The sequence below is a fragment of the Lygodium microphyllum genome, chromosome 14 (genome assembly GCF_053477565.2).
Source record: "Lygodium microphyllum isolate KBCC chromosome 14, Lygodium_microphyllum_v1.1.10, whole genome shotgun sequence".
In the NCBI taxonomy this organism is placed as follows: domain Eukaryota; kingdom Viridiplantae; phylum Streptophyta; class Polypodiopsida; order Schizaeales; family Lygodiaceae; genus Lygodium; species Lygodium microphyllum.
The window spans coordinates 34540421-34612509 of record NC_141148.1 but is presented as its reverse complement, the minus strand read 5'-3'; positions in this window follow the sequence as shown (position 1 = coordinate 34612509).

Genomic DNA, 72089 nt, shown 5'->3' with positions numbered 1-72089 from the left:
TACATGCTGCAAATGGTCTTCTTTATTCTTGCTATAGATCAAAATTTCATCAAAGAATACCAAAACTGTTTTAAAGAGCAATGGCTGAAGTATCTTATTCATGAGAGACTGGAATGTGGCTGGAGCATTTGACAACCCAAAAGGCATAACCATAAACTGATAAAGACCCCTCTCCGTCCTGAAGGCTGTTTTGAATTCATCCCCTTCCTTCATGCGTATTTGATGATATCCCGATCTCAAGTCAATTTTTGAAAACACCTTGGTATCCTTCAATTCATCTAAGAGATCATCTATTCTAGGTATGGGATACCTATTCTTGATAGTGACCTTGTTGAGATCGCGGTAATCAATGCACATTCGAAAGGAGCCATCTTTCTTCTTCACAAGAAGGACTGGAGAAGCAAAAGGCGATTGGCTTTCCTTAATGAGACCCATTTCCAAAAGCTCTTTGACTTGGCGTTCTACCTCTTCTCTTTCCACTTTGGAGAGGCGATATGGTGGTTTGTTGATGGGCTTTGTATTGGGCAGCAAGTCAATGGGATGATCCACTTCTCTTTTGGGAGGAAGAGAGGTAGGTGGCTGGAAAATATCATCATATTCTTTCAGCAAATTACAAAGACATGGGTCCATATTGTTGGTAGGAGAAGAGGGCTGATCCTCTTCAATCTTGGAAAGAAGAATGGTGAACATACATGCCTTTGCATTTATCTCTTTCTTAACCTTCTTGGGACTGATCATCTCCATTCTTTTCTTTTCAGCTCCATGTAGTGTTACTTGTTGTCCACACCATTTAAACTCCATTTCCATGTTGTTGAGATCCATGGTAAATCTGCCCAAAGATTTCAGCCAGTTGCAGCCAAGTATTATATCAATGGGACCCATTTCTAATGCAATTAGACTCACTGATGTAGTGCACAATGGAGAAAAGGTGCTAGGTACATTTGGACAGCATTGATTGCTCATCTCAAAATTTCCATTTGCCACTTGGATTTTGAGTGACGTAGGCATTTCATGCGTATTCAATTTCAGCCCATTGAGTGACTTAGCATTAATGAAGCTATGTGTACTTCCCGTATCTATGAGTATATGAGCGGTCCTTCCCTTGATTTGACCTTTAAGGCATAGGGTATTATCCCCTCTTGAACCACTCCATGCATCACTTGATATGGCACATAGCGATGGATGTAAATCAGTACATGAATCATCCAAATAATGACCACCCGGGTCGAAAGGAAACCCATCCATCGGATCATAGAACTCTTCATGGCCATTCTCTTCATTTTCATGCGCCTCTTCTTGAGTTGTTGTGACATCAAGCTGAGCCAAGCTTCCTTCAATAGATTCACCATCGAAATCATCCTCGATGATCATGCTAATCTTCATATTTTTGGCCTTGCATTTGGACTTATGATCGGGTGACCATTTCTCTCCACATTTGTAGCATAGACCTTTAGCATACATATCTTTGAGCTTATCATTCGATACATGTTTGCCTTGAGTAGGGACTGAAGTTTTGGCATTTATATCAGTCCTCTTTCCATCAAATCTATTTTCAGCATTAGGTCTGAAATTATTGCTTTGTTTTGACCCAAACACAGTAGGAAAAGTGGGTATCTTGCTGTAGGTATTGCTGTAAGTATTTGATGGCTTCCCAATATGCTGAAAATCAGTTTTAGCATGCCCATAATGGCCTGATGTCCTTGAGAACTGCGTAGGCTGAAAAGAATGCCCTGTTTTTGGCTGAAAACCCTTGTATTTCTGCCCATAACGTTCAGCCAATTGAATGGCAGCTTGTAGGGATGTAGGATTCATGGCTCCAACTTCAGAAGAAAGAATAGGTTCCAAACCAAATATGTATTTATTCAACTTGGCACTATCGGAGACCCCATGAACATACATCGAGAGGTTCAAAAACTGATTTGAGTACTCTCTAACCGAGAGACCACGTTGCTCAAGAGCATACCACTTTTTCTCTAACCGCTCTTTTTCAATAGGGGAAACAAAGACTTCAATCATAGCATTTTTCAATGCATCCCAAGACAAGAAGTCATGTCCCATCCTCGCCATATATCTCCACCAAGTGTGAGCATAGCCTTCTAGATGAAGGGCTGCAAATTTTACTTTGGCATTCTCGGGCCTTGGGTAAAGAGAAAAATACATCTCTAACTTGTCAAACCACTCCTCCAACTCCGTGGGTGAAGGATTCTCTCCCTTGAAGTTTGAGATAATTATTTTCTCCTTGTACTCTCTCGTATTGAGGAGGTTGTCCATTAGGGTGCTGCTGCCCACTATGGTTTTGTGGCCCAAAAGAATTGCCAAAAGGTCCTTGCCTAGGATATTCATTATTTCCATGCCCTTGTGCATAAGGAGTTTGCTGTCCATAATGCATACCATGACTTTGTGGCTGGAAACAATGTCCTTGAGGATGAAAGTATGTGTTGCTCACATTGGGAGGTTGTCCATGCATCGGTGAATTGAAAGGTGGTTGCTGCCCATTATTTTGCTGATTCCAACCATGATTTGACATGGGACTTGACCTATTGGCCTGCACTTGAGGAGAGAAATTATGTTGTGGCTATCCAAAAGCATTTGGGGCTGAATTCACATGTCCATGTGGCTGCCCATAAGAGTTTGGGGTTGAATTAATATGGACTTGCTCATAACCACCAACATTTGCTTGAGGGTAAAATTGCTTGTAGAAAGAGTTGCACCCATGGATGTCTTCATCATGCTTTGAGTTTGTTTGCACTCTTTCTTGAAGATCCTGCCCATGTGGCTGAAAGTGACCCTTTTGTTGATGGAATTGTGGCTGAAGTGAAGTGGGATGAGCAAAATCCTTAGCTTTAGATGATTCTCCAACTTCAAATTGACCTACCACCTTAGGAGTAAGTGGTTTAGGTGGTTCTTCAGCCCTATGCGGGTGTGGGATATTAAGACCAGCTGTAGGCAACATTTTCTCACCAAGAAGTGCTACAAGCTTGTCAATACCCAACCTCATACCCTCGAAACCTGATTTCATATCCTTTATGTCATTTGACAATTGCTGAAAACTGTTTGAATTCATTGAGATACGAGACGTCTCTATGGGTTGATTGGTAGGGGAGTGAGTGGAGCTTGCATCGACCTCATCGTTCTCATAATGCATTCGATAAATGGCATCTTGAGAAGTGTCATGATGTTCACCCCTTTCCTGTTGATGTTCATCCCTATCCTGCTGATATTCCTTCAATTCTTCATTGATAGTATCCAAAACAGGGTCTCTCTTCTTATTTCTAGCCATGGGTTGATTTCTGTCCTGAATTTCTGTAGTAGAAAAACTTGATTATCTTTACTTCTAGAGCTCCAAATTACGAGGTCTCTGGCTCTGTTCAAAGCTTGAAGAGCCCTCTATCCAATGATCTATCAAATGCAGAAAATGGATGAGTACAGAAATTTCTATAAGGGATTTTCTGTTGCTGTCTGAAAATTCCTACAGGCAGTGAATACCCTGTTCTAGTCAATTAATGGCTTGTACCATCAATACCCAACATGTACCAACTTCATAACCTTGTAGGAGAGTCTCATACGTCTGCCCATACTGAAAATGACCTCAGTAACTAGTAAAATGGCTGTCTGACTCAAAGTAGACTGCAATCTTTAATGAGGGTATGTATACATACTCTGTTCCAATCTTTTAGACTGAACCATAGTGTCTTTACCATAGGATGTATACATTTTACTGTAGCCATATGTCTTCATACATTTGCCATACCATACATTTGCCAATATCACAAGAACTCACTATCCATAACTCATGCTGTAGGCTAATTTCAAATGCCTTTGAGATTTGTACCTGCACCTAAACTTGAAAATACGTGGGATCCGAGACCCGAGGGGTTTGCAAAGTTCCCTCTCGGGCCGGGTTGCGCTCCCCTTCAGGGTCCTCGTCGGTAGGGGAGGGTCACCTCACTATTGTCCTACCGACTCGCCCGGCATCCACTTTTTCCTCGTGGGCAAGTACATGGCAAGTGAATTCTAGCTCTAAAAATCAGTATGATATGCATGGAATAGGAAGGAAATACAATTGCCTTTCATTTGCCCTTTTTCATGATATGCAAGATTGAAATTGAAAAGGCTGAAATGTAAATGAGAAGTGGAGAGGTATTTACCTCAGCAGTGACTCACTGCTTACAAAGTTTTTCTCACTTACCAATTGGGTAATGATTTTCTTATGATCAAGAGGCAAAATAGGCAATCAATTTCATGTCAGGGTTAGGCAATAAAAGATTGAGTAATGAAGCTCAAGAAATTACTGATTTCAATGAATGGAAGTAGATGGGTAATGCTCATTCATTATGGAAGAGTTTGAGACATTTAGAGATGGCCATTTCAGTAAATTGAAGAGGTTTAGTAAAGACAATGACTGAGATAACCTATAGGCTTCATGTAATGCATTAGGCTATGAATGAAAGCTTCATTTAATCCTCTTATTTCTCTTCAGCAATTGGAAATGAGATCAGCAACAATTGGATGTAAAGAGAAATTAAGAGTGATTAGAGTACCTCATTTGATTGATTGGAGAAGAGCATTGTTGATGGAATGACCTTCAATCCATAATGCTTGACATAGGTGGGCTGAGCTTGATAATCCAACTAAAATCAGTCCAAGAGATCTTCAATATTCAAGGATAATCCCTTCCTTGATAAGCTTCAGCTCCATTAATCCCATGAAAGCTCCATGACTCCATAAATGCTCCTAATGTGGGTTGATGAAGACCAATTACCTTCTCTACTTGAAGTAGGTTGCAATAGGTATTAGAGAGGGCTTCAATGTGTCCAAGAGATCCCGAAATTTGAGAGGGAATGCCAAAATTTAATGGCATAAAAGCTTCAGGATGTCCATTGAACACCTAGACCTCCATTGGCTTCAATCACTTCAATGTCGGTCCAATGTTGATGGATTCTTGAGGGGGAATGGTTGAGGAAGCTTCAGAGATGCTTTGCCCACAAAAGCCCCATGAATTGCTTTAAAATTTTCAGGAATCTTTAATGCTGTCCCAAACTGTTACACATAGAGTTTGCAATCTCCATATCCAAGCTCCAACAAAGCTTCAAGCTTCAAGATCAGTCAATGTTGGTACTAGGATGTATGTAGAGGCTTCAGGGAGTATAATAGAACAAAAACCCTTTGATCTTGATGAAGAAATCTGAGAAATTTGAGTGCTGTCCAGAACTGTCATAAAACTCCATAACCAGGGTTTTGAAGAAGAGGGGACACTCCAAACTAATAAGGATCTTGAAGAAATTGGTGAGATATCTCTTGTCCAAGGTTGGAAGATCAATAGCAATGCATCAAGAAGATCATCACTCTGAATTTCTCACGCAGTATAGGAGTATGTTCAGATGGCGCAAACAACGTGAGTGCATACTCACGTCCTGGAAATCAGCAATGGTGCTAAGTAACTACATAAGCTACTCCTCTTGAAGCTCTTGAGGCAGGGAAAGAGGTCATCCAACCCATTCTCATGATAGAAGTGAGAAGGAGAAGATCTGATGTGGTCTTGGCCATGGATTCTTGTGGAAAGCTTGAAGAAATGAGGAAAGGGAAGAAGAAACCCTTCCTTCTCAAAAGTAACCACAGTTAAAATGTCCTGTAACCATTTGTTTGTACACTTACCCCAAATTTTGGCTCAATCTTGATCACGTCCTGCTATTTTGGCTGGAGCCTTCCATTTCTTCCCTTGGTAATGCCAAGAATCACCATCTTCATCCTTGTTTGTAGCAGACCTTCACATATAACTCCGGTTTGAAATCTTCATGTCCTGTCAAGTCCTGTCACTCAAATTCCTAACTATGGTTTGCTCTCTCTAGCCTAGGAAACTGAATCTAGTACTTGAAAATGACTTCTGCAAGGATCTAAGCTACTGCTCTGATACCAATGTAATGAAAGCAATCAACCATGGAATGAAATCTAATTGAAATTGAAAATTAACTAAGCTACAACAAAGAATTAACAAATCTATTGCACCAAGACATCCTCATCATGTATTAATGGTTGGAGATTCAAGAATACATGACGGCCATGGCTGAGTGCTTCATAGGCTAGAAAGAAGCTAACTCCAAGAGAATGGTAAAGCCAAGGTTATTGAATGATCAAAAGATGTCTTGCCTTTGGCCTCTAGTCCCTTTTATTCTAACCCTCTTCCAAACTTAAGGGCTGTTCACACATGTACATATAGGCTAAAGCTAAATTTACAAAGGCTGGAATTAATCCAAGGTGCAAATATTAATGTTGTATTTTCCTTCATGACATACCATTGCTGAAAATTTGGTGAGCTCCGAAGCACTGGGTGCTAATTTTTGGAATGGGATTGAAGTGCAAGAAAAATCTATGGAGCAGGTACTGAAAGACTATCTTGATACCCATCCTACCAATGTACCTGCATTGGGATTTTTGGGGCAAGTGCTGCTAGCAAAACACGATGTACAGAATGCTATCAAGGTTTTTGACAAGGTTTTATAGCTAGATCATGCTAATGTGGAATGGAAGTACATGAGGACTCAGGCGTATAGTGTGGCTGGCCAACTCAAGCTAGTTAAGGCTCCATCTCGTGGGCCCGAAAAACAAGCCCCAGACTCTCCTGGCGCATGAAGATGATCGGTTGAAAAATCTCCAAATGCTATGAGTAAGAAAGCTCTACTTCATCTTGTACCAAAACTAAGCTCTATTTCAAGGTTTCTGCTTTATCTCGTACCAGATTCAAACCCTACCCTCCTGCTTTGTAGAGCTTTCGTTTGGCCAAAACTTTGCAATGGGAGGGGTGAGGGCTAGGGTGATGGGAATCTGAACAGGCAGCAGGGCTTTGTTGCAGAGAATGGCAAGGACAAGAGTGGAGAATGCTCAAAGAAGAAAGATCCTTCCCAACCTGGGAGAAGAGTAGAAGTAAGATCTCAGGCTGAAAGACTCCATAGCTTTCAAGAAGCTTAAAGGGAGAAGAAGAAGACCGCCTTTACAAAAGGTAATTGAAACCCAAGTCTTCATCAACTTTGTGGCTCCTCTTTCAAGAAGGTGCCTTTAAATTTTGCTTGGGATTTGAAAACGAGCTTCCATCTTTGTATGTCTGCCTCCATTTTTTGGTCCAAGCTCCATTTAAGACTCCAAGAAAGGCTGCCATCTCTGCCTATAGTACTCCTTGTGTACCTATGTGTCTGAGTAACTAGGGTTTCTGACTAAAAGGAAACTAGTTTTGACAATGAGGAGAGAGAAAAAGACCAAAGAACTAGGCTCTGATGCCACTTGTAATGAAGGAGATAGGAGAGAGAGAAGGAGAGGAGAGAGAGAATGCAGAAGAGAGATAAAGACTGCAAGAAGAGAGAAAAAGAGAGTGAAGAGGAGAGAGAAATACTAGGATTAGAGAGAGAGAGACAAGAAGAGGAGAGAGAAATGGGTGGCAGCCATGTAAGGATAGGGAAGAAGGTGAAAGGACAAATGTATATTTGTCAAAATGGTACCATGCCAGTGTCCTTCACACCTTTTATACCAAGGTCAGTGTGACACTAGGTATTTCCCTCCATTACAATCTTCTCCTCTCATGCTTCATTTATCCCTCTCCCATTTTGGCACAACTCTCATCTTTCTTGTTCTTGTTTATTTCTCCCTTGTGCTCCTTTGCAAGATCTCATGGAGAGTGAGTAAGAGGAAGAGAGTGAGGATGGAATAATTTCTCAATTTCTTGTGTGTCATCTTTCTTGTGTGTTTTGAGGACATGGATTCTTGGTGAAGAAGAGGGTTTTCTTGCAGGTTTTCATGGCTATCAATGTATTTGCAACCTCTCTTGGTTGGATTTGTGGTTCTTGATATGCTATGGTAGGGTGCTCTTCATTTGGTGCACTGGCCAGGAATGAGGTGGTCATGGAACTTGCAAGAAGAAAGGATTTGAAAGTGTATTTTGGCCATGGAATATGATTTTTCTTTGCTACATTTCAAGAAAAAGAGAAAGGGATGAAGACAGTCTTGTTGAGCTACTAGAGGAGAATGAAAGAGAGGAGATCAACGAGGCTACTCAATGGGCTTCATGCTGCTATCGTGTGTGCTACTAGCCTTGGCTATTCTTTTCCCCCTTGTTCCAACACACCCCCCCTACCCCTCTGATTCTTCCCTTTCCCCTTATGTTACTATCCGACCCCCACCCTCATCCTTCTTTTCATCTCACTCTTGCCTCCTCCTCCTCCCTACCCCTCGTCCATACCTGCCAACCAGTTCCCAATCCCCATTGAGCGTCCCCCTCCCCAATCTCCACCTAATAGTCCTCCTCAACGTCTCCTTACCCACCCCTTATCCCAACCCGCATCTAGGACTGCCTCCACAACTCTTCTACCCAGATCCTCTCCAAGGTCATCGATTACCTTGCACAACACCTACAAAGGGTGCTGTGTGCCGCCGAATACGTGCAGGTACTCTGTGGTGAGTGGGGTATACATGAGCCCGTCTAACTTTGGGGTAGACACCGACTACACCACCTTCAACAACAGCCAAGAACTGTGTTGGCATCAAAATTGTCTTATCCTCTTTTACGATCCTTTCTTCGTTGCACGTGGTAGTTCTTCAACCTTATCTCAATCTACATGTTTTTTCCGTTTTAATCCTTTCAATCTATAATACTATAAATCAAAGTTTTTAAACATTTCATAAACAAAACCTTCTCTATGGCTTATTCACATGCATTCGTTTTTTTCTATCGTGACCTTTCACCAATATCATCCTACTCCAATTGCACAAGTATTTTTCAATTTCTTTTAGTTGTATTTTCAATAAAACTTACCTTTCATTTTTCTTTTATCTATTTTTTGGATGGGAGAACACTATTGCCATATCCTTTGTGAGGGCATGCTTCATGTTCATATCTTTTTGGGATCCTATTACTGTGATTTCATGTTTGGTTATTTTTCAATTCATGTTATGTGTGAAGTTGTTTTTGTGTGTAAATTGTGTGAAAAGCCCTATCTTTTACATGATGTATGATTTTATGTGGTATGCTCATGACCTAGGCTAAATGTCCTAGTTGTGTGTGTATTTTTGTGTGATTATTTCTTTTCCTATCCCTAGGCAATTCTAAGATTCAAGAATAAAAAGACTAAAGATGAAGATGAAGATGAAGATTTCTCAAGTGCTGATTGTGGTTCTTCTTGAAATTTGTTTGTGGGGGCGCTTCACACTTAAGTGTGGGAGGAATGATGACCAGGAAATAAGTACAAATATAGGCACCAAAATGTGCTCAACATGGGAACATCTTTTATGAAGTGGCATTTTGCTTTTGTAACTCTTGGAAAAAATTAAAATATAAAGCAATGTCAAAATGTGTAGTTCAAAAGGCTCACATGAAAAAATATTGTGCTAGGAAAAAGGATGGCCAAACATCTTTTGTTCCATTCCAAAAATAAAGGGTCTTTAGACCTTAGTCAAAATGTATGCAACCCAATTTTTACAATATCAAGAAAGGAAAAGGACGAGGCTTGTCAGGTGATTTGAGGAGGTGGGAGGTTGAGGTGGTTACAACCTCTCTCTTGCTTTATCTTCTCCTCTCACACTTCATTTCTCCCTCTCTCATTTTGGCACAACTCTCATCTTTCTTGTTCTTGTTTCTTTCTCTATTGTGCTCCTTTGCAAGATCTCATGGAAAGTGAGAAAGAGGAAGAGAGTGAGGATGGAACCATTTCTCAATTTCTTGTGTGTCATCTTTCTTGTGTGTTTTGAGGACATGGATTCTTGGTGAAGAAGAGGGTTTTCTTGCAAGTTTTCATGGCCAACAATGTATTTGAAAATCATGGAGCCCCAAGAGAGACACCAAGGAAAAGGGGTTTCTACTGCAAGAAACTCTTATCTTATAATATCAACAAGATTTCGTTTCATTCTTTAGAGAACCACAATAAGGAAAAGAACACCACAAGCAAGAAATCTTCATGCAGCATCATAGAAACAATTCTCCCACAGCTTTAACTTCAATAAAATTGATCATTCTCTTCATATTCTTCATAGAATTCATCAACCAACAAGGAGAACACAAAAGAAACATCACTTTGTATGGAAAAATATCACATAGTATTCATCTTCATTGTCTTCATAGTTTTCTCTCACAATCTCTCATAGAAAGATACATTGTTTGCATAGAATTGACTATATTTGGCTCTCTCTTTCTCTCCCAATCAATAGTACATCATATTCTTACTACAATTATAAATAATCACTCATAATAATCCTTCTTTGGTCGTGGATTCCCTTTCCAAAAGGTGTGTCTGATATGAAAGGTCACTAGAGCCACTATAGTAACTCTTCATAGCTCATCAATGTCACTTAACTCTAGTCTTCTCTTGAGTCTTCAGTAGTTACTTCTTCCAATTCCTTGAGCTCTTTTGAAATTAAATTCACATCTTTTCAAGGCTAGAAATATTTCCCAAAGTCTCACATACATTCCATAGAACACTTATTACAGAGTCATGTAGAATAGAACAAAACAGGAACAAAGGCTCAATAGAAGCTCAATATAAGGTTTACAGAAGGTCAACAGAAGGCATCAGAACCACATAACTCATACTAAAATCATTCCAAAATATCAAAAAACATTCAATTAAATTTCAAACATTATCAACTTCCATCAATTATTCATCCATGCATCATACAATAGAAGAAAATCAAAACACAATAAAAGCTAAACAGAAGCTATCATAACCAATCAAAACCTCAACAGAACCTATCAAAACATCATAGAGCCTCATATCTCTAATGAAAATCATAATGAGCTTCCAAAAAATAATCAACCTAGTCCAAAAAACTCTCAAACTCTTCCAAAATAATCAATTATCACTCAAAATCCTTCAGAAATCAACCATGCAGGCCTCAAAAACAACAAAAATCAACAAAAAAAACCTAGTCAATTCAGCATTCAACATATCCCCACACTTAATAAGGAAGCATCCTCGTGATCTAAGAAAAAGGGAATACAAGTCCATTAAAGAGCTCAACTCAATCTTCTTTAGTATCTTCAATAATCCACCCAACCACGATCCCAACTTATCACCTATATCTAAGAAAGAATATAATGAAAAGAAAATACATTTATCCATTAATAGATCTTCTAAACAATAGCCAATTATGACAAATTTGTAAAGGATATAAGAGGTTCATAAGCTTTGCATCTTAAGCTTTTCATCCACCATCACCATCACAGTAAATATTTGAAAAGAGAGCTCTTGAACAAATCCAATATTCAACCACCATGAACTCATCACATAGAAATTAACATAACACAAACACAAAACAATCATCAGAATGGCACCTCCAAAAGAGAGATATAACATTAAGGAGCATAAAAGGTACATCCAGAGGTTTCAGTGAAGATGATCCCTCTTGAAGGCTTGATGATTACGAAAATGATCCATGGATAAGGATTCATCTACAAAAGTTTTTGGAGGATTCTGAAAGAATTAAAGGCAACACATCCTTTCTAGCAAGGCAAGGTATCTGCTAGGCAGACAAAGGGCATGAAAATATAGGACATCCAATTGTTGGGAATCAATGTTCACATTAACATTCATACATAACTTTGGAATGGCCTTTTGATCATTATGTGAATGCCTATGCATATATGTTAGGTACCAAGCAAAGTGGACTGCCAATCTCACTGAAGGATTTGGAGATTGTGAATATTATTGAGAACAATGGAGATAATTTTGGTACACTTGACTAGAAGTTGTCCACTCCCTTGGAATTAATGGCCAATTAATCTGTGGTCCATCAAGAGAATCAGTTGAGCTCCATCCTCTTCTTCTTGGAATCTACTAATCAAACCCTTCATATCCATTAACCAATTGAGGGGTTTGAGAAATGGAAGTGGTAGGAGATGGAAGAGGAATGGGTAAAAGATGATGAAGAGATAGGTAGAAAAAAATCATAAAATGAGGAATAAGCTAAAGAAGGATTAGCTGAAAACTTAGACAAATTTTTTAAGAAAGCTGTTACCTGATAAGCAGGAAAAGTAGGAGAAATATGTATAGATCGTGAAGGACAAGACGGAGAAGGGGAAAATACTCGATCTTCAATGAAATAAAAATAGGTGAATTTTGGAATTTGAGGAGCACCTTGAGGTTGGAAAAGAAGAGGTAAAATGACCATTGAGTTGAATTGATAAAGAGAAAAATAAGCATCATATTGATGGACCATTTGTTGATAATAAGATAAGATAGGAATGGATGGACCTAAAGCATATTGTTGATAGTAAGCATCAAAGAAGGATGAATCAAATTGATAGTGCTTGGAAAGATAAGCTAAAAGATCAACCCTCAGTTGGTTAGAAGCACATGAGTAGAGGCTTTATTTTGTCTTTGGTTCAGGACTACAGAATCAATCATTGTGTGCCATAAAATATCAAGGCAAGCGGCCACTTTGGAAGAATAGCACTGGAACATTTCATCGATCCTCAACTCCAAATGTTTGATGTACAAGGAAGCTTGTAAGACCACATCCCCTACATACCAAGCTAAATTGTCATCATCTGGGATCAATAGATCACCTCTTAAATATATATAAGACATCAGCATTATATTCAAAGTCAGAAAGTCCTCAAAGACCATACAAACTACTTCTATCATAGTAAATCAAAAGACTAGGCTCCACTGTAACCATCCTCTGGAAGAGCTAGATCCATCGTTAAGAGCTTAATATAGAAGGCCAACTTATGTAACTAATTATCAAAAATCCACAAGTGTCGCTCAGGCACCTTTTAAAAGCCGTCTTTCACTTGGTGCTTAAAATCATCCTAGTTGCAGCCGCCGCCTTCGATGTTAAATATTTTTTTCCTAAATTCTAGATTTTTTGGCAAATTTTAGGCACATCCTGAGCTCAAAACTCCGCTGTCACTATCAGTGAAGTCCATCGGTGATGATGAAGGGTTTAACATTTAGCTCATTGTCGCTCATGGAGGAGGATGAAAGAATAGTCACTCACCCCAACTCTCACATTGCTCAATGAATAATCATGGGAACCCATAACTCACACCCGATTTAGAATGAAACAAGGGGGAAATGATTTAGAGGGAGTATGCCAATGTGCATAGTTGATGGTGCATTAGTGCGTCCCACCCTATCTAGCATAGGTGCAAGTAGGAAAGTTAGGGAGCCTTGTTGTGTAGTGTACAGAATAGGGTGATGTGTTCTGTGGTGATGGTAGAAACCCATCTCGTGTGTGCATAGGGAAATGGTAACGTATTTGACTCCAAGTGTCGTAACGTCCCTCAATCCCCACCTCTCGATAATTGATGGAAGAAACACTAGTCACGCTCAAACCCCCCTCTATCTCATGCTCTGTTGATAGATACAGGAGGACTATCCATTCCTGAAACCCATTGATGTTATCCTTATTGTCGCTTGTACAGAGGATGTATGCCTTGTGCGCAATTGATTGTGCAACTGTGCATCCCGCCATGTGCTGGCATACGGTGCAAGAAAGAAGGCCAGGGAGCCTTATAGTGTCGTAAACAAAAACATGTTTGTGTTGTGTGTAGTGAGAGGCCCATCTCCCATACATGCAATGCTCCATTCACAGATCTCACCTCTTTGTTGAATATCAAGGGCAAGGACTAGTCACTCATCCCACCCTCTGTCTCACACTTTATTGATATATACAGAGGAGGGCAGACTATACTCACATCCCCATCCAATTAGGATGAATGCTCATGACGCTCTAAGTTTGTCGATGAAGATCAGCTTCATCTATTGAAGGTGTCAACGTGATTTGATTGATGAAGAAGCCTACCCAAGAAGATAGCCAACACATTCGGAGCTTGGATTGAATGGTGGAACTGAGTCTGGTGTAGGAACCAAAAGTAGGGATGAAGTTAGGAGTTTCAACACACCAATGGAGGTAGATTGAAAATTTTTACTGCAAGAGTTCAGCTAGAGATTCGGTGATCGTGGACTGTAGAGGGTGTTACCACTTTTCCCAAAGCTAGCTTCCTATCCAAGGGTGTGTGCCACCTTTTCTTGGAACAAGGCATGTTATGATAGGGAATTGCTTCCTTTTCTCCCAAACAGTTTTATTTTTTTCTTTCTTTTCTTCTTTTCTTTTCTTTTTACCCTACTCCTCCCAAGGGTGTTTCCACCTTTTCTCAAAGAAAAGGTCGGCATGACAAGGATCAAAGTCCTTTTCTCCCATGATTGATATATTTTTATTATCTTTTTTTAAATTCTTTTTCTTATTGTTTTTGAAGCATCGAATGGCAAGAACACCATGTATCAAAACCATCCTCGCCACCTTTGTTGCATCAGACGAAAAGGAAACCAAGGGGGAGGGGAAGATGGCTGTGAGGGGCTATCAGAATGGAACCTCGTCATCAAGATTAGCAAGGGGGTTATTAGGAGAATTAGGTAAAGGTGTGTCAGCCGTCGTTAAAAAAGGAATGAGAAAGCTATTGACGGTGATTTTCAGGATCCCGAGGGAGGGTAATACTTCTTGAGGCGATAGCCATTAATAAGGAAGGGATCATCCAAAGCATTCACTGTCTAGACGTTGACTGAACCATTAGGATTGACTATGTTGATGTGGACTAAACCATTAGAATTGACATCAAGTACCTTATAAGGACCCATCTAGCTTATTGAAGCTTGCCTAGAAACTTGCCAAATCAGAAATCATAAGTGAGGACTAAGTTGCCTTCCTTGAACTCTTTTTGCTTGATGAAGCTGACATGATAGACCTTTCTGTGATATTGTGTGGCTTCCATGCACTGTAGGGCCATCTTGCGGATCTCATCAAGACACTCCAAGTGCAAGAGTTAGCATTGCAGGGACTTGGCATCTCCCAAGCATTCATTGATGGCCACATGTAGAGACAGTAGATCGAGTTCAACAAGAAAGAGGGCTTCTATTCCATACATCAACTGGAAAGGACTTTGTCATGTAGCTCCCTTATGGGAGGTTCTGTATGCCCAGAGGGCCTCTATAAGTCAATCATCCCAATCACGACGATGTGCAACTATCATTCCTGTCAGAATCGAGCAGAGGATGTGATTGGCAACTTTGACTTGGCCATTGGCTCTAGGGGAATAGGGTGTGGACTTACGATGATGGATCTTGTACAGTTTTGTCAACTCTTCCATGATTTTATTAAGGAATTGGGTACCTTAGTCACTAACGAGCTCTAGGGGACTGCCAAAATGGGTGATGATGTTCTTGTACAGGAACAAGACCATACTATTACCACCATCCCGCTTCAGGGCCTTAGCTTCACACCACTTTGTTATGTGGTTTGTATAGAATAAGATGTATCTATTTTGTTTCCTTCTAGTTGGTAGATCAATGGGGCCCACAAAATCAATTCCCCACTTCTCGAATGACTTTAGGGAAAGAATGGTTGCAAGGGCATGGCACTGGATTTGGTAGGCTTTCCCATTCTCTGACAGGAATCACACCATTTGCAGTAATCATGTGCATCCTTTAGAGGGTTGGCTACCAATATCCTGCAAGTAAGGCCTTTCTAGCTATTGTTTCTCCTGCAAAGTGTCCACCACAAGGCTCATCATGACATGCTTTCAATACTATGCCAATCTCTTCCCTTGCAACACATCTTTGGAAGACTTTGTCCTTGCCTTTCTTGTACAGAGCACCTCCTAAGAGGGTGTAGGGGAATGATTCCAATAGAAGCTTCTTCTTCTCATGGCTCGAGATGCCAGGGGGATACTGTTGGGTTGCCAAGAGGTTGGCTATGTCTGCGTACCATGGGGTGACTATTTCGACTAGAAACAAGGAAGCATCTACAAGGTCTCAATCATCTTGCTCTTCTTTATCATCACTTTGAGGGATTCACGAAAGGTTTGGTAACCACTTCAAAGTCAAACTCTTGAAACAAAAGGATCCATCTCATCATTCTTTCCTTCACGTCGGCCTTGTTCATCAAGAAGGACAGGGCCTCATGGTCCACGTAGAATTTGAAATGCATCAATAGCAAATAATGTCGAAACTTCTCCAAAGCAAACACCATTGCTAGACACTCAAGCTCCGTCACTGTGTAGTTCCTCTCTCTATCAGTTACTCTTTGACTTGCATAATAGATTGGTTAATCTAACTTATAGGGGCCCTTTTGACATAAGACTACACCTAGGCCTTCAGCCGATGCATCAGTGTACACATGGAACTCCTTTGTCCAATTAGGAGGTTGTAGGATGGGTCCTTCAATCAAACACTGCTTTAGGGTGTTGAATGCCTTGTCACAATCAATGGTCCATGTAAACTTGGCATCTTTTCTCATGAGTTTATGCAAAGGGACTGCCTTTGTCACAAAGTGTGCAATGAATCTTCTATATTAACCCACGTGGCCAAGGAATCCCCTCAATTTCTTAAGGTTATTTGGGACTGTAAAAGTAGGAATCTTCTCAATCTTAGCACGATTTTTTGCTATTCCTTGTGTAGAGACATGTGCAGAGACAATGTGGACTAGAAGAACTCCTAATGAGATACCAAAGACACATTTGTTGGGATTGAGAGAAATCCCATACTCTCGACATCTGTCAAAACACTGCTCTAGGTGTCCCTAATGATCACGGATTAGGCTATAGACATAAAAGTCATCGAGATACACCTCAATGAAATCATGTAAATGGTTTTGCAATGCATCCATCATCAATTGTTGGAAGGTAGCAGGAGTGTTACAGAGCCCAAACGACATCACTCTGTAAGCATAGGTTGTTGAGATTGAGAGAGGCAGAGACAGAGTGAGAAGCAAGCATGCTCTCTTCTTCTTCATTCATTCATTCTCACTCAACCACACACAAAGAGTAAGTGTATACAATAGTAATAAGGTCCGTAGGACCATTCACACTGGGTCTAAGAGCACCAACTTATTTAATGTCCCACACTTTGCTAATACAGCTGGACAAGACTAATGTCGGTCATACATACTAGCAGGAGAATAGTATGAGCTTGATATTCTAACACTCCCCCTCAAGCTCAAATCATCTGATGAACTCCAAGTAGCTGTCTAAAACTACTAAACTTATCTTTACCCAAAGACTTGGTAAAGATATTTGCAACCTGTTCATCAGTCTTCACATGCATAAGATCTACTCTCCCTTCAAGAACCATCTCTCTGATAAAATGGTAGTGTACCTCTATGTGTTTTGTCCTGGCATGGTATACTGGATTTGTTGTGCCAGGAGTATACTACTGAGATTGTCACACAATAAAGTCACTGGAGCATCCACCTGAATATCCAAATTAGCCATAAGCTTGAGAAGCCCCATGAAATCTCACATGCTGCCAATGCAACACCCATGTACTTTGCCTCAGTACTAGACAATGCAACCGTTGGTTGCTTCTTGCTGCTCCAGCTGATCATGCCACTTCCAAGACTAAAAGCATAACCAATCGTAGATCTGCAATCATATGAGCATCCTGCCCAATCTGCATCTATGTATCCAACTAGTTTCAAGGGCTTATCTCTCATATAGAATAACCCATAATCTACAGTGGACTTAACATACCTCATAATCCGCCTAATAGCATCCAAATGTGGTTTCCTGGGCTTCTGCATAAACTGACTTATGAGCCCAACTACATAACTCAAATCCAGCCTAGTGATGGTCAAGTAGATCAGACTTCCAACCATCTGCCTATACATAGTCACATCCTGAATTTTAGCTCCAGTGCTAATGCCCAGCTTGACATTCTGATCAAGTGGTGTATCCAATGGTTTGCATTCAGCCATGCCATACTTCTTCAGCATTTCCATGGCATAATGTTTCTATATCAACCATAAACCATTTTCAGCCTTGATTACCTCAATACCCAAAAAGTACTTCAACTCACTGAGATCTTTCATGTCAAATTCAGATTTCAGCATCTTCATTACATGTTGTATGCCCAAGTCATCATCACCAGTGATTATCAAATCATCAACATATATGACCAGCACTACCAAGCCACTATCGGTCTTCTTTGTAAATAGGCTGTGATCAGCCCTACCAACAGTAAATCCCAACCTCTACAAGTAGTTATTGATCCTAGCATGCCAAGCTCTCGGAGCCTACTTCAACCCATACAATGCCTTTTTCAGCTTGCATACATAATGCTGAAAATCAGGGTGAACATACCCTTCTAGTTGAACCATATAGACATCCTCTGCTAAGTCACCTTTAAGAAATGCATTCTTAACGTCCATTTGCTATAATTTCCATCCTCTAGCAACACGCAAGGCAATCACAATGCGTATGGTTGCCATCTTGGCAACAGGGCTGAATGTTTCCTCATAATCAAGTCCATACTGTTGGGCATACCCCTTAGCAACCAGCCTAGCTTTGTACCTTTCCACACTGCCATCTGACTTGCATTTGATTTTGTAGACCCATTTGTAGCCAATGGTCTTTTTTCCTTCAGGCAGTGGCACAAGATCCCATGTCTTATTTTCAGCCAAGGCATTCATTTCTTCATCCATGGCTGCACACCAGTTCTCATTTTCCATTGCTTCAGCATATGTACCTAGTTCTTTGATCTCCATCACTTTTGTCATGTAAGCATAATGCTTTGCAGTGTAGCCACTATATGTCAACCTATCAAACAGGGTATCTGACCCTCTATGAGCATCTAAGCTATGGTGCACTGCTCGATTCCTCTCTCTCATGAGGCAGAATGTACTTGCTCTACCTTGCGCCAGGCGTATAGATAGTCGGAATACCAAGTTCACTGTCTAAAGTGTCAATAGACTCATATCTAGAAGTCATTCTACCAGGTATCATCATCCTAGATACATCCTCAATAACTTTCTCTTTTCCTTTGTCAGCGACATCATATCTCCCCCTCATTGACATATTAGTGTCAGTGGATGGTGAGATCCTCAATCTCCCTGTCCATTGGGATGTTGTCTGACTACTAGGTCCTGTCATAGCAGTGCTCTGTTGCATATCAACTGTGGATACATGAGTAGAAGGCATATCTGATGGCACTGTAGCTAGTGATATATACCAAGAATCCATCTCATCAAAAATAACATCCCTGCTCACCAAGGTCTCTCTCGTAGAGAGATCATAGCATTTGTATGCCTTCTTCTCCTGCAAATATCCAATGAAAACACACTTATGCGCTTTTGGATCCAGCTTCTTCTTTTTTTCATCTGGAATATGCACATAAGCAAGACAGCCAAAGACTTTCCTGTGACTTACATCCTGCTTATAGCCATACAGCTTCTCAAACGGTTTCATCTCATGAATACCTGTAGTGGGAGTTCGATTCAAGATATACATGGCTATCATAATAGCTTCATCCCAATAATAGAGCGGCATCTTCTTCTCATTCATCATGGCACGAGCAGCTTCCATCAAGACCCTGTTCTTTCTTTCAACTACCCCATTCTGCTAAGGAGTGTAGCTACAGATAAGCTGCCTGTGTATGCCATTTTGAGCCAAAAATTTGTCAAACTCATTTGACACATACTCCCCACCGCTATCTAATCTCAAGCAAGAGATATAATAGTCAAATTCCTTTTCAACCTGCTTTTTAAACTGTTGAAAAATAGCAAACACCTCATCCTTTGTCTTCAGAATGTAAACCCAAGTATAGTGACTGTAATCATCAATGAATGTCACATAATACTTTGAGCCTCCCATGGATGCATTATGGGCCGGCCCCCAAACATTAGAGTGCACTAACTGTAGTGGATGTGTACTCTGCCTTACATGCCTGACAAATGGCAATCTTGACTGCTTATCAAATTGGCAAGCATCACACACATGACCAATATCTGAATATTGGAACTTGGGTAAACCTATAACAAGCTATTTTTTCTACATAATTTGCAGCCTTTGCAAATTTGCATGCCCCACTCTCTTGTGCCAATTTCCAAGTCTCTGATAGTGCCAGAACCATGGGCAAACATGGTTGAATTCAGCTCTGGCAAGGTAGCATCAAGAGTAAACATTCTACCATTCTTGTGACCGCGAGCTATCAACTTGCATCCGTTGCCAAACTCTTCAATAAAGCAACCATGCTTGTTGAATCTAACCTGCAAGTTTTGCTCTGACCAACAGACTGTAGGTTCTTTGTAATCGAAGGAACATGCAATACATCATGCAAGTTTTTCTTTTTGCCATCATGAACCACAAGAGGCACTTTGCCTTTATGCTCAATGTTATGCTACTTGTCATCATCTGTACCAAACATAGCCATTTTTTTCAGCCACCATATCAGTGAACCAATCACCATGAGGAGTCATGTGGTTTGATACCCCTAAATCAATGTACCAAACTGCAACATTAGTGCATTTTTCAGCAACTCTGTCTTTTACATACTGCATGGCAAACAATCTATCTCCTGAAGTATCATCTGCCTGACTAGATGTAGCAAAATATCCATGTTCTTTGCCTTTCTGATTTCCCTGCTTCTTCCAACAGTCCTTGGAAATATGCCCATACTTCCCGTAGTAATGACAATCCTTATCCTTGTTTGGATTGTCAAATGGACGATGTTGTTGCCAGGAGCCTCTATCTGGGGCTAGATCTCCCCTTGCCTCTAAAGTTTCCACCACCTCTTGCATTTGATACCTGCTGGTTGTTATTGCCATAGGATGCATTTTGCTGGCCTCCTCTGCCAAATCCATAGCCTCTACCACGGTTTCCATGGCCACGTTGATTGGAATAGAAAACTGCATCCTTGTTTTTAGAACTACTAGATCCTCCAGCCAAACCAAGCTTAACCTCTTCATGGATAAGCAATGCAACCAGCTCATTGAAATTAGGCATTTCAGCCTGCACAGACATAGAAGTGTCAAAAAACATATACTCAGGCTCCAAGCCATTCAAGGTCACAGCAACCATGTCTTCATCTTCAACCTGTGAACCAACAGATGCCAACTGATCCGCAATGGTCTTAACCTCCATGACATAATCCTGTATAGATCTGCTCTTCCTCTCCATGTTGTTGAACTTCTGCTTCAATTGTATCTTCCTGGCACTTGTGGTTGTGCCATAATACTTGACCAAAATGTCCCATGCATCCTTAGGAGAGCTGCAGTTCATTATCTGCATTACCATGGCATCTAGATACATAAAGAGAGCTAGTGCAAGACTCTACAAGCTCTTTTTGTCCAAGCTCGGTGTAATCGTCTCTAATCAGCCGTAGGTCGATCTGGGAGCTGAGGTTCAACTTCCGCTCTAGTCACCAACTCCGAATAGCCTTTTCCTATTAAGAAGTTCTCCATGCGGAACTTCCATATGGCATAATTGTTACTATCAAGATTTTCCCCCACTATTTGGGTTATATTGTCTATCCTTTTTGTTGAGAATGTAAGCTTCGGTATTTGCGGGTGTGTATTATGTGAAAGCACTCTTATGTGCTTAAGATTGTATGGTGCATGAATATGGATGAGAGATGTGGAGTAAAGTGTGCCACATAGGGCACACATGTAAAGTGTGGGTTGTATGGTGTCACATGGGGACACACATGGAAAGTGTGAGGCTACATAAATGAGGCCTTATCTCTTCTATAAAAGTATAGCCATTGTATGCAATGAAATAAGAAGAGAACATTTGTTGAGTGTGCATATTGTTTGCCTTCTCTTTGTAGCCATGGAATTCCTTGTCTATTACAATCCTCCGTGATAATGTATCAATCATTTTGTACACACCATGATCAACCCCACATTGGGATTCTTGACATGGTATCAGAGCCGTGGTTAGGGCTCTTGATCATGGTGCTTTTTTTAAATGTATGTAGCCTATATCATTGTATGCCCTTAGTATGTCTTAGCCATTCCTTTCTTAAAAATCTTGCACACTCATTATTATTATGATTGCAAATGAGGGAGTTGAAAATTTTTAGGATTACAAAGAGGCCATCAACATCAAATGAAGGAGCTTTGTATTATGGAGATTGAAAATGGAGTTTTTCACAACAAGTGAGTGGTGCCATCATTATCAAAGAAGATGCTGATAAAAGTCAAAGGTATTTAGTCATTTTACCTCTTTAGTTACTATTTTCAAGCATGGAAGAATGCTCAAACAAGAGAAAAGTTGCTATTTGTGGACATTGTTGTCCTATCGGCTCTTGCCCTTGAGCAAGGAGCATGTGAAGGTGTATATGCTTACTGTCATTGGAACAATAAGTATTGTTGGGCCTGGTTGCAGTCCAAGATGTAGCATGTCAATTGAGGCATGTCTCATGTGTATGCTCAAGTATGAGCATGTGGAGTGGAATCAAGAAAGGCTTTCACATACTTGGCACCTTATAGACTTCTCAAAACTAGAAGCATGTGATAAGGATCCTTGAAGGTGCATGCTAAAAAGACCATGTAGGTTTGGAGGTTCTACATGTAAGCTTATGAAAGTCATGAAAGGCTTGTGGATGCTCACATGAGCATGAGAAATGGAAGCTGGGTTGGCTTCAACAACAATAAGTGAATAATTCTAGCCTCAGTGAGATTCGGTATGTTGCTACAAGCTTTAAGAAGGCTGACAAAGGTGTACTTGTCGGGTTCCACACCATTTGCCAAAATCAATTGATGCATTCTCAATGCTTCTGAGCCTTGTCTGCACTTGGTATAAGAAAAAATCAAGGCTTTCCAAGAGAAAAACAGTACGACTCGGTAGTGAAAAAAAAAAACACATGGGAAGCTCCTTCAAGGGCATCGCATTTGGCCAATGTAACAGCCAAGTAGTCACCGAGGGCGCCATGGAAGAACTTCATGTGAGCAAGGAGATAGGCATGCAATTGCTTGACCAGCAAAAGGACCTTTTTCTTGGGACATATCTTCAGAAGTGTGAGATAAGTATGGTTTGACAGTCGCTGGTTACGGTGTAAAACCCAGTAATTGGAAGCCTTTACAACCTGCCCTTCGTTTGCAGAGATCTTATAGCTGAGCTTCTATGGCAGACATGCCGCCACCATCTTGAGGATGGCAAACCAAAGAGAAGAGCCTCCATGCTGGAGGAGGCTTTTCTGGATCGCTCCACCAGAGGAGGGAGCTAGCCTCTCTGAAGATGCGCTTGTGTGGACATTGATGAGAGGGAGCTTCCATGTCCATCTGGGAGCGTACATGGAAGATGCCCCATGCCTATCGCTTGTAGGGGCCTGCCATGTCCTCCACTCTCGAAGCACAGAGACATCTCTGCGAGCAATCATCACTCTTGGCAGGAAAAGGGAGCCTATTGCCAAGCGTCAACAAGAAAGAGCCAAAAGGGAAAGAGAATGATAAGCCACTGAGCCAAAAGGTAACTGAGGGAGAGAGTCCAAGAAAGCATGGCAGCAAAAGCAAATTGATGGCATAGCACGAAGCTGAGACAAAGGAAGATTATGGAAAAAATTCTGCAGCAGGTACTGAGGCTTCCATGGTAGAAGAACGACGAAGAAGCATGCGATTGTCCTCTAGAAGAAGGCGTTCCAAGCCCGAATCAAGGAGAGGGAGCAGGCCCTCGACAAGCATAAGGTTGCAATTGAGAGCTATGAGGAAGCTCCTTTCGCACACGCTCATGAGTAGAGGGAATCTACCATCGCTACAATCTGTGATGAGCATAGGCGGAAGTGGATGGAAAAGAAGATAATGCCCATGTGGCTTCACACCGATCGATCATTTTTTTGAAAAAAAAAAAATCACCACTATGTACTTGTATCTGAGCCTTAGTGCTCAATAAAAGTTGCACTCACCCATGGTATGAAGGTACTCTGACTGAGCCCACCTAGAGGCTCAAAATGAATATATTTATATGCATGTGTGTCTCGAAAAAGTGTGTCTGAGACAAGGTTGCACAAGAATTGGCTTGTGTTGGGTTCTTTGCCTGCTGAGACTAAGTTCTCCAAAAGAATTTTGCGAGTGCGTGGTGTGTGCACATGACTGTTGCACCTTGAGGTTTGTCATACCTTTCCCGAACATCTAGGATTGTTCAAAAAGGATGGGGTAGGTTCACCCGAGCAAGTGGTGCTCAAACGAACATTGTACACGCACATAAAACATGCATATGGTGGACTAGAAGTGTCTAGTCGTATAAACACTCCAATATAGCATTGAGAGGGAGTGTTAAGAAGTAGAAATTGCGGTCATGCAATGCTACATTGGATGGGTGATAAGGTAAAGTAAACACCTCGCTTAAGAGGGGGTGTTGAGAATGTAAGCTTCGGTATTTGCGGGTGTGTATTATGTGAAAGCACTCTTATGTGCTTAAGATTGTATGGTGCATGAATATGGATGAGAGATGTGGAGTAAAGTGTGCCACATAGGGCACACATGTAAAGTGTGGGTTGTATGGTGTCACATGGGGACACACATGGAAAGTGTGAGGCTACATAAATGAGGCCTTATCTCTTCTATAAAAGTATAGCCATTGTATGCAATGAAATAAGAAGAGAACATTTGTTGAGTGTGCATATTGTTTGCCTTCTCTTTGTAGCCATGGAATTCCTTGTCTATTACAATCCTCCGTGATAATGTATCAATCATTTTGTACACACCATGATCAACCCCACATTGGGATTCTTGACACTTTTTGCATTTTCCATGTTCTAGACTTTGCCTGACTACCTGCAAACCAACAAGTATGACTGACCAAGTTCAATCCTCAACTGTTGATGATAGTTTTTTGCAATTAATTGTAGTAAAAAACCAGGGTATTTCAGCCCAGTGACAACTCAAAATAGTCCACAACCAGTGGTCTAACTTATAAGTATAACAGTCAAGACTTATGCTTTGGAGTTGCTTCAGCTTAAACTCCTGCAACCTCACTGCCAGGATAAATACATATAGTTTGAAAACTATAAACTGTTAGTGACCAGCAACTTATTCAAAGCCAAAATTGAGTCATATACATGTCATACATGTCCCAAACCTTCATAGACAGTTGCTAGCACATGTACAGTTCAAGCATAACCATACGAGCACAAAACAATGCATAATCAGCAAGTATAGGTGTCAAACTTCCTGCTCATAGATTGCATTTAGCAAATGCTCAGTGATGTCAAGCCTTTTTAGCTCCAAAATAGCTCAAAAAACATGCCAAACATCCACTTTAAAGTGTCAAGGTCACTGCATGACCATATGGGCACCCATAAACAAGCTGTCTTCAATAGCCAGTTAAATACATTGCAATTATAGTTTGTACCCAGCCAAGACACTGTAAATGCATTCAATTTCAGCTTCAGATTTGAGTTTTTAATCATGCTCAATGCCCGATTCAATGCTCCAAGCATTCCTAGATATATTCCCAATAGCACACAGTTGTTAGAGATCAACAGTGTCATAGCATGCTTCAGTAGAAGATGGTGTTTGTTGCCCACATTCAATGACAGTTTTCAGCCTGTCAATGACTTCCCAAAACTGAGCATTTCAGTCAATAACTTCATTCCATAACCATATCATTCAATGCATATGTCTTCACAAATATGTATATGCTCAACAGACCCTTTTGAGCATGCTTGGAAGCCTCAATCTTTTACTTACTGTCAAGTACTTGCTGCATATGGGAAGAAGACCTGAAGATTGAACTGTCAAGATTGAAGAGAAAAAAGGACTGACTGTAATTTTTCTCCATTGCTCTAACACAAGGTATGCATCTGTTTATGTGAGACTCTATACTTCATGGCAGCAGTGAAGACTTGTCTAGGAGTCTTTGGGAGCAGCATTGAGCACATTTGAGTGCTTGGCAATCATTAGTACCTTCACCACGTGTTGCTGGAAGAGCCTGACAGGCTGCGTGAACTACACATGTTTTCAAGGTGAATACATCTGTTGTACTTCATGATGTTGGAGATCATGGCTTATACCTCTCTGTGTATTGCTTGTTTGGCAAAGGAGATCATTTATTTATGTCCTTGGAATTACTTCTCTTAGATGGCTCTCCATTTGTCCAAAAAACTCTTATGGTTGGGTAATGTGTATTCTTACATAATAACATGATAGCAAGTACTTCATGTGTGTAGCCTGTGGAAATCAATGAGGATTCTTTGCAGCCAGCTCTCAAGGACTTGGTACACATCTTGGTCATTGATATCCCTTCACTTATTCATTTACATGAAAGGTATCTTCTTTCTTTTATTATTCATTTGCATGATATTTTGTTCATCTAATGACCTAGCCACTTAGTTGTCAATATCATCACAATCATAACCTCCAAATGATGTACCACTTGTTGAGTATTGATATCTGTCACCACTTTTTTTTGTCATCACCATTTTTCAATTTAACATATATCATGTGTTAATGGTCATGAATGATCTATGTATTGTGGTATTTGCAATAGATTATGTAGGATGAATTATTATTCTCAAGTTGCCTAGGATGTTGAGGTTTGATGCAAGGCCTCGAGGCTTGATGTGCAATTACTAACTCGACAAAGAGGGAGTCTATGAAGTGGACAATAAGATCAATCTAGCAACAATTGATCTAATCAGCTAGTCTAATTAGGAGGGCAGGAGGTCACATGAGCTTTGCAATAAGGTGGCCAGCCATGAGATAGATGGTTCATCCTGGGATTGTCATACTGTCAAGAGGAAGGGACAGAGGTAGGCTGCATCACAAAAATACAAAAATAAAAAAGAGGACATGATTGGGGAACCGGGCCTTAATCAGTTGTTCATGGCCTAGTCAATATTTCATTGAGTAATGAAGACAAACATGCATTCAATTCATAGTGTGATGAGTGAGGAGTAAATCAAGGGACATCATGACTACTTCGAGTATCAACACTTCTGTGGGTAGCCTTAACTTGTTGACCCTACTACCAAGATAGTTGGCATGTGAAAAAAAAACACAGAGGTGTTGCATGCAACCAAGCATCATCAAGAAGAAGAGCACAATTCTTGGAAGCTTTGGCTCATGGCTAAAAAGGTGTAGTCAATAGTATTCGGGGCTTGTGGGGGGGGGGGGTGTTCTATCGGAAGGATTGAAGAGAGCAACTTATGGCTACATGGAGGCCTTTTGTGTGGTGCTTCAAAGTGGATTCTTATCAAGACATCCATTATGCATACATTGAAGAATCCCATAGTTTATAGGATTTTTCTTCCATGTTGAGGTATGAAGTAATATAGGAAAAATACAAATGAAAAACTCAGAGATATGCTTGGAATATGGAATCCAAGACAATTGTGTACACAACAATAATTCTTTGGGTATATGGGCATTGACATCAGATCTCTTTCTCCAATAGGACTTTCTTTGGACGATTACAAGTGAATGAGTGATTGAGGAGGGAGCCCAAGAATAAATAGGCAAAAAATATGCTTAAAATTGGATCAAGTTGACTAGCCTCAAAATAGCCAAAAATAATAGTTGGCGAGCTAGATAATGCGAGGCAGCTCAAATCAAAGGCAAAGAGGTTGGCACCCCATTGACCAACACACAAAAAGAAATGCACATCTCACAAATATGCATACAGACTCACTCATGAGCTAACTAATCTCCTAATATTCTTTCTTAGATCATGGGTAATTTGGTACTATACATTATACAATGATCATGACTCATCATAGTACATACAACAAGGAGGATCAAAGTAGGACTATGTATATCCATGTAGTGAGTGGCTAGCCCACCACCAAGATGCCTTGAAGAGAACGTGATGTTGATGCTAACCATTTGAGAACCTAAAAATAGTGAAGTATCGTATCAACTCTCTATGTTTGTCAACAATGCCTTGTAATAGCATACATGATCATCTTGTCAACAGGGCCTCTCAGCATATGTGACTATGGATTTCCCACCTTCAACAAGATTGCCAAAGTGTACACTTAGGTGGGCTCAAACTAGGAGCCAATTCCACTCTTGGTCAAGAAATAGACCATGGTGAACCTCGACGTTAATCCCAGCTCCAAAAGTTTTAAACCTACTTGATCTTAGTTGATGTGAAGGAAGGGACATTCCTCTCTAGATCCTTTGCACCTGTATACCTCTATAGATGAGGCTCATTTATCCCATCTCACCACTCTCTCTAACACTCCAGAGTTGTGAGAGATGATTGCATCACTTGCACTAGAAGGTAGCTAAAGGGTCATTCATTAAACTCTGGAGGGAGCTTGTAGAGTAGAATCCCTAGAAGATGTGCCTCTAGAAGAGCCAATTGTATATATCAAAGTTGATCCTATACCTGTGTCACATGAAGCAAGAAGGATTTAACAATATCTTTAGGATTGAACTTCATTTGTTGGAGCTGTTCATAGATAATCATTGCACCCATTCTTAATGTCTCTCATACAACATCTAAAGCTTTTCCCATGCCTCTGAAGTGGTTTGATAGGAGGCAACTTTGACATTGGTGCGTTTAGCCACCTTTGTCCCAATTTGGAGAGTGGAGGTTCAAGGTCTTGTGATTGTATCTATCATCACTAGAACTACTAAAAATATTTTATGAAACCTCAAGAGATAGTTTGTTATTAATCCTATGATAAAACTAGTATTTTGTATCTATTACATAAAGATCTATTAAATTCTTCTATTCAAAAAAGTAAACTTACAGTAAGGGATTTATAAATTATGGTATAAAGTTACAGTAGGGTAACAAAAAAGGTTACATAGGGATATATAAAACATGCCATGAATGCACGTTATATATAGGATTCATAGATAGTGACCCCCTTGAGGCTGTCGAAAGAAATTCAAAAGCATACTTACAAGAAGAAGAGGCCTAAGAATTGTTCCCTTCGTGGTGACCAAGTCCAACAAAGCCTCAGAACCCGTGAAGGAAATGGATGTGGCTAATGACTTCCTAGATCCTAGAACCCAATAGATTGGCGTATGGATTGAATGATGCTTCATAGTAGATGCATTGATTGATGAAGGCTCATCAGTAAACATAATGATGGATGCGACAATGAAGGATCTAGGCTTGCAAGGAATGCAACCTAGATAGTGGCTTATGAGATTGGTAGATCAAAGAAAACTTAAACCATTGGGTATTCTCCCATACATAAAAACAACCCTTGCAGGAAGAGACTATTGGCTGGCATATTTGGTAGTCAAACCAAATTCCTATGGGACATCATACCCTCTGTTGTTGGGAAGACCTTGGCTTTTGAAGCAAGATCAATGAGACAGATTGGTTCAAAGGGATCCTAACCCTAGAGGCAGAGGACCCAACAAGGTAGTATTGAAGTTGTGTGGATCGCAAAAAGGTAATGGGTCCACGTCCATCGAAGTCGTTAACCGACTCCTCCAATGAAGTAACAAATGGTACATCAAGAGAGATGAAGAGCATGTCAAATAGATCTTTCCCAAGAAAACAAGGGCGCAGTTCCTAAAAGTGGTCATTGTAAGCCAACTACAAAGGAAGCAAAGTATTTATCCATGGGAAAATACCTCCTACGTGAACCTGAATTGACTTCTGAAATCACCTTTGACAACAAGATAGAAGCATGGATGTATTGTTCTCCCTATTACATGGCAATCATAGAGACAAAGCCAAAGACAGAGACAGGAGCAGAGACAAAGATAGACACAGAGACAGAAGCAAAAATAGAAGACATAACAGAGAGCTTGTTCTTCTCTTACAGAGCCTCCATAGAGATAAAAATAGAATCTAAAGAGGACGAATGTGATAATGCTGAAGAAGAGTATGAAAGCAAGCTAGAAGGATATATTCTACTCACATAAGGCAGAGACGAGGAAGAAGTTCTTGAAGCCTCAGAAGTAGAAGATTCCCCTCTGATCGATAGAATGATTATGGTACCTTTTGGAGTGATTAATGAGTCACGTCATGAGAAAAGCCTTTATAAAAAATAGATTAAGATGAATAGGCTTTCATTTAGCATTGGCTCTTATCGCCGAAATTTACCATTTCTAAGAGAAGATGATGACGATGCACCTTGCCAACAACCCCCAGCCCTGTAGTTCATACTGAACATAGAAGGTTCATGTTATGTGATGTTCTTGGATGCAACTTCAGAAGACGAATCCTCGAGCCAAGAAGTAATTCATCCCCAACCCAAACCCAAAACCTCAATGATACCCTTTCAACCTCCCAAAGAGTGAGCTAAGCCTTCATTACAAGACAACAGTAGTTCCAGTGCATCATCAGAAGATGAGATCACTCCCTTGAAGGAGTCAGATCTTTACCAAGAAGTAGTCTGTGGGACATTTATTCGTGAAGAGGAAGGAAAAAGGAAATTGACATTCATGGATATTGATAATACTGAATGTCACCTAAAGGTGGGTCTAAATCTTTCAGAAGAGGAACTATGAGACCTACTAAAGGAGAACTTAGACATGTTTGCATGGTCCTACAAAGATCTAAAGGGGATTGATCCCACAGTATGCCAATATTACATCGACCTAGAGCCTAATGCCAAACTTGTTAGGAAAAGATAGAGGTATATGAATCCCAATTATTTTGCTTTGGTGAAGGCCGAATTATTGAAGCTTCTTCAAGATGAGTTTATGTATCCAAAATCTAATAGTGAATGGGTTTTGCCCATTGTGGTAGTATCCAAAAAGAATGGGAAACTTTGAATATGTGTGGACTTCCGAAAGTTGAATTCCAAGAAAACGAATGATCATTTCACTATTCCTTTCATAGACCAATTGTTGGACATAGTGGCAAGCCATGAGCTCTATTCCCTCTTGGATGGATTCGTGGATACAACCAAGTCCAAATTGCAAAAGAGGATCAATCCAAAACAACCTTCACAATAGAATGGGAAACCTATATTAGAATATCAAGCTCATACTATTCTCCTCCTAGTATGTATGACCGACATTAGTCTTGTCCAGCTGTATCAACAAGTGTGGGACATTAAATAAGTCAGTGGTCTTAGACCTAGTGTGAATGGTCCTACGGACCTTAGTATTATTGTATACACTTACTCTTTGTGTGTGGTTAAGTGAGAATGAATGAATGAAGAAGAAGAGAGCATGCTTGCTCCTCACTCTATCCCTATCTCTCTCAATCTCAACATGGTATCAGAGCACCCATGATTGGGTTCTGTGGAGTGCATATGGGAAGAAGACCTGAAGATTGAACTGTCAGGATTGAAGAGAAAAAAGGACTAACTGTCATTTTTCTCCATTGCTCTAACGCAAGGTATGCATCTGTTCATGTGAGACTCTATGCTTCATGGCAGCAGTGAAGACTTGTCTAGGAGTCTTTGGGAGCATCATTGAGCACATTTGAGTTCTTGGCAATCATTAGTACCTTCACCACGTGTCGTTGGAAGAGCCTAACAAGCTGCGTGAACTACACATGTTTTCAGGCTGAATACATCTGTTGTACTTCATGTTGTACTTCATGCCCCAAGAGGAACACCAAGGAAAAGGGAATTATCTTGCAAGAAAATCTATCTTGTAACATCAACAAGATTTTATTTCATTCTTTTAATCATCAAAACAAAGAAAACAGTAATTCTTCACGCAGCATCATAGTAGATATCTCCCATGGATTTGATAGAATCAACCACATTCTTCAACATCTTCACAAAATCCATCAATAGAACAAAGAAAACAAAGGAATACACCATCTTTAAATGGAAATCAATCACATATTATCCATCTTCAATGTCTTCATAGTTCTCTTTCTCAATCTCTCATATACAATTACATTGTTTTGATAGAATTGACTATCTCTGACTCTCTCTCTCTCTCTCTCCATCAATAGTATATCATATCCTCACTACAATACTCTCATAATAACCCTCAACAATACTTCTTAGGTCGTGGATGCACCTCCCAAGAGGTATGTCTGATATGAAGAGTCACCAAAGCCACTACAGTGTCTTTTCAAAGCTCACTACTGTCACTGTCGCTTAGTCTTCTCTTCAGTCTTTAGCAGCTATTTCTTCCACCTATTTTAGCTCTTTTGAACTTAGATTCATCATTTCCAAAGGTTAGAAAACTTTTCCAAAGTCACACATACATTCTACAGAACACCTACAGAAGGTCTACAGAACAGACCAGAATAGCTACAGTACAGTTACAGTACAGAGACAGAGCAAAGACAGAAGCTCTACAGAAGATCTACAAAAGGTTACAGAAGGTCATCAAAACCTCATAACTCATACTCAAACCATTCCAAACTCTTAAAAACTATTCAATAAACTTTCACAAGATCTCAATCTTCATCAATCATCAATCCATGCTTCATACAGAAGATAATCAAAACAAAACAGAAGCTATACAGAAGGTATATAGAACCAATCAGAACCTATCAGAACATCACAAAACCTCATATCTCCATTGATAATCATCATGAACTTCCAAAAAATAATCAATATCATCCAAAACACTCTCAAATACTTGTGGAAAGCTTGGCTTTCAATCTCAAGCCTCTCTTCCTTCCACAAATATGGCACACAAAAGATCACCACTCTCCTCATCCTCACTCTTGCCCTCCTCCATAGATTCAGCAAGAAACACACAGAGAGAAAAAAGTAAGAGTTGTGCCCTAAAAGAGAGAGAGAAAGATATGTGAGAATGGGATGATAAAGAGAGAGCAAGTGGTTGCAACTCCCCTAACCAACCATCACACGACTCTTCCATATTCATATTTATTTTTAAAAAACATTTGAGTACATTAAAAATTAGGACTTTAGAACCTTAGCATTTTTGTCCTCCTTGTCCACATATTAGACCATACAACATGGTACATTTTGTATTTGGGAATACATAAAAGGATGGCTCTCATGACACTTTGATATAAAAATTTCACTTTGCATGACATACATTTTCTGCATATTTGAGCTCCATCATACTCCCACACTAAGAAGTGAAGCGTCCCTGCAAACCATTGAAGAAGAATCAGCACCAAGGAATATGTTGAAAAAGGAAAACCAAAAGGGGGAATTGCTATGAAGCTTGTAGGGAAGGGACCCGTGCAAACTCCCACACTAAGAACTTCACATAGCCTTCAAGAAGAATAGTCTTTCACAGTGATCTATGAAGATGCCCACCAATTTGCATGAGAGCATGATAGCATGCCACTTGTTTGTGTGACCAACATAGCATGTGAACAAGGCACTCTCTAATGGGTTTTTAAAACTATTTATTTTGATGGTTTAATGAAGAAAGGGATATGAAGGATAATAGGTAAAAAGAAGATAGGGTTCGTGGAAAAAGAAGAATATGGAAACGTCGACGCCCGTGACAAAAACCAATCCACCATATCTACAGAGAGAGGAAAACCAGTCCGCCATAACCAGTCCGCCATATCTGCAGAGAGAGGTCAACGAATTTGCATGAGGAAGAGAGGTGAATGCTGGGACTTCTCCATCAGATCCTTTGCCCAGCGGCTTGACGCATTTCTTGTGGCAAGATCAGTGTTGAATAACCAGCAAGATGCAAGATGCTGGATGCCCAAATAGACCAACACCAAGATTATTACATTAAAGACAATGCCAAGATCTGGCTGGTAAGGACACACAAGTTCCATGAGCCAAAATCAGAAGAACAATCCTTCCTCTTCTTCTTCTCTATCAGCACATTTGATTCTACTCATAGCCTTTGCTTCACGTTCTCTCCTTTTTGACTTGAGATTGGAGTTTCCCCGGCTGCGCACCAAAAACATGGAGCCCCAAGAGGAACACCAAGGAAAAGGGAATTCTCTTGCAAGAAAATCTATCTTGTAATATCAACAAGCTTTTATTTCATTCTTTTAATCATCAAAACAAAGAAAACATTAATTCTTCACGCAACATCATAGTAGATATCTCCCACAAGATCTAGCTGGTAAGGACATACAAGTGCCATGAGCCAAAATCAGAAGAACAATCCTTCCTCGTATTCTTCTCTATCAGCACATTTGATTCTGCTCATAGCCTTTGCTTCACGTTCTCTCCTTTTTGACTTGAGATTGGAGTTTCCCCGGCTGCGCACCACTTGACAGCCCCTCCCACAAGCACCAAGATTATTACATTAAAGACAATGCCAAGATCTGGCTGGTAAGGACACATCTTGGAAGAGAGGACACAAGGTAGCCTGTCGTTGAAGAACTGCCAAGTCCTGCTGTGAGAGAGAAGGGATCAAGGGAACATTAGGGCTTGGAGGAACAGACCGTGACTTAGCCAGTTGATCTTGCAACTGCTTGATTTGGGAAGCTTGTGATTCCACTGTGTCATTAGCAGTCTGTAAGGCTGAAAGTTTTGTATCGAAGAGAGTTTGGAACTCTTGCGCTTCATTGGACATCCTCTTCTTCTCCTCGGAAAGGCTAGTAACCTCTGATTGAGCCGCTGTTAACTGAATCTTCAAAGAAGATATCTCATCTCGTTGGGTTTCAATCAGTTGGGTTTGTTGCTCAATCTACTTGAACCAATCTGCCAGGGTATCCTTAGTAGAGGCTAACTCGGACGTTGCCTTATGCAACTAGTTCGTAGACTGCATAAGTTCCTCATAAAAGGAAGCGTACAACTGTTGAACACAAGCTGTCATCACTAACAGTTCAATGGAACTTTGAATGTCTTTACATAGAAAAGGAATGGCATCTCCCGAGACTAGATTGTTCAGTGAGGGGACTGATATATCCAATGAACCTTCTCGATGTTCTTTGAATAGGTTATTACATGTGAGATAAACAGGGAGATCACTGCCAAAAGTAATGGGGATATGTTGAGAGTGAAAAAAGATTGAATTTTGGACTGATTTTTGTTGTTTTTGAGGTCTGAATGATTGATTTTTGGTGGATTTAGAGTGATGTATGATTGTTAATGGAAGTATTTGAGAGTGTTTTGGATGATATTGATTATGTTTTGGAAGTTCATGATGATTTTTAGTGGAGATATGAGGTTCTGTGATGTTCTGATTGGTTCTATATACCTTCTGTTTTGTTCTGATTTGTCTTCTGTATGAAGCATGGATTGATGATTGATGAAGATTGAGATCTTCTGAAAGTTTATTGAATAGTTTTTAAGAGTTTGGAATGGTTTGAGTATGAGTTATGAGGTTTTGATGACCTTCTCTAGATCTTCTGTAGAGCCTCTGTCTCTGCTCTGTCTCTATACTATAACTGTACTCTAGCTGTTCTGGTACTGTTCTAACTATTCTGTAGACCTTCTATAGGTGTTCTGTAGAATGTATGTGTGACTTTGGAAAAGTTTTCTAACCTTTGGAAAGGATGAATCTAAGTTCAAAAGAGCTAAAATAGGTGAAAGAAACAACTGCTGAGGACTGAAGAGAAGACTAAGTTACAGTGACAGTAGTGAGTTGTGAAAAGACACTGTAGTGGCTCTGGTGACTCTTCATATCAGACATACCTCTTGGGAGGTTCATCCATGACCTAAGAAGGATTATTGAGGGTTATTATGAGAGTATTGTAGTGAGGATATGATATACTATTGATAGAGAGAGAGAGAGAGAGAGAGAGAGAGTCAGAGATAGTCAATTCTATCAAAACAGTGTAATTGTATATGAGAGATTGAGAAAGAGAACTATGAAGACATTGAAGATGGATAATCTGTGATTGATTTCCATTTAAAGATGATGTATTCCTTTGTTTTATTTTTTCTATTGATGGATTTTGTGAAGATGTTGAAGAATGTGGTTGATTCTATCAAATTCGTGGGAGATATCTACTATGATGCTGCGTGAAGAATTGTTGTTTTATTTGTTTTGATGATTAAAAGAATGAAATAAAAGCTTGTTGATATTACAAGATAGATTTTCTTGCAAGAGAAATCCCTTTTCCTTGGTGTTCCTCTTGGGGCTCCATGTTTTTCTTAGGGTGGATTAGGTTAACCGAGGTTGGGTTAGATTAACCTAGGGTGGGTTAGGTGAACTTAAGTTGGGTTAAACTAACCTAGGGTGGGGTTAGGTTAATTTAGGGGGGGAGGTTAGGTTAACTAAGGTGGGTTAGAATAACCTAGGGTGGGTTAGGTTAACTGAAGTTGGGTTAAACTAACCTAGGATGGGGTTAGGTTAATTTAGGGGGGTTAGGTTAACTAAGGTGGGTTAGATGGTGGCAAGGGGTTTCGATACCCAGGTGGCGGGTTGCTGTACCCAGTGGTGGGGAGTGGTGCTCTGAGCAACAATGGGCGACGAAGACGGCATCCACCGGCGGGGGCAACGCGTAGATGGCGTAGCCCGTGTCAAGAATCGCGTGGTGGAGGGGGTTGCTCAAGATGCTACGCCGAACACACACAGAATGCACAAGGAGAAGCTCACTCAAGAGACAAGAAGAGAGATGGAGGCCAAAACGTTTTCTTACTGGTTTCTTCTTCTTCTTCCACACACTTTACAATGTACACAAAATATAAATAAGATACAACATAAAAGGAAAGTGGCCTACTAAGTCAAACAATTCATAACCGACTACACTAGTCGACTGGCGCTATAACTATGCCAGTTGTAAATAGGTGTAACGACCTGAATATAATAAGTAATGAGTCAGTGGCCATGTGAGATGCATAATGACCACCGACGTACTAAGTGTAGACATGTGGACCCATCTAACCAGGTGGTCCATCATCCATGTCCACATGTGTTGAGCTTGCCATCTCAACACTCCCCCTCAAGCTCAACTACATCTCTACAACTCCCAGTAAGATTTAAAAATTTTGAAGCTTCTCTGTACCCAATGCCTTCGTGAAGATGTCAGCTATCTGATCCTGTGTGCTAATATACACCAAGTCAATCTCACCTGCTAGTACCTTCTCTCTCACAAAGTGGTAGTGTACCTCAATATGTTTTGTCCTGGCATGGAACACAGGGTTCCTAGCCAACTGTATACTGCTCATGTTGTCACAATAAATGACAACTGGATCTTCCACCTGGACATCCAAATCAACCAATAACTTTTGCAGCCATACTACCTCACATGCTGCAACAGCAGCACCTCTATACTCAGCCTCTGTACTCGACAAAGCAACTGTAGATTGCTTTTTGTTGCTCCATGCAACTGCTACACTACCAAGAGAGAACATGTATCCGCTGGTAGATCTTCTATCAGACATACTACCAGCCCAATCTGCATCTGTGTATCCAAATACCTGTACATCTGTACCTGCCTCATAGAAAAGTCCATAATGTAATGTAGACTTCACATATCTCAATATGCGTATGACTGCATCCAAATGTGGCTTTCTAGGTACTTGCATAAACTGACTCACAAGACCAACAGCGTAGCTCAAGTCTGGCCTTGTAATGGTCATGTAGATCAAACTCCCCACTATCCTCTTGAACATAGTAGGGTCTTCTATCTCATCCCCAACATCAGCACTCAGCTTTACATTCTGCTCCAACGGGACTGAAAGTGGTTTGCATGTAGTCATACCATACTTGGACAACATATCCAAGCCATACTGTCTTTGGGACAGCCATATACCATCATCACATCTGATCACCTCAATGCCAAGGAAGTACCTTAGCTCACCTAAATCCTTCATCTCAAACTTCATCTTCAAACAGCCCTTGACTTCAGCAATCCCACTATCACTATCACTTGTAATAATCAAGTCATCCACATAGATGACTATGATGACCAAACCTGCATCTCCCTTTCTCACATAAAGTGAGTGATCAGCATCAGAAACATAAAAGCCAATATTGACAAGATACTCTCTAATCTTGTCAGACCATGCTCTAGGTGCTTGCTTGAGCCCATAGAGTGCCTTCTTCAACTTGCACACATACGTGGGATGCTCTAAATCTTCATAACCTGCTGGCTGATCCATATACACTTCTTCCTGCAAATCATCATGCAAGAAGGCATTCTTTACATCCATTTGCTGCAACCTCCAACCTTTGGCTACTGCCAAAGCAATCACACATCTGACAGTTGTCATCCTAGCAACTGGACTGAAGGTTTCATCATAATCTATGCCATATGTCTGGGCATAGCCTTTTGCAACCAGCCTAGCTTTGTACTTGCTAATAGAACCATCTGCATTGTGCTTAATCTTATAAACCCACTTACATCCAATAGCTTTCTTTCCCTTCAGCAATGATACTAGATCCCAAGTCTTATTGGCCTCTAATGCAGCCATCTCCTCATCCATTGCTGCATCCCAATGAGCATGACCAACAGCCTCCTCAAAACATGTGGGCTCAACATCCTCAACTAGTTTCACCATATAAGCATAATGGTGAGGTGCATAACCTTCAAAACCAAATCTTTTAACAGGGTATCTCACCCTGCTAGACGTGCGTACCACTGGATCACTCAATGGAGTCTTTGCATTAACGCGTGCTCTCTGCACACCTGGAGTCCTCACTGAAGGAATGCCAAGCTCATCATCCAAGATCTTTGAGCCACTGGAGTCTCCATCAAGAACTGCATCAATGCCTTTTGACACTTTATTCTTTCCTTTGTCTTTACCTGTAGTGCTACTAGATGCACCTGAAGATGTAGAGCTACTCCTTAGTCTCCCAGACCAAGGACTACCAGATGATGTCTCTGGTCCGCTAAGAGTTCGTGATTCTTACTTTTCAGCCTGCACATGAGTGTCATGATCATCATCATCATCCAATGCATCACCACTAGATGCATACCAACTGCTCATTTCATCAAAGATGACATCCCTGCTCACTCTGAACTTACATGTGACAGGGTTGTAACAGCAATACCCTTTCTGCTCTAAAGAGTATCCAATAAAGACACACTTTTCAACCTTTGGATCCAGTTTCTTCCGCAACTCATCTAGCACATGAACATACGCAATGCAGCCAAACACTTTCAAGTGTGAAACATCAGGCTTCTTACCTGTAAAACATTCTTCGGGGGTCATACCATGAACTGCAGCTGTGGGAGTTCTATTCATAATATAAACAGCAGTATGTACAACCTCAGACCAAAAATGCTTAGGCATATTCTTTTCAGCCATCAAGGCACGTGCAACTTCTGCAATATGCCTGTTTTTCCTTTCTGCAACCCCATTTTGCTGTGGGGTATACCTGCATGTGAACTGTCTCTTTATCCCATGAGACCTTAGAAAATCACTGAACTCATTGGAGAGGTACTCTCCCCCTCGATCTGACCTCAAGCACTTTATTTTCAAGCCTGTTTCTCTTTCAACTGCAGCCTTGAAAGTTCTAAAGTGCTCAAAAGCTTCACTCTTTTCCTTCATAAAATATACCCACAGCTTTCTAGAACAATCATCAATGAATGTGACGAAGTATGAACTACCTCCAAGAGATACATTTTGTGTAGGCCCCCAAATGTCTGTATGAACAACATCAAGGATATTTCTGCTTACATCTCTGTCATGTGAAAAGGGTTGTCTTGCCTGCTTACCAAACTGACATGCTTCACATACCTTCTGAAATTCTACAACTTTAAATGTAGGCAAACCTGTAACCAACCCTTTGGACTGCATTAATTTCAGCCTCTGTACATTTGCATGTCCAATGCGTTTGTGCCAAATTTCAATGTCTGCAACAACACCTTTTCCTTTGGCATACATAGCAGCATTCATAGTAGGAATTCCAGCATCTAGAGTGAACATATGTCCAACTCTACTTCCCTTTGCTACCAACATGCACTTGTCATTGAAGTCCTCTACAAAGTAGCCCTTTGCATTAAATCTGACTTGCAGCCCTTGCTCTACCATTTGACCAACTGACACCAAGTTCTTTGTAATAGATGGCACATGTAATACATCTGAAAGACTCTTTGTCTTACCATCATGCAAGGACAAGGTAACTTTTCCAATGTGTGAAATTGGGTGGCATGAGTCATCACCCGTCTGCACATACCCTGCATTCTGCAAATCCTGCATCTCTCCAAACCATTCTGCATGGCTGGTCATATGATTGGATGCACTTAAATCAACATACCAAACATCTTCATGTGTTCCCTTTCCTGTAACAGCATTCAGCATATGCTGCATAATGAACAAACGTTCATTTTTGTCTTCATTCTGTCGTGAAGACGATGCATAGTTTCCTTGCTGCAACTTACCACTGCAGATATAATCTCTCTTAGCATAACATTGGGCTGCAATATGACCTGTTTTGCCACAGTATTGGCACACAATACCAGAGTTGTTAGAACCTCTGTTCTGCCATCCACGTCTTCCTCTAAATCTCCCCCTGCCTCTAAAGTTACCACGACCTCCTGAAACCTGCATATCGCCAAATTGCTAATTCAATCTATTTTGCTGGTTATCACTACCACGTCCTGTACCACGGCCTCTTGAAGAGAACCTACCACGTCCCCTTCCTGAATTGGAGTAGAAAGCCTGGACCTGTTCACCACTTCTTTCAGATGTCTCACTCTGCATGTTGATTTCTTCAGTAATCATTAGAGAGACCAACTCATCGAAATCTGGAAATGGCTTTCTGACATATACGGAAGTTACAAAAGACTTCCAAGCCTTTTCATTGTTAAGTCCACCCAAGGTAGACGACACCAAATCATCATCATCGGGCATTGCATCAATCACTGCCAATGCATCTGCAATGCTCCTTACCTTCAATACATACTCATTGATAGACATCTTCCCTTTCTTCAATGTATTCAACTCTTGCTTGAGTTGAATCTTTCGTGCCTTTGTATTTAAAGAAAACATACTTTCAAGTATGGTCCAAGCTGCATATGCATTCTCTGCATTTCTAATGTGTCCTAGCATATTATTGTCAATTACTGCAGACAACCAATATATGACCTTCTTGTCTTTTGCATTCCATTCCTTTCGTGCCTTTGTCTCTTCTGCAGTTGGAGGATCACTCACCTTCGGCTCCTTTTCTTCACAAAAAACGAACTCGTAGAGGCCTTTTCCAATAAGGAAGTTCGTGACACGAAACTTCCATGATGGGTAGTTGTTCTTGTCGAGCTTCTCAATGATGGGGCTTCCATTGTTCTCTGCCATTATCACAAAACTAATACCAAACAGCAAGCAAATCTTCTGCAATCCTTGATCTGTAGTGCACAGCAATACACCAGACAGCCTTTTTCACTGTCTGCTTAACAATACATGCAATCTGCAACCAGTTTGCAGATAAACCTTGTGTTTACTACTGGTAAACACCTTTGAACTTACAGATCTGAAATCTGTAACCTGCGCACCCACGTTCGGTCAATACAATCGAAGTCACAGTGTACCCTGAAACTACTGTCCGCAACCTTGCGGCTCTAAAACGGGCCCTGAAACGGCCTCAGATGCCCAAAATAACTGCGGGAACGCCCTTAAGGGCTCATCTGCAGAATACACAGCGCTCTTCGTGCACACCAAATCTCACTGCAATCTGAAATTTTTGCTCTGCCCTGCTTTCGGTGCCTCCACAAGCACTATCCAAGAGAAAGAGTTGAAGGATGGGAGAGCTTCTTACCCGTGGCTTGCTTGCTCGAATCTTGCTCTGATACCATGTCAAGAATCGCGTGGTGGAGGGGGTTGCTCAAGATGCTGCGCCGAACACACACAGAATGCACAAGGAGAAGCTCACTCAAGAGACAAGAAGAGAGATGGAGGCCAAAACGTTTTCTTGCTGGTTTTCTCTTCTTCTTCCACACACTTTACAATGTACACAAAATATAGATAAGATACAACATAAAAGGAAAGTGGCCTACTAAGTCAAACAATTTATAACCGACTACACTAGTCGACTGGCGCTATAACTATGCCAGTTGTAAATAGGTGTAACGACCTGAATATAATAAGTAATGAGTCAGTGACCATGTGAGATGCATAATGACCACTGACGTGCTAAGTGTAGACGTGTGGACCCATCTAACCAGGCGGTCCATCATCCATGTCCACATGTGTTGAGCTTGCCATCTCAACAGCCCGGTTGTGGGACGATGGTGGGCCTGTGGTGGGCTCGTGTGGCCGGTGGAGAGAAAGGGAGAAGGGAGGGGAGAAGAGGGGAGGAAGGAGGTAGGGAGGCAAAAAGAGAAGAGGAGAAGAAGAAGGGGAGGCAAGGAGGAGATAGGGAGGAGGAGGAGGAGGCTAAAGAGAGAAGGTGGGGGAAGGAGAAGGGGAGAGAGGAGAAGAGGAGGGGGAGGATAAAGGGAAGAAGGAGAAGAGGGAACGGGAGGAGGAGGGTGATGGAGGGAAGAGGTGGGGGAAGGAGAGCAGGATGGCAGGAGGAGAGAGGAGAGAGAGGGAGGGGTCGGGGAGAGAGAAGGTAGAAAGAAGAAGAAGAAGAAAGAGAGAAAGAAGGAGAGAGAAGAGGGAAGGGGGGTTGGGATGCGGGGGGAGGTGACCGTTAGGGGGTGGAATAATTTTTTAAGAAAAAGTTGAAATAAATAGTTTTTTTAAAAAGAAATTAATAAATTAATAAATTAAAAGAAAGGCGTGCCCCCGTCCGGCGTGCGTGCGCAGGACGGGGTAAAAAAATTTGTAGTGGCGGGATCCGAACGGTGCTAGGACGTCGGCACTGGGGCGTGTATGCGAGCAGTCGTGGCAAGACGCATAAAACCACAAATGCGGGCATTCACGCACGAGATGGGTCGCGCGAAACACGTGAAAATAAAGAAAAATTAATATCTCACAATCCGATCGTCGAAATGAAATGGCGTAAAAAACAAAAATGTACGAGACGGTCGAGGGAAGATAGGGAAAAATGTCAATGGGGGTTCCGGGGGGAATAAAGGGCATGCACATGCAAAAAACACGAAAAACGGCCCCGAAAACACATACGGGGATTAATTTCGGGAAATCCGCTCAACGGAATGCAGGGCAGAAAGAAGGAAAAATGTGCACAAGAACATGCCCAACAACCCTATCACGTCAAAACACATTTTTTACTGTAATAGGACACGTTCACATGGGAAAAACATAAAAATGACATATGCAAATACGGTCGAAAAGTAATAATAGAAGATCGGTTCACCGGAATAGAGGGCAGCAAAAACGATAATTATGCAGGGGACAAGATTTCGCAGGCCTGTCACGTTAAAATTCAGTTGTGATAGGGTTCGGAGGCGTTCACTTGCCCAAAAATACCAAAAAGACACTCAAAAATACTTTTAAAAATTAATAATAAAAATTTCAAAAGTCGAAATAAGGGGGAGAAAAAATGAAAAATATAGGGAAAGACGCGATGGACACGGCTATCAAGTCAAATTGGAATTCCGATGCAAACAAGGCAGCTTCACATGGAAAAATGTCAAAAAGATGCACGAAAAGGTCTCGAAAAACCACAAAATTAATATGGGAGAAACCGTGCATCGAAATGACATGGAGTAAAAAGGAAAAATATCAAGGGGAAAGTGATTGTCAGGGCTATGACGTTAAATCACTATTCCGAAGCAAGAAAAGCGCGTTCACATGGAAAACGGTCTAATTTTTGCAAAATCCGTCAAAAATTAATCACTCAAAAACCGTGCATCAAAACGAGGGTGGGTAAAAAGGAAAATAGGATAGTTTGAAGGGAAAAACATGGCTATAAGTTTAGATTGAAATGTGGGGGAACAGAGGGTGCATTCATAGGAAAACACAGTAAAATAAGGGAAAAAGAGAAATGGAGGAGGAACAGCCCCAAGGGAGGGGTGACAGTGGACGGGTGGGTGGGGAAGGGACCCAAGAGTGTAATGGCGTACATGCACGAGCAAAGTGAGGCATATGCAAGGTAGTATGCAATGTAGACACGCAGGGACGCGTCCCCACACTTAAAACCTTAACAGGTAGGGTTGACCGAGCAACAGGGACCTAATACCACACGACAGACCAACCGCTAACATCCCCACACTTAAAACATGAACATCACTGACATAACAAGATATAGGGTTAGAAAAACTTGGCCCATGTTGTCGAGAATCAAGGTTGACTTTTGATGGCACGTCCACTATCGTTGTCGGCTTGCACGAGGTACCAAAGTATCTTCACAGCACACATCCGTCTTGGCAGGGACCACGCGGCAGCACCCAAGGAGGTAGCTGGTTAAAGGAAGCGCAGGAAATTCATTGATGGTGAGGGATATTACACTCAACTGACAATCACTCATATGGAATGAAGAGTAGTCACTCACCCCATGACTAATATCACTCAAGGAATAATGATTGAAACCCATATCTCACACCCGGTTTAGGAATTGACAAAGGGGATGGTACAGAGGGAGTATGCCAGGGTGCACAGTTGATGGTGCATTAGTGCGTCCAACCCGTCTGGCCTAAGTGCAAGGAGGAAGGCAAGGGAGCCTTACAGTGCAGTGTACAGAATAGGGTGACGTGTCCTGTGTTGATGGCAGAGACCCACCCCGTGGGTGCATAGAAAAAAGAGAACATACCTTACTCCAAAGGTCATAACGTCCCTCAATCCTCACCTCTCGGTAATTGATTGAAGAAACTCCAGTCACACTCAGCCCACCCTCTGTCTCATGCTCTGTTGAAAAATACAAAGGGCAGCCCTTGCCTGAAACCCATTGATGTAATCCTCACGGTCACTTGTGCAAAGGTTGTATGCCTTGTGCGCATTTGATGGTGCAATTGTGCATCTCGCCCTGTGCCAGCATACAGTGTGAGAAGGGAGGCCAGGGAGCCTTATGATACAGTGCACAAGAACAAATTGTGCTTTGTGCATTGAGAGGCCCATTCCATGCATGCAACACTCCATTCACACTTCTCACCTCTCATTTGATTTGAAGGGAAAAGACTGGTCACTCACCCCACCCTCTGTCTCACTCTCTGTTGATAGTTGAGGGCAACCATACTCACTTCCCCATCTGGTTAGGATGAAAGCTCGCATCACTCGATTGTTTGTCGATGAAGATCGCGTCGTCAGTTGTTGAAGAGGCGTACCCAGGGAGGTAGCCATCAGATCTAACGTGGGGTTAGATAGGAACATCGCGTCTGCTAGAGGATTGTTAAACGCTCTGTAGAAAGGCACAGGACACAGTGTACCAAGGGAGGCAGCTTCGGAACTGGATCCTGGGGATGTCAATTGATGAATCCACTTTTTGGACTGTTGGGTGTTACCACCTTTTCCACAGCCAGCTTCCCGCCCAAGGGTGTTAACCACCTTTTCTTGGAACAAGGACTGCTATGACAGGGAATTTCTTCCTTTTCTCCCATTACAGTTTTTTAATCTTCTTTTCTTGTTTTTTTTCCTTTTCTTTTTTTATATTTTGTTGTTTTTTTTTCTCCTGTTCCCGAGGATGTCTCCACCTTTTCTCGAAGAATAGGTCGGTATGACAGGGACCAAAGTCCATTTCTCCCATGACCGATATGCATATTTTTTTCTTTTTTCGAATTAAGCAAGGAAATGGTAGAAATACCATTTGTCAAAACCAACCTCGCCACTACCGCTGGTGGAAAATAGAGGATAAGAGATCAGGGTTGGAAAGTGGGGTTGAGGGGATAGAGGGTTGCGTCCACCTCATCAGGAGTGGCTGAAGAACGGCTATCAGAAGTAGCATCATAAGAGTGACAGTGCCACACCAACCGGGGAAAGGATCAAGTGACCGTGATTGTCAAGATCCCCAGGGAGGGAAGTACTTCTTCAAGCGATATCCATTGATTAGGAAGGGATCATTAGAGGCATCAATGGTCTGCACTTGGACAGAGCCATTGGGGTTGACAGCAAGTACCTTATATGGGCCCATCCACTGCTGTTGAAGCTTGCCAGGAAACTTGCCAAATCGTGAATCATAGGCTAGGACCAAATCACCTTCTTTGAACTCCTTGTGCTTGATGAAGCTGTCATGGTAAGCCTTACGTCGAGCTTGCGTGGCTTCCATGCACTGTAGAGCCATCCTGCGAGTTTCGTCCAAACATTCCAAGTGTAGGAGACGGCATTGCAGTGAATCATCGTCCCCCAAACGCTCTTTGATAGCCACTCGCGAAGAGGGAAATTCTAGTTCAACAGGGAAAACAGCTTCTGTACCATACACCAGCTGAAACGGGTTTGTCCTGTCGCTGCTTTATGGGAGGTTCTCTGTAAGTTGATCATCCCAATCACGACGATGTGCGACAATCGTTCTTGTCAGAATCGAGCAGAGGATGCGATTGGTGACTTCAACTTGGCCATTGGCTCTAGGGTAATAAGGAGTGGACTTGTGATGGCGGATCTTATACAGCTCTGTTAATTCTTCCAGGACTTTATTAATAAAATGAGTGTCTCTGTCACTTACCAGCTCTAGGGGACTGCCAAAACAGGTGGTGATATTCTCATACATGAACAGGGCTACGCTATTACCATCATTCCACTTTAGAGATTTAGCTTCACACCACTTTGTGACATAATCCATACATACCAAGATGTATCTGTTCTGTTTTCTTCTGGTGGGAGGATCAATTGGGCCGATGAGGTTGATGCCCCACTTCTCGAACGACTTCAAAGGAAGGATAGGATGCAGTGGCATAGAACTAGACTTGGTGGGTTTCCCCATCCTTTGATAGGCATCACATCGCTTGCAGTAATCATAGGCATCCTTATGAATGGTCGGCCACCAGTAACCTGCTAGCAAAGCCTTCCTGGCTGTAGCTTCTCCTACAAAGTGGCCTCCACATGGCTCGTCATGGCAAGCCTTCAAAACAATCCCAATATCATCTCCTGCAACACATCTTCTGGGCACTTCATCTTTGCCTTTCTTGTATAGTGCACCGCCTAACAGGGTGTAGGGGGACTGATTCTAACATAAGCTTCTTCCTTTCCCGACTAGAAATTCCAGGAGGGTACTATTGGGTTGCCAGCAGATTGGCAATGTCTGCATACCAGGGGGTTACAGTTTCTACCAGGAATAGGGAAGCATCAGGGAGGTCTGGATCATCCTGCTCCTCGTCTGCAATTTGTGGGATACGCGACAGATGATCAGCCAAAACATGGGAACAACCAGGTTTGGTAATTACCTCAAAGTCGAACTCCTCGAATAGAAGGAGCCATGTCATCATTCGTCCTTTCACATCTGCTTTGTTCATCAGGAAGGATAGGGCCTCGTGATCCACAAAGAACTTGAAATGTGTGGACAATAGATAGTGTCGAAACTTCTCCAGTGCAAACTTCATTGCCAAGCACTCAAGCTCTGTCTCACTGTGTAGTTTCGTTCTCTATCAGTGACCTTTTGGCTTGCATAATATATCGTTTGATTTAATTTGGAGGGGCCCTTTTGACATAGGACAGCACCTAGCCCTTCAACTGATGCATCTGTGTGTACATGAAAATCTTTCGTCCAATCAGAAGGTTGTAAAATAGGTGCTTGGATCAGGCATTGTTTTAGGGTATTAAAGGCTTCTTCACAGTCATCCGTCCAAAGGAAATCAGCTTCTTTCCTTAGGAGCGTGTGTAGAGGGGCTGCCTTAGTTGCAAAATGTGCAATAAATCTTCTGTAATAGCCCACATGGCCAAGAAATCCTCTCAATTGTTTGAGGTTTGTCGGTGCTGTTAAGGCGGCAATCTTTTCAATTTTTGCCGGGTCTGTTGCAATTTTTTGTGCAGAGACAATATGGCCCAAAAGAACTCTCGAGGAGACGCCAAAGACACATTTGTCGGGGTTGAGAGAAATCCCATACTCTCGGCATCTATCAAAACATTGCTCTAGGTGTCCCCAATGCTCACGGATCAAACTATAGACACAAATATCATCAAGATACACCTCAATGAAATCATGCAGATGGTTCTATAAGGCCGCCATAATTACTTGTTGTTGAAAGGTGGCAGGAGCATTACAGAGTCCGAATGGCATCACTCTATAGGCATACGTCCCCCATTCCGTGGTGAAGGTTGTTTTAGATTGGTCCTCTTCTGCGATTTGGACTTGGTTATATCTGCTGAATCCATCCAAGAGGAAATACAGCTCATGGCTTGCCTTTCCAACAATTGGTCTATAAAAGGGATAGGGAAGTGATCCTTCTTTGTCTTCGAATTGAGCTTTCGGAAGTCAACACATATTCAAAGTTTCCCGTTCTTCTTGCATACTACCACAATGGGCGAAACCCATTCATTGTTAGCCACGGGATAAATGAACTATGCTTCAAGAAGTTTCAATAATTCGGCCTTCACCAGAGCAGAGTAATTAGGATTCATCCGTCTTTGTCTTTGCCTTACAGGTTTGGCATCGGGCTCTAGATCAATGTGATGTTGACATACTATAGGATCAATCCCCTTTAGGTCTTTGTAGGACCAAAAAAACACATCTAAGTTCTCCTTTAGTAGGTCTCGAAGGACCACCAGTTCTTCTTCTGGAAGATTGAGACCCACTTTCAGGTGAAATTCAGTACCATTGCTTATACAAATTCTCCATACTTTGGGGTTCATTGACCAACCCAAACGGAACCATGGTCATTCCATCCAGTACCCTGAGATATTCGGCCTCTGAGGTCTCTGTAAAGACATCAACCAAATCATCCTCTATCAAAGGAAATTCTTCATCTGCACTTCCATAGCCTACTTCATTTTCTTCCTCATCAGTTCCATTCTCATCTTCTGGAGGCTCTACCTCTGCCTCTGTAGAGGCTCTGTAGGAGAAGAACAGATCTTCTGCCTCTACATCTGCTTCTGCTTCTGCTTCCGTCACTAGTTTTAACTCTACTTCTGCTTCTGGTTTTGGCTCTGTATCTATTACTATCTCTGTATCCATTCTGTCTCTGTTCTATAGCCGCTCTGTCTCTGCTCTGCCTCTGTATTGTCTCTATTCTGTAACTGTATTGTCTCTGTATTGTCTTTGCTCTATCTCTGCGACTGTCATGTAACAGGGAGAACAGTACATCCATGCTTCTATTTCACTGTCAAAGGTGATTTCAGAAGTTAATTCTAATTGAGGTAGGAGATATTCACCCATGGTCAAGGATTTTATTTCCCTTGGCAGTTAGCTTACAGTGCCCACTGTTAGGGACTGTGCCTCTATTTTCTTAGGAAAGATTTGCTTAACATCCTCTTCATCTCCTGATGTACTGTCTGTTACCTCGTTAGAGGAATCAGTTATGACTTCAATGGATGTGGATCCATTGCCTTTTCGCGATCCATACAGCTTTAACACCACCGCTTTATTGGGTCCTCGGCCTAGGGTTAGGGTTCCTTTGAACCAGTCCGTCCTGGCTCTTGCTTCAAAAAGCCAAGGTCTTCCCAACAGCAGAGGGTATGAGGTCCCATAAGAATTTGGTTTGACCACCAAATATGTCAACCAATAGTCTCTCCCTGCAAGGGTTGTTTTTACATATGGGAGGATGCCCAACGGTTTGACTCTACTTTGGTTTGCCAATCTGATAAGCCACTGTGTAGGTTGAATTCCTTGCAACCCTAAGTCCTTCATGGTGACATCTGTCATTATGTTTACTAATGATCCTCCATCAATCAATGCATCTGAAATGAAGCATCCTTCTATCCATACACTAATCTCTAGGATCCCAGGATCTAAAAAGGCATTAGCCACATCTACTTCCTTTACAAGCTCCGAGGCATTATTGGTCTTGGTCGTTGTTGAAGGAGCGATCCTTAGTCCATGCCTTCGTGTCAAGATGCTTTTGAATCTCTTTCAGAAGCAGCTGGGAGACAGCATCAGCAACTGCCGAAATGTTAAGTTTGGTTTAAAAGTTTCTAGGTCTTTGACCAAGTCATAATCTTTAATAGGATCCACAGGCTTCTCCAGCCAGTTGGGGAATGGGGCTACACCCATTTTCATCTTTCCTTTTTCTACTAACAATTGCTGCATCGGCACTTCCTCTATTTCTGGAAGTGCTTCTGTATCATCTATCTCTTGGGCCTCTGGTCCTATCTCTGGGACTGTCTCTGTAGTCTTCAATGGCACTGTAGTGCTCTGTACTGTAGTGTACTGCTCTGTCCCTCTGTAGGTAGGTTGAACTTCACAGTCTTGGCACGAGAGTCATTTCCATTCTGAACCACTGGTTCCTTCTTCTTGGTGGGCATCACAGTGGCAACTTCCAACTCGACCAAATTGGAAGTAGGTTCTTGTACCTTCTATTGGCTATCGTGACATTGGCCTTTACAAGGGCTAGACTGGAATAGTCCTTTGCAGTGTGGCCTTCTCCTTTGCATCGACTACATAAGGGCTTGTAATCCATTGACCTTCTGGGATTTGGACAATTTGGTGAAATGTGTCCCTTTTCTCCGCATTTGTAACACTCCACCTCAGATCTCTGACCACCGCCAGACTGTCGTCCTCTATAACTTTGAGAGGGAAACCTCCTTGGACCGAAATTAGGACCAAACTCTCTAGGCTTGGCTCCAATATCTTATGTTGTCATTTTTTATTCCAGTAAGTTGAATCTTGCATTTTCATCCTTCTATCTTTGTTCATGCATCTCTTTCAGAGAGCAAATATCCTCTGTATGGTTCTTCCGCAAACAGTAAGAACAGAAGGCTCCAGGAATGGTTGGTTTTCGGGTACATTCAATGGCTAAATGTCCCGCTTGATGACACTTTCCACACCAAGTATTTGACCGCATCACATGCCTTCCGGCTCCTACAGAAGTGGATATATTGGCAGTATTCACCTTCAACGTCTCTAACTGCTCTGTAATCACATCCAGAAGCTCTTTCTTGATACTTGCAACAACTGAGTTGGATAAGTAGTCCTTCAAATTTTCACCTCCTGCAGTGCTTGTTGTAGGGTTTTGGGAAGCTTCTGTAATTACTGCATACACTGGTTGGGTAGATCCAGAAGGTCCTTTATTTTGGTTCTGATTCAGAGCTCCTGTTGAGACTTGGGGTTATTGATTCCAGTTGGTAGGATTCCACTGTTGTTGAGTTTCCATTGGAGGAACTATTTGAGGCCACTGTTGTTGTGGTTGAACCATCAACTGAGGCATTGTCATCTGCGGTGACCACACTGGATTAGGTGTACTTACTGTGGCACTGTTTGCATCTGGGGATAGGGGTAGGGAACTGTCCCTGGGACCACATTTGATGGGTATACCATTCGAGGCATAGGAGGAGGTAAGACTCCTCTTCTTGTAGTCATTGACAGCCTTGCTTCAACTTCATCATACAATCTTACACCTTCCACTCCAGCTTGCAGATTGACTGGTCTTCTCAATTCCACAAACTTGCGATTTTCTGGTTGTAGGCCCTTGAGAAACACTCCTTTCTGGATACCTTCATCCAAATGATGGTTAGTTCATCTCTTTAGGATGGATTCCATTCGCGAGATATAAGCTTCTACTCTTTCTCCAGAGGACTGACTTAGGTTCATGAACTCCTCTCGCATTTGCTCTTCAAAACCTTCACGCCTGAATTTAGTGAGGAAGGCCAACTTTAGGTTGTCCCATGTGCCAAAATTTCCTTTTGCTTGTCTCTCATGCCACTGAAACGCCGTGCCCTTGAAAGTGGCAGGAAATATTGCTGACTAATGCTCAGGGGTTCTGGCATTGTTAGCCACACATGCTACCATAAACTTTGCTACATGAAGATCAGGGTCTTCATTGTACTCTCCCTTAAAAACTGGCAATGGGACTACATTTGCTGGCCTATCATCAATGTTTCTAGGACAAATCTGACTAGGAAGGGGACCTTGAGTCGCCATGGGGACTTCTGTAAAGAGTGCTTTTAGGGTGTCAAAAGAAGCTTCTGCTGCGAGCTCGTTCTCAACTTTGATTTTTTCTTCTCTCTTCTCACGTACCTCTGGACTCGTTCTAACACTTGCCTCTTTATTGCATCATTCATCAGGGGGTTGACTTCAAACAGTTTTTCTAGACTCAACAGGATAGTATCAGAGACGGCTTCAGTCTCTGAGGGATTCTCTGGCCAACATATCGTCTACTTCCTTATTTTCAACATCTTTGAATTCAGCTTTCAAACCACTACAGAGAAGAAGATATTTTGTTCTAAAAGTATCAAAACTCATTCTTCTTAGGATCATTGTTGCGTCATTATAATAATGCCAACTTCTGAGGGTTTCAATAGTTTATGTTGTGAAAAACACTCTATCTACCAACTTCCAGTGGGTTGCTAATTGAACAAATAGAATATTATCAGTGCACCAAGCATCCCATGTATCTTGCTGTTGAGCATCCACGAAAAAATTCCAACTTTTTTCCTTCTTGTCTTTGTGAATCTCTACAGACCAAGACTCCTGAAGCTTCTTCACAATCTCCCACTTGATGATGTCTGGAAACTTCTCAATGAATGTCAAATCTTCCATGGATAGTCATTCTCTCTATTTCTTCTCTTTAGTTTGTTCCCAAACAGTTTGCCACCAAGATGCAAGTTTCTGCTGCTTCAACAGGAAGAGGAAACAGTCCACCACATAGAGCATGCATCATAATGGTGATGTGTTTCCGCCATTGTGGGATGAACTTCTTGTGGAAAGTGACTTTGATTATAAGAAATTCCAACTCTTCAGTGGAAGAAGAAACTTTACAAACATCCATTGAATTCTTCTCTTCTTGGGAATGCCATTTCCTTCATTTTCAGCCTCTTCTGATGCTTGTTGATGGCAAGTTTCCCCGACTGTGCACCAAAAACATGGAGCCCCAAGAGGAACACCAAGGAAAAGGGAATTCTCTTGCAAGAAAATATATCTTGTAACATTAACAAGCTTTTATTTCATTCTTTTAATCATCAAAACAAAGAAAACAACAATTCTTCATGCAACATCATAGTAGATATCTCCCACAGATTTGATAGAATCAACCACATTCTTCAATATCTCCACAAAATCCATCAATAGAACAAAGAACACAAAGGAATACACCATCTTTAAATGGAAATCAATCACATATTATCCATCTTCAATTTCTTCATAGTTCTCTTTCTCAATCTCTCATATACAATTACAATGTTTTGATAGAATTGACTATCTCTGACTCTCTCTCTCTCCCTCTCCATCAATAGTATGTCATATCCTCACTACAATACTCTCATGATAACCCTCAATAATCCTTCTTAGGTCGTGGGTGCACCTCCCAAGAGATATGTTTGATATGAAGAGTCACCAAAGCCACTACAGTGTCTTTTCACAGCACTACTGTCACTGTCACTTAGTCTTCTCTTCAGTCTTCAGCAACTGTTTCTTCCACCTGTTTTAGCTCTTTCGAACTTAGATTCATCATTTCCAAAGGTTAGAAAACTTTTCCTTTATTCCACCTGTTTTAGCTCTTTTGAACTTAGGTTCATCCTTTCCAAAGGTTAGAAAACTTTTCCAAAGTCACACATACATTCTACAGAACACCTACAGAAGGTCTACAGAACAGTCACAGAATAGTACCAAAACAGCTACAGTATAGTAATAGTACAGAGACAGTGTAGAGATAGAGGCTCTACAGAAGATCTATAGAAGGTTACAGAAGGTCATCAAAACCTCATAACTCATACTCAAACCATTCCAAACTCCTAAAAACTATTCAATAAACTTTCACAAGATCTCAATCTTCATCAATAATCAATCCATGCTTCATACAGAAGACAATTAGAACAAAACAGAAGCTATATAGAAGGTATACAGAACCAATCAGAACTTATCAAAACATCACTGAACCTCATATCTCCACTGAAAATCATCATGAACTTCCAAAACATAATCAATATCATCCAAAACACTCTCAAATACTTCCATTAACAATCATACATCACTCTAAATCCACCAAAAATCAATCATTCAAACCTCAAAAACAATAGAAATCAGTCAAAAATTCAGTCTTTTTCCACTCTCGACAGAAAAAGAGGTCCTCTTCATAAGCAAAATTAGCTAAGGAATCCACAAACTGATTCCAATAACGTGGAATCAGCTAAAGAGATATGCTCTCAAATTCATTGAGTAGGGTTATATTAGCTCGATGATACATACGACGGAGAGGATTTCGGACTGTGCATGTCCCATTGAGTTGATTTAAGATCAGCTGGGAATCCCCTTTTATTAACAACCACCTAATGCCACCTTTCTTGGCAATATTCAATCCCATAATTAGAGCTTTATACTCTGCCATGTTGATAGTAAATCCTACCCCGAGATAAGCAGCTAATGTCATTGTAACTCTACGTCAGGGATCTCAGATAACTACTCCAACACTTTCTTTCCTATTAGGGCCCCTGGACGCTCCATCAAAGTATAATGTATACGTACATAATGGGTTTACACAGCCAGCCATCAAGAACTCCCCTATTCGCAATTATTATAGTCAAAGTTCAACACATTTAGAGGATGAACTAACGGCTCCATCGCACCTTCTTCATTAAACTCAACAAGGATGCTTGTCAAGATTTGTAAGTAGTGATGGCAGAAAACTTTAATTTCCCACACAAAGGTATTGTCTTCTTGCTCAATCACTTTATATCCCTTGCTCCACCAGATAAGCCTCCCCTAATGGTATCTTTGCTCGAGATATGGGTGCTCCAAATAAGGGATTAACTGCCCCATCAACCAATTGAAGCTCTCTTGCAGGTCTCAAATCAACCCCAGCATCATGGACCTGCAATGCATTTTTTTGCATTAGCATACTTAGAAATAATAAGGTTTAATCTTATTAAGATTAACCTTATTCTTAAATTCCACCCCCTCTAGATCAGCTAATAGAACTGTGGACTTATTTTTACCTATCCGAACTATCTTGTAAGGGCCATCCCAACGAGGTTCCAACTTTCCTAGAAACATCTCCCTATGTGCATTGTAATATATAACTAATTTGCCCTTTTTAAAAGTATATTTCTTCCCTTTCAGATCATGCAACTGTTTCATCCAATGTTTAGCTACCTCCTGGTGCAACAAACTCTACAATTTGAGCTTGTCCAAGTGGGCTATAGTCGTAAACCACTCAAATAGGGCATCTTCATCACCCAAAGAATGATTGATTGTGAATATAATGGTCGGCAACTCAATTTCTAAGGGCAAAACACACTCCTCCCCATAAACTAATTTGAATGGGGTGTGGCCAGTGGCTCGTTTAAACATCATATTATACACCCAAACCACCACATATAATTTTGTATCCCAGTCCTGCTTCTTCTCGAATACTATCTTGGATAGGATACCCACAAGCTACTTATTGGTACTTTCAACTTGTCCATTTACTTGCGGATTATAGGGGGTTGTCTTGTTATGCGTAATTTTCCAAGCCTGAGTCAGACTTTTAATCACTTTATTTAAAATGTGAGTTCCACGGTCTGATACTATTTCTTTTGGCTGACCAAATCCTAAGATAATTTGCTCAAGTAGAAAACTAGCAGTCTCTTTTGCATTGTCCTGCCTCGTTGCTCGCCTGTGCTTTTGACCATTTTGTAAAATAATCAGTTGCTACTATAATGTATCTTTTCTGAGTAGTAGACAATGGGGTGATAGGACCCACAAAGTCAATGCCCCACTTCTCAAATGGAAGGATAACCATGATAGGCGTAAGTGGATGCTTTCTATTCTCTTGACTATCATGTCTTTGACATGTATCACATCTCTTGACGTACTCAAAGGAATCTTGGAAGATGAACGGTCACCAATATTCAGCTCTTAAAGCTTTCTATGCCCTTAACCGCCTAGCAAAGTGCCCTCCGCGGAGTCATGACACTCTTCCAAAATAAAGGGAACCTCGTCAGGCATCACACATTAGCGATAGATATCATCAACACCATGCAGATATAATGTGCCTACAATCAAGGAAAATTTCAATGCATGTTGTTTAATTTTCCTCTTCTCAGATTTTGATAAAGTAGCTCCAGTCTCTCCCGTAGAAAGATAATGCGTTATAGCAACCTACCAGGAGGGAATAGATGCTGTATCAATCTTGAACAAAGTCTCCATGTCACTTCCTTCAGCCAAGACCTCTTTTGGTTCTCCAAAATCCATAAGACACTCGACAATGCCTTGAAGCTTCGATGGCTTGCTCTTAATCTCATAATCAAACTCCTACAAAGTGATTAACCGCTTTGCTAAATGGTCACGTGACTATAACTTATTCAACAACAATCGAAGCCCTTTCATCTTCGTATAAAAAACCACCCTCTCATAAAGAATGTAGTGGCTAAACTTCTTGGTCGCAAACACCATCGCAAGGCACAACTTCTCCATATAGGTGTAGTTAATTTCCGATATGCCCAACTTCCAACTAGCAAAAGCTATCGGATAATACCACTTTTCCTCCCAAATTTGGGCCAAACAGCAACTAATACTATACATGGTTACTGTTGAAAATATATAGAACATTTCGCCCCTTTTTGGTGCTTTTAAAATAGGTGCTTTGGTAAGCTCTTGCTTCACATCATCAAAAGACACTTTGCAAGCATCACTCCATGTAAACTAATAGTTAAAGGATAATAGGTTTGTCAGCGGCTACGCTCTTTTTGCCAAGGCATTGATAAACCTCCAATAATACCCTACTGATGACAGAAAGCTATGCACTTCCTTTGGAGTATGTGGTGGACTCATAGCGACTATGACCTTGATCTTTTCAAGATCAGTCTGCAATCCCTACAGAACTAACCACATGGCCTGACAAGAGCCCATAAGGGACTCCAAAGATGCACTTCTGTGGGTTAAGAGCTATGCAAAATTGTCTACAACGCTCAAAAAAATTGTGCAAAATGATCAACTATCTATCCCTTACGGTGACTGCCTCGAGATCATCAATGAATACTTTCAGCTCCTCTGGGAAGATGTCATCAAAGGTCTTGTTGGTTGTTCTTTGCCACAAACCAGGTGCATTACACAACCCAAATGCCATCACATGGTACGCAAAGGTATCGAAGACTGTAATAAACGTTGTTTTTAACTTGTCTTGCTTAGGAATCGCCATTTGGTTATACCCTGCAAAGCAGTCCATAAACAAATAGTTTTTCCTACCCACTAGTTGATCCAAAATTTGGTCGATAAATGGCAACGGGTAGTAATCTTTAACAATCTGCTTATTCAACTCTCTAAAGTCTACACAAAGACGGATTTGGTTATTCTTCTTCTTCATGATCACAACTGGTGAGCACCATTCAGTATGCTGATCAGGGAAGATCAAACCCACTTTCCGCAACTTCTGTAGTTCCTCGTACAACCTGTCCCTTCATTGAAAAGGCATACACCTTACTTTCTAACATACAGGGCAGGTACCTTCCTTTAAAGGAATAGTATGCACAACTAGACTGGGAGAAATACCCTAAAGTTCCAAGAAAAGATATCTTGGAACTCTCGAATTAAGGACACATAATCCTCTCTTTTTTCCAAACTGAGCATGGACCCTAATTTAATTGGCCGTGAATCATTTAGCGTACCAAGATCCAGATCAATAATGTCCGCATCTCTTATTCGATCATGAGGCTCTATCCACTTATTCAAGGTTATCTAATAAATATCCTTTGTAGTGGACCCTTCCTTAGATCCATCACTCGATGACATCTCACTACCAGAGATCATCTATTGTTTCTAGTTTAGTGGAGGATAGTGGAGCTCTCTTACTCTAAGGAGACTCAATGTAAGCATCCACTATTACATGATGGGCACCTCGACCTAGAATCACTCGACCAGCGGATATATCAACTTGACAGTCTGTCCGTAGAATCCATGGCCTACCCCTCAAAACCCGATAGCTAGGATGTCCTACAAACCTTATCACCCTAAATTCCAGATAGCATTCCACGCTCACAACTGTAACGTGGACCTGAGTAATGCAACCTTCTAATTGTCTTAGACTATCATAAGCCATCCTAAGAAGTGTGGAGCCATCTTTTTGGATCTCTAGACCTAACCTCTCCATCAAGTCTGAACTTATGATATTGACGGAGGATCCAGTGTCCACGATATCATGCTCCACTAATATCCCATCCACATATGTTGGAACCCTAGGGGCAATACTTTTCAGCATGATCGAACCAATCTTCCCCCACTCTAGCTATGCCCAAAGGTTTTACAATATACCCTATGCGCAGGATTTTCTTGAATTCCTTGCATACTCCTGGAGAAAGTTTAATCAAGGGAACTTGCTAGATCAAAGTCGTGGTAATTAGCAAAAGTTCTCTTCTCACACAAAACCATTCTCTCCTTTGGTCTTTCCATTAGCTTTGGTGCCTCTTTTCTAGCCTTTACCTTCCTTTTTGGCAATCCTTTATCCTCCTCGAGATCGGCTTTACTACCAACATGTCTTAATGGTCCATCTTCCTTATCAGGATTTAGGACTTGCTTTTCCCTAGCATCTTGCTTAGGGCTTCCCTCGATAGGTTTTACAATTTTTTTGTCACCCTCTTTAATCTTTTGACCTCTTGTTACGGCTCCTAGATTAGAAGTTTCAACAAAATTGACACGTACAGCCTCAATAAGGCTGACTCCACTGCCATGAGGTAACTCCTCTACAACAGTCTTTCCTCTTTGCAGTATTTGCCTTGGTCCATCGTCTTGCTCGAGATTATTCCCTTGTGCACGACGGTTAACTAGACTTGGTTGTTTACTCCCTTGTTGGAGAGAACTGATCTTACTCCAACAGGTAGTAGCGGCTAAATGGCCAAACTTTCCGCAAATATCACATTTGACATTCAGGCAATTCCTAGGGAAATGTTGGCCCCCACACCACTTACAGTTGAATCTTGAGGGGCCACCCTCTTCAGGGCGTCATCTGCCTATCAAATTCTGTTGCTTCTTAAGGAAATTGACATCCATAGCTATTTATTGATATTGTTCAGAGATCATATTGGTGTAGTGCTTCATCATATCCTTAACTTCACCAAGGACATTAGAAGCACTTGACTCATAGATGAAATCGTCAGTCTATCGTCCCATGGGCCTAACCACTTGATTAGAAATTAGTCGCTGACCAACTGGGACAAAATTAGGATTCATTTTTTGGTTTCCACCACTATTTAGTGAGATCACCTAACTAGCCATAGGCATAGTCATCCTAGGAGAAGCTGGTAACATAGGAAAATTTGACATGATACTCGCTTTGCCACCCGTATTTAACATGGGGTCCCCTTGACTCCCATTGATCAAGGCCAAATTATTATCATTCCAATTTATCCTTGCTGCATAAGCCGCTTGCAAGCACGACTCTACTCCTTGTGCTTGGGTAATGGCAGTGTCAATATCGGCCAAAGAAACACTACTCAGTTGCACCTGGATATTAAAATCCAATCCATGTAGGAAATATTGCAACTGTGCAGCCGCTCGAATGGGAATATAAGCGTTAATTTTGAGAAGAACTTACTTTAGTTTCTTGGCATATGCCTGGACATTCTCATTTGGCTCTTGGCGTGTTACGTTCAGAACATGCAACCAATATTGTCCACCCTTCTCAAGGGCAAACTCCCTACAGAAAGTTGTAAAGAATTGGGCACTGCTAGTTATGGTTCCAGCTTCTAGACAGTGATACCACCTTGTTGCTCTCCCTTTTAACATCATGCTGAAGAACATCATTAGGTGTCCTTCGTCTTGGATTCAATAGTTGAACATGAGCGTTTGAAACTCCTTAATGTGGATTTCTCCATCTTCTTTTGCTAACCCATGGAAAATGAGCAACGGTGCTCCCAATGCCAGTAAATCCAATGTACCTACTGGAATTGCGATAGGTTGTGCTATGGCTACAAGCAGATTGACAACAGGAGTGTGTAGGCAACACTACACCCCCAGTTGTTGTGGGTAGATTAATTGGAAATAGGAAAGTACCAAGACTTCCACTTGCACTCAAAGAGCTATTCATAACGCCTAGGTTACTAGAACCACTGTCAATTATGCATAACAGGCTACTCCTTTGAGGAGAATAGCATCTTACAATCTCCAACCGCTGTCTAGCCCTCTCAGCCCGTTGTGCTCTTTTGTATTTCGGCTTGACGGTCCTTGTCAGAGGACATAAACCAACTATTTGGTCCCTAAAAACCCTAGATTCGAGAACCATCACTTGTTGGTATCTCTCGACAAACGCGCCATTGATGGGACCTAAAATGGACCTAAAATACAGACAACCCCACCACACAGCCTCGCGGGCCAGGAGTATCTAAAACTCACTTTGCACTAAATGCTTATGACGATTTTGCGTTTGTATCCAATATGTAGTCCAATGTTCACCTTCCCTTCTCCTCAGAGGGAGATCCCATAATATATAGGCATAATGCCTCGTAATACACACACCTAGAAGCATCTCTCAGCTGATTGCCATGGCTCCACTACAACTCTCCTACACCTCGGGGATTGGCCGCAAGATGTGTCGCTAACACATATAGCATTCGCACAAACTCCTCTCTTTCATGATTCAGCGTTCTAGGAGATTTTGATTTTCCTCACAAAACTTTCCCAACGAAAGCACCCGTCTAAACCTATAGCTTGGGTTTCATGTCCTCTCAGCGTTGGTCAAAGTTTATCAAACAAGTGCAATGCATTCCAAGAGATACCACGTGGCATGCTTCATGCAAGGTATATGATGATTATGTACAACCATTTTATGATTAAAAAACCAACCATGTGAGGTGTGAAAAACAGCCCTTTCATGAATTTTAACTAAGCATTACGTGTTGCGCTGCTTTAGGGACTAGCATCGAAACTTGCGGACTACTAATCGCCTATATTTAATTATGGAACGATCCCTAAATGCTATGCACAAAGAGAAAAATCATAATTTGTATCTTTTCAGCAATTAGATTGTCATACAAACTTTATCCCCCCCTCACCCTTTAGGTGTTGCTACGGTACATAGGTGTAAATGGTTGTTTTGTGTCATTTTTGTATGTCAAAAATAATAAACACGTAATATAGCTTGACCTCATGTTTTTTTATTGCCAAACATTCACACACATAAATATTATTTTTCCATATTTTTTGAGTGTGAAAATCCCAAATTTCTCCATTTTTTACTATTTTTTCTACTTATTATTCATGGAAAATAGGTATTTTTTGATTTATTTGTGTTGGCTTATTATTTTGACTGAAACTTAACATTTTCTTTGGATTTTATCCCATTTTCACCCCTTTTTTCCAACTCAAAATCGAAAAAAAACCACTAATTTCCATTAAAAATGACATTTGGCAGATTTTAAAGAATTAATAACGACTCTAAATAATTACAGGTTCTGCATTTTTGTAGTTACAGCCCTCAAACATGATGCAAACAAGGTTTCATAAAAAATTCATTGCATATGAACAACATTTGGACCATGAAACAACAAAAACAAGCCTATTTCTTCATAGAATTGGAGCATACTGCATGTCTTGTGTGTTGCGGGTTTTTTAATAATTATTATGGGCAGCCCATAGACCGCCAACCCACATACCCACCAACAACCGTTCTTCAGTGCTAAACCTCTTTCCTCAACCTCCTCTTCGTCTTGAAGCAATCCGATCATAGCCGAACAAGCATTCTTCAACCCCTCTTCTTCTTGATTTCTTGCACATGAATTGCCTCTATGCAGGAGAGAGAGATAGAAGAGAGAAATATTGTTTTTTAATCTCTTCAACCAGGCAGCCATTGGAGGAGCGGATTGGAGCGATGGATATAGCGAAGGATAGAAGCATCTCAGGGCCAAGATCAGTTGGGGGGTTTGTTTTCTGGCCCCATCTTCCATCTCTCCCCCATTTTGTGGCATGAGGCCTTCTTCTTCTCTTGCATGAGAAAAAAACACAAACACCCCCCCCCCCCCCCCCCCCCCCCAAAAGTTTTTTTATGTTTGGGCTCCCCAAAGGGTCACATCCTTTTGGCTTTCCTAAAGTCCATTCTCACTTGGCATTTTGGCCTTTGGCCTTCCAAGCACTCCCTCTTCCACGTTCGGTACCCAAATCGTGGTTTGAAAAATCCTAGGCATTCGTCTTGAAGTTTTCCACTATCAAGCATCTCCCAGGGTCTCGTCTGTGATGCCAAAAATTTATGAAAATTCTCGGACCGCCGTCCAGACCATCTCAAGATGCTTTAGTCAAAACCATATACCCCAAAATTCAAATGCCCTTTCCCCCCACGCGCGCACCCCAAACCCTAAAAAGTTAGTACCCCATCCCCTCTTGGATTGTTAAGCTTATAGGGAAATTAATAGGGGTATACATTCATGTCCTTGAACAAATTATCTTCCCTTGCACTTATGTGATTCCATAAGTTTCCCATTGTGAATTGTGATCCAATGTTTGAAAGTGCTTACCTTTAATAAATAAAGTTGAGAAAAATTATTACACATCGTGCTTACCTTCTTGTTGGTCCAATTGGCCCACAATTGCAAGTGATATCTCAAGTGCTTTCTCAAGAAAATGCAAGTAATGGAAGAGAAGAGTTAATGAGCTCAATAAATGTTTGTTGATCTGATTGTAGCCTTCCTCATGCTTGAAGTAAAATTGTAGACTATTGTCTAGTTTTTCCTACTAAATATAAGCCAAAATCATTGCACTAGATGTAATAACATTGTGATTAGGCAACTAACTCAACACCTTTTCAACTTCCATGGTAAGTCCATGCTTTCTTATAGGGGCACTTCCAACAAACATTTGTGAAAGAAAGTCCTTCCTCTTGGCTTGAGAATGTAATGCTTGCCAATGTGGAAAGGACTATGGTCCTTGCCACTAGCTCTCGAACAACACATGTGTCTGAGAAAACTCTAGTTTTGATTTTGTGGTTGAGCTAAGTCCCCTCTCCGTCTCAATGATGGCTAGTTTCTTTCCCTCCACATCCATAACAAAAATGTAGTTCCTCTCCAAAGAGGAACAAGAAGCAAGCCAACTCACTTGGCTACTCTCTCTATGTATGTTTACATGCAAGTCAAATAACTGTGTATATATTGACATTATCAAGTTGAACTAAGTGTGTTTACTTAGACTCCATAAGATTGCAACTTGGAAAAGTTGGCATAACACCCTTAAAAAAAAGGGTAATACACTTAGTCATTGAGATTCATTATATCATTTTATACAAAATTTAGGTCAATTTTAGAAATTAATAACACCCTTTTGTAAGAAATCTATATACGAAATATAAAAACCCCTTATTTGAATAAATTTATACATTTTTAAATATTCCCTTCTTTGAATGTAAGTATGTAAGATTATCTTTTTTAATATTTCCTTTTTTTGAACTCACGTGACACACATTTTTACACATAGTGACCCCCTTGAGTCGACAGCTAGGAGACAACATCAACAACTGTCGGAATGTTAAGTTTGGTTTAAAAGTATCTGATAGGATCCATAGGCTTTTCCAATCAGCTAGGAAATGGAGCCATGCCCACTTTTATCTTCTATTTTTCTTCTAGGAGCAGCAACATTTACGCTTCTTCTTCATGAGAAGGTACTTCCACATCCTCTATTTCTTGGACTTCTGGTCATGTCTCTACAACTATCTCTGTGGCTCTCTATGGTTCTGTAGTGCTCTCTACAACATGATTCTATACTGCACTATTCTATTTCTCCCTAGGAAGGTTGAACTTCACAGTCTTGGTAGAGGGAATGTTCTCTTTTGGAACATTGTTCTATACTGCACTATTCTATTTCTCCCTAGGAAGGTTGAACTTCACAGTCATGCTAGAGGGATGTTCTCTTTTGGAACTACAAGTTCTCCTTTCTTTGCCTATATTATTGTGGCCACTTCCAATTCCACCAAATTGGAAGCAAGTTCTTGGGTCTTCTATTGGGTATCAAAAGTAGATTTCATAGGAGCTAGGCTTGGACAATCTTTTGCAGTGTGGCCTTCTCCTTTTCATTGAGTGCATACGGACTTGTAATTCATAGACCTTCTAGGGTTTGGAAAATTTGGTGAGATATGATAATTTTCTCCACATCTATAACACTCCACCTTTGATCTTTGGCCACCGCTAGATTATTGTCCTCTATAACTCTGAGAGGGAAACCTCCTTGGACTAAAATTATGACCAAACTCCCTAGGCTTTGGTCCAATGTCATACATTGTCATTTTGGATTCCAGCAAGTTGAATCTTGCATCTTCGTCTTTCTTTTTTCTTTTGTGCATCTCTTTCAGAGAGTAGATTTTCTTTATATGGTTCTTCCTCAAATAGTATGAACAAAAGGCTCTAGGAATGGTTAGTTTTTGGGTACATTCAGTAGATAAATGTTTTGCTTGATGGCACTTTCCACACCATGTATTAGAACACATCACATCTCTCCCACCTCTCGCGCAGGAGTGGATATATTGGTGGTATCCACCTTCAACGTCTGTAACTACTTTTTGTAATCACATCCATAAGCTCTTTCTTGATACTTGCAGCTGAATTGGATAGGTAATCCTTCAAATTTTCACCTCTTGGAGTACTTGTAGTAGGGTTTTGGGAAGCTTCTATGATTACTGCATACATTGGTTGGATTGATCCAGAAGGTCCTATGTTCTTGTTTTGATTCAGAGCTTCTATTGAGACTTGGGGTTGTTGATCCTAGTGGGTAGGATTCCATTGTTGTTGATCACCATTAGAGGAACTGTTTGAGACCACTATTGTTGTGGTTGAACCATCATTTGAGGCATTGTCATTTGCAGCTACTATGGATGAGGTGCATTTTTGTGCGGTACTGTTTGCATTTGGGGTAGGGGTAGGAAACTATCCCTAGGACTACATTTGGTGGATATACCACTCCTGGCATGGGAAGAGGTAAGACTCCTCTTCCTAAGGTCATTGACAACCTTGCTTCAACTTCGTCATACAGTCTTGCACCTTCCTTGAGGTCATTGACAACCTTGCTTCAACTTCGTCATACAATCTTGCACCTTCCACTGTAGCTTGTAGATTAACTGATCTTCTCAATTCCACAAACTTGCGAACTTCTAGTTGTAGGCCTCTGAGAAAAACTCCCTTATGGGTGCCTTCTTCCAAATGATGATTGGTCCATCCCTTTAGTATGGATTCCATCCGCAAGATGTAAGCTTCTACTCTTTCTCTAGAGGACTTACTTAAGTTCACGAACTCCTCTCGCATCCACTCTTCAAAACCTTCATACTTAAATTTAGTGAGGACAGCCTTGTTCCATGTGCCAAAAGTTCCTGTTGCTTGTCTCTCATACCACTGAAACACCACACCCTTGAAAGTAGGGGGAATATTGCTAACCAATGCTCAAGGGTCCTGGCATTGTTAGCCACACATGCTACCATAAACTCTGCTACATGAAGATCAAGATCTTCATTGTACTCTCCCTTAAAAATGGGTAGTGGGACCACATTTACTGGCTTTTCATCAATATTTCCATGATGGATTTGACTAGGAAGGGGACCTTGAGTCACCATGAGGACTTTTGTAAATAGTGCTTTTAGAGCATCTAAGGAGTCTTCTGCTGTGCAAGCTCATTCTTGGTCTTGAATTTTGCCTTCTCTCTTCTCATGTACCTCTGGACTCATTCTAATGCTTGCCTGTTGATTGCATAATTCATCAGGGGGTTGACTCCAACTAGTTAGCCTGTACTCGATTGAATAAAATCAAAGGGACTTCGGTATTTTTTAGACTCTATGGCCAACATCTCTTCTGCTTTCTTCTTTTCTACGTCTCTAAATTTGGCTTTCAAACCACTACAGAGAGGGAGGTATTCCATTCTGAAGGTATCAAAACTCATTCTTTTGAGAATCGTTGTTGTGCCATCATCATAGTAATGCCAGCTTCTGATGGTTTCAATAGTGTATGTTGTGAAGAACACTCTATCTACCAACTTCTAGTGGATTGCTAGTGCACCGGGTATCCCACGTGTCCTACTGTTGAGCATCCACGAACAAATTCCAACTCTTTTCTTTCTTGTTTTCATGAACCTCCTTTGACCACGACTCCTAAAGCTTCTTCACAATCTCCCACTTGATGATGTTTGGAAACTTCTCAATGAATTCCAAATCTTCCATGGATGGTTATTCTCTCTGTATCTGCACTTCAGTTTGTTCCCAAGAAATTTGCCACCAACATGCAAGTTTTTGCTGCTTCAACAGGTAGAGGAAATAGTCCACCACATAGAGCTTACGTCATGATGGTAATATGTTTCTGCCGTTGTGGAATGAACTTCTTGTAGAAAGTGGATTTGGTAATAAGAATCTCCAATTCTTCAGTAGTAGAAGGAACTTTGCAAACATCCATTGAATTCTTGTTTTCTTGGCAATGTTATTTCCTTCATTTTCAACCTGTTCTGATGCTTGTTGATGGCAGCTTTCCCCAGCGCACCAAAAACATGGAGCCCCAAGAGAGACACCAAGGAAAAGGTGTTTCTACTACAAAAAAATCTATCTTGTAACATCAACAAGATTTTGTTTCACTCTTTAGAGAACCACAACAAGGAAAAGAACACCACGAGCAAGAAATCTTTACACAACATCATAGAAACAATTCTCCCATGGCTTTAACTTCAAGAAAATCGGACATTCTCTTCATATTCTTCATAAAATTCATTAATAAACAAGGAGAACACAAAATAAACACTTTTTATGGAAAAATATCACATAATATTCATATTCATTATCTTCATAGTTTTCTCTCACAATCTCTCATAGAAAGATACATTTTTTGCATAGAATTGACTATATCTGACTCTCCTTTCTCTCCCAATCAAAAGTACATTATCTCCTTACTAAAATAATCAATAGTCACTCATAATAATCCTTATTTGGTCGTGGATGCCCCTTCCAAAAGGTGTGTCCAATATGAAAGGTCACTAGAGCCACTACAGTGGATGCCCCTTCCAAAAGGTGTGTCCAATATGAAAGGTCACCAGAGCCACTACAGTGACTCTTCATAGCTCATCACTATCTCTTCACTCTAGTCTTCTCTTGAGTCTTCACCAATTGCTTCTTCCACTTCCTTGAGCTCTTTTGAACTTACATTCACCTCTTTCCAAGACTAAAAAACTTCCTCAAAGTCTCACATACATTCCATAGAACACTTATAGAGGCATACAGAACAGAATAGAATAGGAACATAGGCTCTATAGAAGCTCAATATAAGGTCTACAGAAGGTCAATGGAAGGCATCAGAACCACATAACTCATACTAAAATCATTCCAAACTATCAAAAATAATTAAATGAGATTTCAAACATTCTCAACTTCTATCAATCATTAATCCATGCTTCATACAACATAACAAAATCATAATACAACAGAAGCTAAACAAAAGCTATCAGAACCAATTAAAACCTCAACGGAACCTATCAGAACATTACAGAGTCTCATATCTCTACTGAAAGTCATAATGAGCTTCCAAAACATAATCAACCTCATCCAAAACACTCTCAAAAACTTCCAAAATAATCAATCATCACTTAAAATCCTTTAGAAATCAACCATTCAAGCCTCAAAAACAACAAAAATCAACCAAAAAAACCTAGTCAATTCAACATTCAACATAGCAATATGCTATCCTTCCTTGATTAGGATTCGATAAAAATAGAGGTAGACCATGGCATATTCATCTAAATGTCGTTTGTGCATGATGGCCAAGGCTCTAAATGAGGTAGGAGCCACATAGGTAGGGTCATATACTCAACAATTTTGATTGCACATCTCTACTGGGCATTGGTCATGATTTGGCAGCCCTCTTGTTCCCATTAGAGATGCAAAGCATACAATTTTTGTAGAAAGGAAGAGTTAGAGTCAGCTTCCTTTGTCAACTCTCTGTTAAAATATGTGACTCACGATGACATTGACTGAAGACCACAACTGTTACATAAGTGAATTAGGTTCTAAGATGGAAGCTTGGACTCATAAACACAATCTTGTGTAGGATTGACAAGTACAAGACTGACACTAACTGATAAAGAAAAGTATCATCATGTATTCATTCATCTCTCAAAAGTGGTAGTCAAGTACAATGCTTTATAGTTGTTGGATGGATATAGTTTTCCATTTTTGTGCATATGGGATTCATGCAGCTTGCATGTCTTCATCTCAACACCCCTCCTCAATCACAACCAGAAAGTATAAAGTGTGTAGAGGCTTTAGTGAAATTAGCACCTGCAAAGTGTGGGCACACCATAAACATGGCAAAACACCAGAGGCTATCATAGAAAAGGCTAAGTGTGGGTACCACAAACATGAAGGACATCCAGAGGCTGTAGCAGGGGCCTTACAAAGGCTATAGTACAAGGCTACATGAGGAGTTTTACAAGATTATGATAAAGACATTTGGGCTAGACATTACAAGGCTAAAAAAGTTAGTAAAAAATAGGATCAAGGACCGTGAGGCCCTTGTGGTTTTTAGCATTTTTTTTGACGTAGATCTTCAATTCATTGCAATTCTTCTTGTCTAGCTTCCTATACTTGTACTTCACTTTGTTTTCCACTTCAAAGTCTTCATGATTTTTCTGCTTCTTCTTCTTATTCTTGTTATTTTGGTCCTCTTGATCTGCTTCTTCATTGACTTTGCTTGAAATAGTTGCATCAGTCTTTATGTCCATGTCCCCCTCAAGCAAAGGTATCATTGTCTTTGAGGCAGTAGAAATGTCTTCAAAATTTTCAAATAAATTCATCGATTGCTCTTCAAAACAAGTAAATCCATCCATCCCTACAAGCAAAATAAAAAAGTCTTCTATGTAGTTGAATTGAGCAACAAGAGTAATGTTACTCTTCATGAGAAGCATCTTCATAAAAGACTTGATTTTGGTCATTTCCATGATGGCAATGGCTTCTTACTCTCTTGAACATGTCTAGGAAATGGTTTCCTTGCCTGTTTTCCAAATTGACAGGCTTCACATACCTTATGCATTTTTGCAACCTTGAATTTAGGCAATCCTGCAACAATATTTTGGGCCTGCATTGATTTAAGTCACTGTACATTAACATGACCAATGCGTTTATGCCAGATATCAATATCTGCAACTACACCGGTCCCATGTGCAAACATTGTTGCACTCAATTCAGGCATGTCTACATCCAACGTAAACATTCTGCCCTTCTTCTTTCCTTTTGCTATCAAGCGACATTTATTTTTCATATCCTCAACAAAGCATCCATGAGGATTAAATCTGACGTGCAAGCCCTGCTCAACCATTTGATCAACCATTTGACCACAACAGAAACCAGAATCTTGGTGATATTCAGGACATGAAATACATTTGACATATATTTCTTTTTCCCATCCTACATAGACAAATGAATTTTTCTAATTTGCACAATAGGATATGCAGTATCATCACCAATCTCCACAAATCCTAGTTTTTCCATTTTCCTTGCATCATGCATTCATTCTGCATGACCTGTCATGTGGTTTGATGCACCTAAGTCAACATACCACACTTCGTTGCTTTCTTCTGCACTTGTCACAGAATTGTTCATGTGCTGCACCATAAACAAATGCTCATTTCTGTCATTACCCTGTGTACTAGAAGATGCATAATCCCCTTGTTGCGATTTTCCATTCATGATGTCATTCTACTTTTTATAGCAGTCTTTAGCCATATGACCCATTTTACCACAGTAGTAGCATTCAACATTGTTGTTTGCATTTTGGCCTCTTTGCCATCTACCACAACCTCTTTGGCTCCCCCTACTTCTAGAGTTACCACGTCCTCCTCCATAGGACTGGTTTTCTTGAGTTTACTGCATATTCTGATTTCTACCACGGCCTCCAGATCGGCCTCCTCTACCTCTGCCTCTACCTCTTCCAGCATTTGAGTAGAAGACAGTTTCTTTTGAAGTTCCTCCTGAAGAAGATGCACCACCATTTCTCTGCTCCTCAGAAATTAGAAAAGCAATCAACTCCTCAAAATCAGGAAATCTTTCACAGACAGAAATGGATGTTCGGAATTGTGCGTAATCCTTTCCTAGACCATTCAAGGTCACGGAAACTAAATCATCATCTTCCACTGGCGACCCAATGGAAGCAAGTGCATCTGCAATCTTCTTTACCTTCATGTGGTAGTCATTGATGCTCATACTTTCTCTTTGCACATTGTGCAACTCTTGCTTGAGCTGCATTTTCCTGGCTTGCGTATTTGTGCTATACATTTTTTACAAAGTATCCCATGCCTCCTTTGGCGTGCTTGCATCCTGAATATACACAATCATAGAGTCTGAAATACTAATAGACAGCCAATACATAAATTTTTTGGCTCTCTCATGCCATCCTTTAAATGCTTGCATTTGCTGTTGATTGGGAACATCAGCAAGAACTGGTTTTTCTTCATTTCCTGCAACAAATTCCCAATATCCTTTTCCCATAAGGAAATTCATCATTCTAAACTTCCATGCTTGGAAGCTGTTCTTGTCAAGCTTTTCAGTAACAATCTGTGAAAGAGAATCAGACGCCATTACAAAACACTGCAAAAAATTATGTCACTATAAAAAACACAGCTTCATCCTCACAAGGGCAAATCTACAAAACTGACGAAAGTGGTATTTGACCACACAGTCACTTCCTAGTGACGATTTTGCATCAACAAGCAACAAGGATGATTCTATAACTCCCAATGTCTCTATGCACAAGCATATGATGCAATTTCTATGGTAACTTTTCACCAACCTGTAGAATAGTGGTCGCACAGTATAAAACAGGGCCTTTTCCTGAGTGCATGCAGAAAACTTCTGCCTCCAAAACAGGCCCCAAAATGGCCTCAAATCAAAAAAACAGAGCAACCATGGGCTAAAGCCCTTACCCGCAGCATATACTGCCCTCTTGCTACACCGCAAAGGGCGTCTCAATCTGAGACAATGCACTCTTGCACTTTCCGGCTATGCTACCTGCAGAGACTTGCTCCCAAAATAGAAAAATGAAAGAAACACTGATCCTCTTACCAGAACACCGCGAACTTGGTTTGCTTTCTTGAGCTCCTTACCACGAACAAAGCTCTGATACCATGTCATGATTGTAAGAGAGAAGAAAGGAGTCTCACTTGTAGCTCTCTCACTTGCACAATGGGGGAATACACACAAAGGTGGAGGCCGAAAATAGTTTTCCTCTACTTAGTTGTGTAAGCCAAAAGAACTCTCATACAAAGAAATAGAAGAACCCTATATATGGGTGTCAAACCAGACTCAACTAACTAAGGTGGCATACTTATTGAACCACGAACTAGAGTAGATAAGGATAGCTGTCATCTAGCTATTATTCATGGGCGGTGTACCAACCGCATCTGGCAACTAACAAGTCGGTGACATAAATGCACAACAGTCACATTGGCATATCACGAGTGGAGCTCGATATCTCAACAAGAACTTATGCAAGGAGCAATGCATTTTATGCAAGAATTCATGCAAGAAATTTTTGGGTAATTTACGATGCAATTACCTAATCGGTTTCACCTATTATGATGTCATCTTACAACGAAATTTATCTTGTTTGTTACAAACATCACAACTAAATTCATACCAAGGCAATTATCCATCAATCGCACAATCAATGTGATGCATGTGAATATGATTTTCACCATGATAATTACAATCTAAGATTTAATAATAGAGCAACGTGGGTTTGGAGTGATGTCTTGATTCCAGGGGTATTTACACCTCATAAACCGTTCACGGTTGCGATGCCATCTTGATTCAAACCACCATCCACACTTGCATGGTTTCCGGCCATCCCTGTGGATCTACCCTTCGAGGCCATACTCGAAGATGCATGTACGAGAGGTAGAATTCTCGCTCTCTCCTATGCAAAATTCTTGCCACCTCTCCTTGAGTGGAGAAAAGATAATGAAGGGGAGTGTATTTTCAAAAATAATAGAGGGGTGTGCGGCATCCCTTTAAGAGGGGGGAAGAAGAAACTTCCATAAACTTCCCTCTCTCTCTTTCTCTCTCTCTCTCTCTCTCTCTCTCTCTCTCTCTCTCTCTCTCTCTCTCTCTCTCTCTCTCTCTCTCTCTCTCTCTCTCTCATGATGATGATGAGGAGGGGGGAGGGGTTTCTAATCACCGGGGGGGGGGGGGGGGGGGGGGACGCTGCATTTCCTGACGAGGGGGGGATGCTATCGAAGATGGAGGGGGGTGTGATGTGTAGGCGACGAGGGAGAGGGGCTGATGTCCAGCACCACGAGGGAGGGGAGGGCTCCCCTTTTAAAGTGGGGGGGGAGGGGTGGTATATGGGGAGGGGAGATGGCCGTTGACGGCTGCCACCCCTCCACCTGGGGAGCTGCGTGTCCCATTAGGGCCAAAAACGCTTCAAAAATGCGCTTTTGTTAATCACGGGATTAAGAAAAGGGCCAAAGAGAGTTTGCCACGTATGCAAGAACATGGTATTCTTGTCTCCTGTTTTTTGGAGATAGTAGAGTCCACTTCGTGACTCTCTCCTCCTTTTTAGCCAAAATCTCCAATGTCTGACATGTTTTGGTAGTCTCGAAGTCCTTATTTACTTATAAAATCTGACAAATGACATAATAAAGTTGTTGTGAAGTTAATGATAATTTTTTTGAAAGTCGAGAACTTTTTGGCACCCAATATATTTTCATTAGTCTTCTTAATATTCCTTTTTAGTTCATTCACCTTTCTCAGTGAGCTTCTTTCTCTACTTTTTAGTTCATTCATCTTTCTCGATGAGCTTCTTTCTCTGCGAATTTAATTTAAGTATGGCATCCAGGAGGTGCTCTTC